Source organism: Ischnura elegans, chromosome 1, assembly GCF_921293095.1.
Source record: "Ischnura elegans chromosome 1, ioIscEleg1.1, whole genome shotgun sequence".
Lineage (NCBI taxonomy): Eukaryota > Metazoa > Arthropoda > Insecta > Odonata > Coenagrionidae > Ischnura > Ischnura elegans.
Window position 1 is genome coordinate 136,309,295 of NC_060246.1, and position 72,089 is coordinate 136,381,383.

At 39.0% G+C, this 72,089-nt stretch overlaps 1 protein-coding gene across 1 annotated transcript; it reads right to left on the minus strand.

Moving 5' to 3' along the window:
• Window positions 1-6,929: 6,929 nt before the first annotated feature.
• Window positions 6,930-58,375, minus strand: LOC124153606 (BTB/POZ domain-containing protein KCTD16). Its single transcript, XM_046526891.1, has 4 exons — window positions 58,176-58,375; window positions 32,302-32,537; window positions 11,273-11,574; window positions 6,930-9,051 (listed from the first exon to the last, which is right to left on the minus strand). Exons 1-4 carry the CDS (start codon window positions 58,348-58,350, stop codon window positions 8,928-8,930), a joined length of 837 nt encoding a protein of 278 aa, XP_046382847.1. The 5' UTR covers window positions 58,351-58,375; the 3' UTR covers window positions 6,930-8,927.
• Window positions 58,376-72,089: the final 13,714 nt, after the last annotated feature.

Here is a 72,089-nt window from a genome sequence, read left to right on the forward strand (position 1 = left end):
ACTCCCGCTTTTCTCAAACCCCTGTTGAGGCATGACGTCTGGATCCGCAGTAACTGTCCGGAAAGAGCTTTTTGGTGGGTGGCGAATGGACTCACGGAGACTTACGGCGAAAGAAAGACGGGCACTATAGCGCTGGATGAGGAAAGGTGCCATTATTTCGGCCGGTATTATTTTCTCCTACCCTCCCCACGTCGTAGCTCCTTCCATTTTCCTGCTCCTTGGCTATAAGCACTCGTCATCTTGAGCATGAGAATTCCTTATCGACATTCCGTCAGGATTCATCCGAGAAGAAGCCCATTTGTTTTTTTTTAAGAAACACAGAGAATTTTCAATTTCTTTCCGCCATCTCCTCTATTCTTCTCTCGTTCCTACTCGCAAAAATTCTCTTCTCTCTCTCTCTCTCTCTCTCTCTCACTCTCTCTCTCTCTCTCTCTCCATAGCAATGAGGTTCTCTTTCCGTTCTGAATACTCTTTTTTTCCTCCTCTCGATCTCCTTTATTCTGTCAGACTCGAAGCTCACTCTACCTCCCCTCCTTGTAGTCAGTTGCGGCTCTTTGTCGCCTGACCGTGCATTTTTTTTATTTCACGCGCTCACGTTGCCACATTCTTTCCTCTCCCTATCATTCTCTCTCTCTCTCTCCAGAGTTATTCCCTTTCTTCATACCCTAGGCCAGCGTCTGAGTATATTTGTGTATCCCAATGCAAAAACTTCACTCTCATTTTCCGTGAAAGTCAGGATACTCGACATGGTTCTCTCACTCGCACTTTGAATAATTTCATCCATCCGCTTGCTGATACTTTCTCTCCGTCGATGTTGATGAAAAACTCGGGTCCCTGCCGCTTCATCATGTCCTCTCCCCTCCACATGCAATGTGCCCACTCCTCCTCATCACCGTCTGAGTGTTTTCTTCTTCTAACATTTTTATTTTCCTTCTACATCTTTTCGTTCACTCACTCGCTCTGCTCCAATTAAAGGACGAAAAAAGTGAAGGAAGAAAAGCAAAAAAAAAAACGATGGAGTCGTCCGCTTTTCGCCTTAATTTTCCTTCCGCTCCGCGAAAGGTTTTTCTCTTTCGGTTTCTCCCCGTTGTGAATAATTATTCTTCCGATTCTCGCACCACAAGGAGAAAACAATGTCCCTGACTCCACGTTTCTCCTTTCTTTCCTTCTTTCTTTCACTCCAAACCTCCCTCACACCGCAACCATCGCCCTCTTTCGTCTTACGATCTTCTATTTTTTCCTTTCCCTTACCCTACAGTTTGACTTTCTGTTATTCCACGTTCAACCTCCGTGAGGAAGCATTGTTGTCTGGAAGCAAGCTTTTATATTCGAATGAAGCCCCGTTTCCTCTTTCCTTAACATTAAGTCAAGTTTCTCGTCAGTGGTGTATAGTTTTTCAATCGGGAGAATCGACAGGGAAACTTGTTCCGTATTATCCCACTGTGTAATACTTAAAAGCATAATAATTTCGATTCTATTTGTATTCCATTGAAAATCACCCGCTATAAGCCGCCTATAATTCATCATAAAACCACCGATCGAACTTTACAGGTTGAATATTAATTCTGTCGTCCATTTCAAGAATTTTCTTGGCATCGGAGACGACAATTCAGACGCGACATTTTCTCCCTGTCTTCGAAACACAGCCACTTGCTAGTCCTATCTATTACAGCTTTTTCAGCCTCTCTCCTGAGCTTTTTCACGTCCATTGAAACGTGGTATCCAGCTTAACGATAGTATACATATAAATTTGTGGATTTTTTACTAAAATCGTCAGGATATTCTTCCACTTTCAGTAATTTCCCTCAAAGATGCGTTCTTTTGTTAATAATTCCACTGCTTACCATTTTCATATCACTACGTAGTTTATGACTCGACAGTTTCAATGAATCAGGTTATCACCGGCATCCTCTTAACTAACGGTGTCGTGCTCAATGCTAACCTCGCATTCATGCGGTCTGGAGACGTAACAATGGTACAGGTGTCTCTCCTCTTGAAATAATTCTGAGCTTATATTATTCCTGTCTTCGCGGAAATGTGTGGTTCTCTGCTCTCGAGACACTCGAAATACCGTAGTATGGTAGGGTCACAGACGTTTCCATCTCACAGCTCTGCGGAACGGCTCCAGGAATCCCTATCTCTTCTTCCCTATCCACATTGCTGATTCCGTATTGCACCTCTGCGTGGGCGCCCTCTTGTCTGGCAGCACACAATAATTCATGCAAGCGTGGTTCCTTTCTCTCCGCAGCAGCCCTGAATTCCCTTCAACGTGTGTTATTCCTCACTTTCAGCCTCTCCGAGAAACGTCCTTGCCTCGCGGAAGTCTGCGAACGTACGCTTGCACAAAGGTGCTGTGATGTTTCATCTCCACCATACTGCGTAATTTTCTCAGGCCCTAGACTTCTCAGCTATGCCAACAACGTTTATTCATAAGATTATATAAATGTTTACCGCTAAATTATTCATGCTGGTCCATATTCTCCTATTTCCCAAGTTTTGATACTCGTTTTTACCAAATTGCACTGATGATAATAGATAATTTACGTATTTTTCCCGTGATTTTTATCGGTTTAACCTTTCTAAAATATATATTCAGCTGCTTTGGACGATAGATATGAGTGGTATTGTTCGTGGGCTTGGTCTGCGCAGGAGTAAATCATTCCTCCACTGCCAGGAAAGCTTGAGCCTGGCATCATGCACATGCCCTCAGGCAAAAAGGAGGGGCTCAAGAGGGTGGCTGTTGGTTCCTTTACCTCTCACCAACAATATGTTCTCCTCAGCGCATGAGGAAAGGAAAGCGGTGCGACTTGGGAGAGCTTCATGCAATGCCCCACCCTCCTCAGTTTTGCCAACCCCCTGGCCATTCTCACAAGCAACACGCAATCACCCCAAGCGCAACCTCTTCGCCTGCGGCTTGCTTCTACCCTCCCTTCTCTCTCTCTTCCTCTCTCTCTCTCCTTCATATTTCGTAAATTATGTCTTTCTATAGGCTTGACATGCATGCTCTAAGCCTTCCTACTCCTGAGCCACGATATCTTCCCTTTGAATCTTTCCACCAGTTCTGCGTTCCACCTCTTCTCCAGCATTTTTCTTCTCTCATCCTCACTTTTTTCCTGTGTTCCACCTTATCTCCAGTCTTTTCTCTTCTTCCCCTCCTCTTAAAGGTTTTTCTTTTTTCTTCCTTATTTCTTTTTTCGCTTCGCTTAGGAGCTCTGTTTTTGACTCTCTCTTTACGGTGTACCCTACATATTCGTTTGGCATTTTCTCCATCCTTCGTCCCACACTTCTCGCGCTGTTTCTCGAGAATTTTACGTTTCGTCTCACGTTTTGTGCAACCTCTCCATTCAAGATGGGAATCTGCAAGTAGTAGAAGTTTCGGTGAATCAATTATCTTTGGCTTGAAGAATATCAGAGAGGAGTGTCGGGATATCATCTCGCATTGGTCAGGTTTTTGCCACGTGATTTCATACTGGAAAATTATTTGGCGAAACGGTTACGCCAAAGTAACGAAAGATACATTTTGCGCCATCTTTTGTCCGGAAATCACGTGGTAGTTTTCGAAGGTGGAGTGGATATTTCTGAGAGGGATTGGAACCCTTCCTTATGGGTGGAATTGGCTTGGGCCGGAGTCGAGGGGATGTTCGTAGTTCCAACGTTCTTTCCCAGCATTCTCTTCTCTTACAACTTCCTTTTTCCTCCAAGTCTCAAATCTCTTTCACTTTCTGCATCCTCGAATAAAAAAATCCGTCATCCTCGCCCTTGGAACATTTCAACCATTACAAAAGAGAACAGTGTGAGATGGAGTAATGCAAGGAGGAAATGTCGTTCCTTGCCCTCGGTCGTGAAGAGGTCATCCCTTCTCTGATTCATCCCCTGAACTTTTCTGCGGTCATATTTTTTTTCACTCCTATTGTTTCATTCGACGGGGTCATTCAGCAAAAATTGGGGTGATTTGGTCATCAAGGCTCCGCTCATTTTCCAAGTTTCATTAGTGATGGTCACTGCATTCCTTTCCCTTTTTTAGAAGCTGGAGGGTATGGAGGTCGATATAAGTTTCCGTTGTGGAAAGAGTAATATACTTGAAAATTTTCCTTTCTTGTGAAGTCACTCATGGGATTTAGCCGTGATTAAGGGTTCCTCAAATACTGTCATTTTGGAAATTTAATTATAGCGTCGGGAAAGGTGGTCAATGTAGCACAATGCTTTTGATTTCGTCATGAGTAGCCATATGATAGGTTAAGGGAAGGTAACAATAGGTAAGCGGAAATGATTTTAATTACGTAGGCAATTATACGATCTCATAGATTCCATGTTGATTTATGGCCAGCGTTAAGAGCCCTGAAGACAAGGGGAGATCTTGAAAGAGAAATGCTATTTTCCAAGAATAACTATGTTTTTGACATGAAGTTGCCCTCACTAGCTTTCTCCGATGTATAAAGCCTTCGGCTCTCACTTAGCAGCATCTTAACGCTCCAAATAGCGGAAATGAGTGGAACAGAAGGGGTCATAGCCAGAGTTCAAACATTCCTTCCTAATTTTGAATGAGAAATATCACGTTGGAGATGACGTGAATCACTGCGTGGATCGCCGAAACGCACCGGCTCCAGATGATATATTTTTCTCTCTTCTCGCGACCTTTCGCTTTGGTGGATCACACTTTTCCCTTTAAAGAAGATAAGATTTCTCTCCCTCTTTCATTTTCTCTCCTCGGCGACATTATCCTCTCATCTTCCTCGGTGCAGCCTCTCCCCGGAGGCCTTTGACTTCAGTCAGCCGACACGCCCCGTCGCCTTCTCTTGCCTCTCGGCTCTTCGCTCCGAGAGACGGGGTGCTGTGCGCGGGGGATATCTCAAAGGTGGGGGCGGTGGTTGTCTCCCGTCTTTCCGCCTCCGCGGCCTCCGCCGAACACCTCCCTCCGACAGCAGCAAAAAAGCCGTTCTTTCCATTCCAGTCATTGCCTCTTCCCACATTCCATTTTTTTCTCTGTTTCCCTCCTAGTCTAGTCCCGACAAGAAATAGGAGAGTATCTTGAGAAGCGTTCTTTCCTCCTCTTTCGCTTTTCGACTCCTCTGTATATCCTTCTCTTTCCCTCCCTTTCGCCTTTCTCTTCATTCTTCGACGATCGTATCTACTTTCCTTCCTCAAAAGATTACCCACCTCTCCTAGAACTTCTCTCACAATGTTCTTTCTTCTTCTATTTTTTCGTCTAAATTCTCTTTGCACGTGGGAGGATGTCAGGCAACTCTTTTCTACTTAATTGGTATACCTCACCATCCATCTTTCTTTCCTTCTCATTCTCTTTTAGGCCATCCTTTTGTGAACTTTTCCAGCTCTGTCACTATAAAATAACCTTTTCCTGCTGTTTATATATTTCTCCCTTCGTCAGCCTACTTCTCACTTCGGAGAACGTCTTAGAAAACAATCCCTTTTTGCTTTTCCTCCTCTTTTCAAGTCTCTCTCACTTTCGTCCTCATCCATCCGCAATCTTATCCTCTTGACGTACTCAAGAATAAAAAATACCCCTTCTACTTTTTGCGTTATCCATGGACCCATTTCTCTTTAATTATTCCTCTCTTTGCCAATACCATTCCTCCGCGCGGGAAAACGTTTGCAAAAACTTTTCCGTTACTATCGTCCAAATGTCCATCGTCCTTTCTCTTTCTTTATCTTCCTCTGCGTCGCAGTCTCCTCCGCGCGGCAGTTGCCCGCGGACGTCGGACGCCGGACCCCGGGCGCCGGTGCCCCCTTCTGTGTGGAAGGGGGCTGAGAGAGGAGGGGGGCCCGTCCCCCCGCGGCGGCCGGGGGCATACGGCGTCGGCGGCCACCGCCAACATAGCCGCTCGGAGGAAATTACCGATTTCTCGCGCCACGTGCGCCGCTTGACCTCCATCTCTTTCTTGTCCAATGTCGGCGTTGGGGACACAAAGAGGAGACGAGGTGGAGGGGTGGGATTCACAGAAGCTTGTCCTGGGTGTGGGGAAGTGTGTTTGTTTTTTTTTTTCTAGAAAGGAGCAGGATTCGCTCGGCCAGTGCTGCAAGAAAGTTTTACAGTTTCATGGGGAGGTTTTATTTCCCCAAATTACTCCAGCGGGAAGTTCAAAGAAATCTTTTGGCACCTCGTCGCTGGAGAACTTTTTAAAGCTCTGCCGAAGTCCCGGCGTTGTTTTCACTGGTAGAAAAACTTATATTTTATGTTAGCATCCTCTCTTCCACCTCGCGGACTTCGATATTACTTCTTTCCTATCTAATCCGTCTGTCTCTCTAATCTATCGAATATAAGAAATAGACGTCTTTTCCTCGGCTGAAATCATCTTGAGAAATAGGTCATATAGGTGATGATAGGTTTCTTGGCTATCTCGAGAGTATTCTTAGGGGTAATATACTTTTCCTACAAATCAATGTAGTTTTTATTCACTCAGATGACGGATTGGTTATAATTATACCCATAATTTCTCTAATCCTTGACATTATTTTAGTAGTATCAATGACTTTATAACCAATGCCTATGCGCAGGGCAAAAATTAAATGTTTTCAAGCATATTTTGGTGAGGTTTAGTACCGACGAAAAGTCCTATCGCCGATATGGGATGTGATGAGATTTTAATTTTGATTCGTTCACTTTTCCTTTCCCTGCTCGCGCTCCACTTTCTCTCCTTCACTCGCATTTCCTCGGGTGCTTCCTCTTCTCCCCCCTCCCTTCCCTCCCCTTCATCCCCACCATCCCCCTCTCCCCTCCTTTTCGTCCTTTCCAATTTCTCTCTCTCCTCGTTCGTCTTGTACCGCCTCTCCTCACTCTCCCTTTTCCCCCTCCTCCTCCCTTCCATTTTCTCCATACGTTCTCTCACTCTCTCAATCTTCCCGTCTCTCTCTCTCTCCCTCCCCCCCTCCTCTTCTTCTTCTGCCCCGCCCTTGCGAGATTGCCAGGTCGATGCGTCGGCCTCCCGGTCCCTGTATGCGGTGGGTTCCGCCTCGGAGAAAATTGCAACGCCGCCGCCTCCTAGCCAAAAAAGAAGTCAGCTTTCTCCTACCTATACATTTTTTTTTATTAAATTTCTTCTTCGAGTACCATAATGTATAAACGAACGCAACCATGAACACGAATACACGCGCTTATAAATATATGTGGGTGCACTCACAAACACTTGTGCTCGGCAGCTCTCTGCTTTTACTTTTCTCTCTCTCTGTCCTTCTCACTTTGGAGACTGTTCCTCCCGCGTCTCTAAGCTATTCACACGCCCTCTCCGCACTCCTTTTCGCCCCTGGGTGTTAGGGTGAGCGTAAGGGGCAAGGGAAAAATATCAGGGGGTTATCCCGTCCCAACTGCCTCGCTTCCCAACCCCCATCACCTCTTCCCCGTTCCCCTCCCTCACTTTCTTCCTTGGATTTATTTCCCGCTCCATTGGTCTTTCTTTCCTTACCCTTTTTTTCTCCTCGTCCCCTCTTATATTTCGAATCCCCTTAACCTGCTTAGCGCCTCCTGGGTTCGGGGCGTCGCGTCGTCATCTCCGCTTTAAGATGAGAATGGAATGAGGAGAATAAAGCGGACCGTTCCATTCTTATTCTCTCTCATTCTATCACCGCCTCATTTTCTTTCGCCTTTTGTCAAAACGCTCCTCATGAACCAACTTCTCCTCTCCACTTTCTTCTCTCTTCACCTTCCGCCTGCGTGTGCTTCGCTTTTTTATTCATGCCCGAGCGTTTCGGACCTGGCCTACCCTCACCTTTCTGTCCTCCTCCTCCTCTCACCATTTAATTCCTCATTTTCTTTTTCGCTGCGAGATGATTTCTCTTTTTTAATTGCTTCCTTTCAGGAACGACGCACACCGTCTCTTATTGTGCCTCTCGTTCTGTGTACTCACTCATTTCTCTTTCATTTGTGGACAATTATGCGCTAAATGTACGAAAAATTACTCTGTAACGATAATAAAGGATGCATTTTGTGCACTCTCTTTTTGTTCATAGTAACTACTACCCTCTTTGAGAGGGAATTTTTATGGAGACTTACTTGCTTGATCCCACTTGTGTTCCGTTTGTAAGTGATTATACATTCCGGACTATATAATCTGTGTAATTCTTGGAGTTATACTTAAAATCTAATATTACATGTGTGCATTTAATGTGGTCATTTCACTTTTATACGGCTTGTGCCGTAGATTTGCTACGGTTTCAGCGGGTGACTACCTCAAGATTCTTGTGTCATTGTGTTTTTGTTCGTGTGCCTTTGTGTTTATTTGAAAAAATTGTGTGTGCTTGTTTCTCTTACAAATTTGTCCCTTCTGTTTGAATGATACGCTTGTCATTGACTCATGATTATCTTTGGTGTCACCTAAAGTTTCAAGAATCTCTCACGCACACGATTTTCATTAAGATAGAGATTTGGGGATTATGAAAAAAAATCATGGCTCACACTTTCTTCCAACTCGTCATTGCTCTCACCCACGTCTTTTTCTTCCGTCCCAAAACTCACTCAAATCACACCTTGCGCCCAACCGAAGCACAAAAAACACACACATACACACTTATTATTTTAAGATGTAAAACACTGACACACTCTCCCAGCATGTTCATCTTCGCTTCCCAAGACCGATCACCCCTACCATCTCCGTTCCGTTTGTTCCGCGTGTCCATCCTTAGGGCTGAGAAGTGCGCATGCGATGCTCTGCTGTCTTTTCCAATGCCGAATCTTCGAAGATGGGAACGCAAAATAGCATATTGGGCTCCTCCATCCTAGTACACGTATGTATACGTTCAATTTCTGCGGCTCCCTCCCTTCAATTGTTCTCTGATCTTATTCTTTACTGAACCCTTCTCGTCTTGTTTTCATCTTCTTCCTTTTCCCTCGGATTTATCTTCCTCCCTACTCCTCCCTTTCTTCCCGGCATCCTCCGTTCCCCCTACTCCCGACGCCTGCCGCCGCGACCGCCTCCTTAGCACCGCACGAACACGAACTCATTGTAGTGGTTCCACCGATTCTCCTCGGCGTCCATGCCCGGCTTAAGATCCGCCGCCGACACGCCGCCCGCCGTGCCAGAACCGCATGACGCCACGCACCTGTGGGGCGAGGTTGAGAAAAGAGGAAATGGGATGAATTAATATTTAAATTACCTTAATTTATGCTCTCTGGTACGGAAAATGAAAATTATACATCTATTTTTTACACTTATTACCTCAAAGGAAAATATTTTTAAGTGAAATCGCGTTTGATCATTTTATAGCAATTAATTTGGTTATTTTTCACTTGAATATTTATACTTTTTACTATTAAGGATGTAATTTACCTGATATAATATTAGTATGAAGGTACCAAATGTTTATTATCCATGCATTATAAATGTTTTAATAACTTCCTTAGTTTATAAAATTGGTAGTTAATGGAAGACGAATATTTTTTATCCCAAATGCCTCGAAGGAAACTCTTTAAAATGACCATTTTGTTGCAGTGAAATTAGTTATTTAAATGTTGAATATTTTCCTTTTTAAAATAATTTTAAGATTAAATTTTCCCAAAGTACATTCCTAAGTCAAGGGAAAATATGTTTATTAATCTTTAATTACAAACGTTTTACATAACTGTCGTAATTAATAAAATTGTTAGATAATCAATCAACCAACTAATTTTGGTTTTTCTAGTGGTAAAATTCGTAGCTGTCATAAAAATGACTTACTTCAGTTAAAATTCATTGACCGGTCAAAGGGCATTGTGACGCTCATATTGATTAATTTTTGAAAAACTCAAGACTAATTTTGAATTATTGTCAGGTGAAAGAGTATGGACATTTCTCACGCATGATTTAAGTGGTTATAGGGCTTCAATAGTCTCAGCTTTTATAGTTAAATCTGTGATAACCCCTCTGCCCACCGACATTACATTAACTTGCTTTTCCTGATGCTTGCCTCACGCGTTGGTATCCCCTGTGAGGCTAGCAACCAACATAACACAAATGTACGCCTTTCAAAGGTAACTACGCACCAAAGTGAATAAAAAAAGAATTTCTTCATAGCACTTAACTGGGAAATGTCAAGGTAATTCTAACTTTTCCTACTCGCATAATACGTATAATTACATTTATATGAGCTTGGAATCTGTTTAAATTCATAACTTTCAAACACAAGAAAGGTTCATTGCTTCTTAGGCTAAAAATAATTATTAGTCAACAAAAATAATCACGAAGTAAGGAGCTAAAACAAACGAATTATTAAGATATAACTCCGTTGAATGAGGTGGGTTCCGTTATAATTACCGCTTAAGTTGCCGCTATTTTAACTCTATTTTTATCTCTGTTGCTGAAAGGAGAAAACATCAAATAGGATTTTCTGGGCCAACCGACTCGTGGCTGCGACCCCAAGCGCAAAAAATTTGCTCCAAGTATCATGTTAACGTGATTTAGCAGTTCTACTACGTTAAAGCTAAGCACAATTAGAGTATTCTATAGAAAAATAGTTGAATAGATCAAATGACTTGATGAATCTACAAATCCCTTGAAAATTGAATATTTTTTACCTATCGTATAGATTTTATTGTATCACTTTACCTTACATCCTATCATTACAGCGTCGTATTACTCCTCACAGGCCATAAGGTGGTCAGTGGTGTAATCTACGTTTATATAAAGCTTTTTATGTCGATTAAAAGTTAAATTGTTACCTTCTCCGAGTTAGAAAAATTTAATGTTGGCTTACAATACCTCCTTAGTAAGCATTGAAAACATATTATGGCCAGGAATCTATAGGTACATTTTTGACTGAATACAGCACATGATTTAATGTTTGTTATTGATATATTTATTAGCAAACCCTTGGGCCTCGAAGATATAATTATTCTTATCTTAGCGTTTGTTATCCGTATTGGCGTTTCAAAGTAAATCACGCTATTTTGAAATAAGATTTTAAATGTGAAAATTTATACTTGAATAAATTAGTAAGTGTGCAAAGGCAAAATTATAATATTTTATTTTCAAATAATTTACTAAAATTGCGTAAATTAATACATCACAAAATTAATCTACGGTATAAATAATCCTTTTGGCTGAAATGTATTTCTGTAAGAGGAAACCAAAACCTCGACTATGCTACCTATCTTACTCAATAATTGCAATTGCATGTATCAGGAATTATAATTTTAAAGAGGAAATAATGTCTGCATCGATCAATAAGTCATAGGTGGTAATACCGTGAGGTAAGCGCAGGGAATGCTGTGACTATGATTCCTTTTATTAAATGAAAAAGGGTGGATACTTGCGGAAGGGAGGCTATGAGAGTTCAGAGAGCTCACCTGAATCCGGCCTCTCCGAGCATGTCGAAGGCCTGCTCGATGGCCGAGTGCTTGAGGAAGAAGCGCGACGTGTACCTCCGCTCTCCTTCGGCGCCGCCTCCGTGGTCGGGGTCTCTGCTCTCGTTCAGCGTCTCGCCGAAGACGGAGCGGCACAGCGCCACGCGCCCGCACACCAGGATGCGCGACAGTTTGCGGAACTTGACGTCGGCGAGGCCGTCGCGACCGAAGGCGAAGCTGCCGCGGTAGCCCACCGTGATGTAGCCGCTCTGGGTGGACGAGAAGCCACCGGACGCAGTGGGAGTCTGCAAAGCAATTGAAACAGTCGTATGCTTAAATAAGGATCCAGGATTTTTTATGGGGGGCACAGGGGCCGTATTCTGTATTTCGTCGGTACCGCACCGGTCGGTTTCTCTTCCCAGCCCACCGACAGCACATCATTCCGTACCGACGACGGTTTCCATACCGACGACGGCAAATTCAGCGATTCAGTATGGTCGTCGGTATCAAACCAGTCGGTACGGTTCCCCCTCCTTCCCAAACAGGGAAAATCCGAATATATCCGAATTTAGAAGTCATCTAACGTGTATCCACCAATGAAAGAAGGGTAAAAACAAGTGAAGACTCATTGGCACAGTTTGCTGTCGTCATTCTCAATCTTTTTATTTGCGGAAATTACGACTTATTGCTAGATTAAGATAATCGATATTGGATAAGTTGTTAACAATGCTTATATAATGTGTGGTAGTAATGCTGCACCTAAAGATTCGAAGGAAACAATATTACAACATCACAATATAGTTTGTATGTGATGGAGATTGTTGTTGCTGGAATGAATTATTGAAACTATCCTTGAGATCGTAGTTTCTTTTAAATATTGGTTCCGTATAATGCTATTTATTCATGATTTGGTAACATAGTTGTCATTAAGTAAGTTCCGTCTAAATGATATCAACGGAAGGTTATGCCATTGGCACCGTAGCAGACGAAAATAACATACCATGGAACGTGAACGTAGGATTCAAAAGCAAATGTAAATGTCATATTAGAGGAAAAAGTTAGGAAATTGTTATAAAAATATGGAGCTGGGTGTAATAAAAAGAAGTGTAATGACGAGGAAGTAAAGAAATTGTGATTGGGTGAAATACATATGTTTAAGTTTCGCATTCCAAGTGAGTGAAAATGATAATACTGCGGCAAACCTCATACTTTTTAACAAAGATCTTCTTTTATCGTCAAGGGAATCAATGGCTGACGATAAAATTAAATATAGTTGCCTATTACAAATGAAAGAAACTAATACCGTTACGGCAAACTTCATATTTAAATAAAAAGATCTTATTTCTATGTCGAGAGAAGCGCCAAATGATGATCGAGTGAAATAATAGTTGCCTATTCAAAGTGAGATAAAGTGATAACATTGCGCCTAAACTCATATTTAATCAAAAATATCTTTTTTATGTCAAAGGAGCAAATAAATGATGATAGAGTGAAATAAATCCTATTACAAGCGAGTGAAAGTGGTAACATAAATGAGAGAAAGTCATTATATAGTGGCAAACCTCATGTTTATTAACCAATATCTTATATTTATGTCAAGGTAATCAATATAGATGATGACACAGTGAATTATAGTGGCCTATTCGAAGGGGCAGAAAAATATAACATTGCAGCAAACCTCAATATTTACTCGGTGATGAGATAAAAACAAAATAAAACGTACAATAAAGCGCACGGGGGAGTTGATGAAACCCACTTGTCGGTGGCCGTACCGACACCTTTTTGCTGTCGGCAAGGCTGCCGACGATCTCTCGCCCTCACGTCGGTGCCGCACCGATCGGGTTCGTACAGAATCGCACGACTTCTTACCGGGAGTCGGTGTGACGTCGCACCCGACGAATCGGTGCCGCACCGATGGGTTTGGAGTTACAGAATACGGCCCCAGAGGTCTTACAGACGAACGGTCTTATCATATTTGAGATTAAAAACAACATGCAGCAATTACTGTACGAAATATTCTCTTTATTTTAATATAAAAATAAGAATAAGTTACGTATATAATAACGGCAGTTTTCTAGCTTCTTTCCACTTGGACGATGCTTTTTCTCGAGCGCTGTCTAGCGAATGACCAATGACCGGCAAATCTTTCTTCATTACTTGGCCTCAAGGCTTAAATGATTTAAGCTCCGTGTTACACAAAACAAAATGAAAGTAATGATAGCCGTATAAAAAATATGGCCTAATTTTAAAGCGTCAGGGGAGGTGTGGCTCGGTGCCCTCCCCCCAAAATCCAGCTACGTGCATAACCTTTCTTCTTTATCTAAAATCAGTTGTTTTAAGTTCCGTCTTCACACAAACAATCTTCTACTCCGACAACGCAAACATTTGCGCAAAATTTCAAGGCTTTCGTAAACTGGCTCTTTTGGGTGAGTCAAAGACTCACCGGAACGACATAAATGAATACGCCCTCGGTGCGGCCATTGAATCGTGGTTTAGCAAAATGAATGATTTCTGGGTTGATTGTGTGAAATATTTCCTTGGTGAAAATAAATAAAACTTGCGAATTTGACTTTGCAAGTTGTAATTTATGACCAGTGTTTCAGGACCTAATGTGACTACATTTGAAAATGATAATTAGAATTTATATCCGGGCCTTGTTATTCAAGTTTACAAAGTGAAATTTACCAGTTTCTTTATTTCCACTAGACGTACTCTCGTAATTTTGTGTACCTCTATTAGAATTAGGGACCAGCGAGTCGCCGAAAACGAGTCCAACCGCTGACTAAGCACAAAATAATATATGTGTCTCCAAGAATAGACTCATTATTAGGAGAAAGTTGTACACTTCTTAATCCTTGAGGCTCAATTTATAATATTCGGCTGATAATTGTCGCCTTGTAAACCATCGCTGTGGGCACCGGCGCGGCGCTCGCCGCACCCCTCAGGAAATGCGCCCAAACGCCGCCGCCATCGAAGTTTTATCGTCGGCGCCCATGACTATTCAATATCTGCATCTAAATACTACCTAGCAAAATAAATGGCCCGAGCAGGCATTTAGGGAGATGTGACGGGATATTGGCCGTTAGATTGTTCGAGTATAATTAAAAAATAGCTTCGTGTTGGGAAAGATTCGTTCGAGTTCGACCTAACTTACATGAAAGTTCATTATTTATCGATGGAAAATGGGAGTTCATTATTCCCACGCACTTCCGTTCCACAAACTGCCTCCCTAATATTATCGTTTGGATTAGACCAGTAAATGTAATGCGGTCTGTTGGATGAATCTAGTCGTGTAGTCTTGAGATATATCTGTTATTCCTTTCTCTAGTAATATAATTATAGCTCGTATCCTCCAAGTCTGTAATGGCTGCCGACCTAATACGTGCAAAACCTGTGCAACACTCTCTGTTCATATTTTTTAAATATATATCTTCGGCAATTCCCACACTATTTCCACTTATACAAGGCGCAGCCCTGTGTGTTCGTAGCAGCACCCCACTTGATATTTTTAATCTTAACCTTCCTACATTGCCCTTTACGAATCTTATCTTCTTCAGGAATTTGCCAAAAATATTATTTGCACCTCCCTCTACCGATAGATTTGAAATTCTCCTCACTCCCTTCATTAGGTCTTGATACTTGCGCTTTCACTAGATTCCAACGATTGCTCCTTTGCGGAGCCGCGAGCTTTTTATTTTCCTCTTTTGATTTTGAAATACTCATGCATTGGGTATTACCTAATGCATATCGGTGTCTTTATGGTCCTCTAGCAATTTTTGAATGCTATTGCTGGGGAAAATCTGCTAAAAGTACCTATTTGTTACCAAAACGTGGGGTATGTGTTGTCAATACACCGAAAATCTTCTTCCTGATGAAAGCAAATTCGCGTGTATAAGTGTGATTTCCCCGATTGTATCGTTAAAATCGTAGATATTATCAGGAAAGCGTAATATTATTACTTCCACCAATCACTGAATTGCATAAATACAAGGCTTCAGAGTAGCAGGGCTTTAATATACTACCATCTTTCATTAAAAAAAATGATATCTGTTTCTTCCATACACATGTGGTTTCAATTTGAGCCTCCGTTTTCGGAGTATGGAATAGATTTGGGGAGAGAGGGTTTGTGCTCACTGCGACTGCTAGAGCTGGTAGCTGGATCATTTTGAGCTTGAGTAAGAGAAATAAGGGCAGTGTGAATGGAATACAGAGAAACGGATGTATGAGATTGTTTGCACAAGTGCGGCGTTGCTAAGAGCGATATTGCAGCGAGGAACCGAACAGAGCTCCCGTCCTCCCGTCGATGACCAACGCATGACGCCGAAAAAACAATGGTGAAAGCCGTATTGATGCCATCCCGCCTGCCAGTCAAACACTTCTCTTTTCAAATAAGATCATTCCTCTTTGTCACTGCTATCTGGGACTTCTATTTTGACACCCTCTGACAAATTTGTCGACAAAGTTCGGACGTTATGTCAGCGATTCTCAAATAATGCTACCTATGATCATGTCACTTTTCCGTAGCCATTTGAATCCTTTTTCGTGGTTGATTAGTCTTCAATTCTTGATATTTCTATCCGTTGTCTCCCTGTTCATCATTAATTCGGTAATGATTCTACATTTTTATACCCATTTCTTTAACCTTTATTTTCTTCCTTGATTTATGTACATCGGGGTATTTAAATGCTACAATTCGGTGACCGAATGCCTGAACTTGGAATTCCAAAATGAAGCTTAGGAAAACGTTTGCGGAGGCTTAAATAATAAGGTCATCTCAAAATTTACCTATTGGTCTCATAGCCTATGAATACGTTTCTACCGAGTGCCCTTAATATTACAAGTTGAAATTGTTCTCAGTGTATGAACTCAATGCGTATCATGTTGAATCATGTTCATTGTAATTCCTGTGAATATTTTTGCTAGGTAATGATGGGTTAAATCGGTTCAATGTCCTTTTTATTATCTGAAGAGATTACAACCCTTCAGCACTTTTTTAAAGATAATACCTTATATAGGATATAAAATTACCTGGGAAATTATCGATAATGCCTTATAAAAACATACAGATAACCTTCTAACGTAAGTACCTATTCTTGCATAATTAAACTTGCAGACTGTGCAATTAAATGTAGTCTTTCTATTTGACAAGGGTTGTTCCATTTGCGCCTATACTGGAATGAAATAATGAATGGACTTGAGCCAAGATGTAGCATCCCAGTTTATTGACGTTTAGGGGCTATTTATTATTAGCCGACACCGATTGGTCATATTTTTTCGCACATCGATGGAGTCAGATATTGCGATTGGCTTGGAGAATCGAACTGCTGGCCTTTAGCTTTCCGGGCCACTGCGGAGACCATTATGCTATCCAATTTCCTTGATGACGGGAGCAACGGATATCCAAAGTTCCGTGGTTCCATTCCCAGTCCAGGGTAGATTTTTTCTCATGGAAAGTATTGCGAAATATCCTATATATTGCTACGGCATTCTAATTAATTAGCTATTACGTAATAAGAAAGCAGTTTTGAAGTGGTTTGGGAAGGAACAGGAAGGAGTATACATAACTTTGTTACCTTCTCATTGCTTTTGCTTAATAGCGTCTGGAGATAAAATATTATTTATTATAAAATTTATTGTATTTGCATAAACTAATTGGTATTGAATGAATTGCAAGTTTTATGCTAACATTGAGTGAAATATCGATACTTTCCTCGATCGATATTCTGATAAACGTCGATAAAAACCGATTTGGGGTCAGGTTCAAGCTACCTTTGTTAATTTTATCAATATTGCGCCAAATAACAGTGAAGTGATGCTCACGATCACTGCGACAAACATTAATCTAATTCGTTTCAAGCGGCAATGTTGTGAGCATTAAAAAAATAATAAGCGAGGGAGTGAGACAGGACGAAGATTAATGATTTTCAACTAACGATTTTGCCTGTGGAGGACTCCAATCCTGGTCAAATTCGTTGATGGACGGACGAAGGTGATTGATGATGAAGCGCATGTTGGAAGTGCAAAGGAGTTTAATTCTGAGAGAAGAAATATTTTGGGGTTTCTGAGATATTGCCTCGTTTCACAGAGACCGCGACGCAGAAATAAACTAATGTGTTCGAGGAAATCACCATAGAGCGCCGATAGGTGGCGCGCCGTACGGTCTTTTGTGACGAATTCATGAATGGGAATCAGGTGCGGAGGACTGCCGGAATTCTTCTCGCTTCGCCAATTCCAGGACTTTGGGATTAGTTCCGCGGATTTCCCGGGTAATTTTTTACGGAGCGCCAAGCCATTCAATACTTGGGGAGGCCATCAGTGGCAGGGCATCAATCTTCATTTTCAATTCCGCGCACAAACCACGGGACCCATTCAAGCTCGGCTCCCTATTTTCTAACCTACGACAAAGAACGTGGCGTCACAGACTTGAAGAAGCTAAGTTTTTGAGTGCGAAAACCGAGGATATGACTATAAAAATTTTGTAATTGCTAGGTTTCGATCAATGAGAAGGGGTTTGAAGCAGTTTACCGCGGTTTTAATGCTTCGGAAACATGATATTTAAATTTTTTAGCGCTGATTATTAAAAACTGGGAGTTTTTAAGTTTTTTCTACCACCTTGTTTGTCTTGACGCCTTCCCAACTTAAGAGGATGGCGATACATGGTGGAACCGCGTAAGAGGAAACATAATCATAGATACACCAACATTGTATGTTAAAAAAATTTTTAATGGTCGGTCTCTGGTTACCACTTGGGTTAGAGGTGCCAACAGGTCAGGACAATCTCAACCTTTGAGACTGTGTGCAGTGTTGAAACCTGGTTCAGACCATTAAAATTTATGGATCATTCAATATTAGCGCATCTTTGACTATGTTTTATGTATAACCTTGATTATTCCTCGCTTATAATTTACCATACCAACATACGGAATGCTTCCTAAAACAAAACAATGTAATAAAAAAATAATAAAAAATTGTTACTAGTCTCCATTCTGTCAAAGAGAGTTGGCTAGAATTTTGTACGAAAAACCCAAAGAGGAAAAACCATTCGCCTTGACGGGGACCGGGATTCACCTTGATCCTCTGTGGATTTTTCGCACAATTTGTGCATTGCGGGTGACTCCGTAAAGTTATCACCGTGGCAAATCCCGGTATACTTAAATTTGGCTGGAAGTTTGATGAAAAAATGCTAAAAATAAAATTATCGATTTAATCGTAATCGTATTAATTAACCTTGTTAATTGTTAAAACTAACCATAACCAGTCAGTGTGACGACTTTGCTAATCTTACGGAATCAGTTGCCATCGTCCCTTCCATCAGTCTTAACCCTTAACCAGTGACGTGCTATTCTTGTTGCACTACCAGTGACGTGCGGTCTAGGAGACCGCAGTAAAACAAAAATTCATAATACGTTGCAGAGTCACCTTTATTGTTTAGTTTAATTGTTCTTTGACTTCTAGACTATTATAAAACTTATATTTAATATTATGCATTCCAAATACGAACCAAATTTTTCGGTAAACATTTTTATTTGAAACAAGATCAATAAACTGATATCAAAAACACTTGAGTTATTATTTTTACTATGGTACTTTTTTTAATTAATTATCCACGTTATGCAACTAAAAATGTTTCCTTACAAATTTATAATATAATTATTATTCTTGAAAAATCACCAGGAATTGTTTTGAACAACTTTTTGATTCATTTCCACCAGCATTAAGTTTATTGGATTTCCAATTTACTGACGTGAGGTCTCACAGACCGCTACTCAAATTCAGTTTCAACTTTTCAGAAATAATTAACAAGAACGTTAAATTTTGAGAGTTCCATGTCCTTATTATACAAAATTACGACGCTCACGATTATTATTGATATTTTGAAATGGCATTTTTGAAAATATTCATAATTTTAGAAACACCGCGGTCTCCCAGACCGGACGTCGCGTCACCGGTTATGGGTTGATCAATCTTTCTAGCTTATGAGACTAAGATATTCGCAGTCAAACTGTGGATCGGAAGAGAAGCGTTTATAGCGACCCCTCAGAGAGTTGCAGGGGGTGTGAGGAGAGATCCTCACGGGGTATTGCACAGGTGGTTACCGATTAAGGTACCGAAAAGGGGTCAGTTGGATGCGTTCCAGCCAGCCGGATTTATGCCTTGCGCTCCACATTCGCCGTCTTGAGGCCCGTTCCAGCTTTGCCAAGTGACCTTTCCCACGGTTGGGAAGGAACCTGCTCCATTTCCACCGCTCAAAATCCGCAAGTGGGATGGCTTTAGGTACGTGACATTGGGCCATATAATCCTGCATGCAGCGGCGGCGCTGTCTCCCGACGATAGTTTGCCATAATTCCTGCGAGCCCATTCCCCCAAAAGTAATTTTCATCAGCTCTGGCCTACTTCGCTGGAGAATATGGGTTTGCTGGCCTATATATAACAGGTGCTTTTGCGTTAGCTCGCTAGCCCACAGTCGTCATGGCTGGCCGTTGTCATCTCTCTCTCTCTCTTCATGGGGAAAAATATTTGCATGGTATATGACGCGCGTGCGCATAACGGGCTTTTTCAGTGTCTTCTTTTATTTCCCTCGGGAAAATTTTATGCTCCTCAAATGGGCGACCCAGTGAATAAAGTACTTATACGTACAAAGCGTGCAGAAAACAATCTGCATAGGTCAGCATTGAATTATTCCTTCAAAATTATTGATGTAAAATATATTTTATTCAAATTTTACTCAGAAATATGTGATTAGCAAGTTATTTGATGGAAAAAAGCAACGTTGCAGTGTAAATGGGGTCTCAAATCACTATGAACTCATTTTATCCATTTAAAATAACAAAATGAACATTTTTGGGATATCGTAACCATCAGGAATATTGTAAGTACCAACCTTTTACTCCATTATTTTTTTATAACACAAGTCATTAGGTTTCTGAAAGTGTGGAAAATTGGAATTTGAGGAATAAAACTTTAAATACTCCTCACTACATGTTTTTATATCGGTTATAATACTTTAAAATTGTCTTAATAACTGACCAAATGAGTGGTTTTCGGAAACGGCAAGTAAGGGTTAAAAAAATATTTTTTCGTCGTTCAGGTGCATAAGCCATTTCATTTTACTCTTAAATAAAAAATGACCTGGCTTATATAGATATAAACAAAAGAAGTTGGAGTTAAAACTGTTATTTTGGATGTAGAGAATATCAATTCTTGGGATTTTCAAAATAATTCCTCTGATCAACGTAAAGCAAGGCACGCAATGATTGCGTTTGGTTCCAGTGACCATTATAAGGTCAGAATTATAACTAACCTAGATCATTTGTCCTCGAATTTTTTATTTAATTTCGAAAAAAGATATAATTTATGCATGGAAGCTTTGGTTAGATGACACCTTTGAGCTTATGAGTAAATGCTTATGGGTTATTCAAAAGCATACCGGGCCATTTACGAAAGAATTTTGTCCTTTTTTCTCTTGATAAAAGGATTCATAATACTATTACTCATTCATGTGCGTCGTAATGTCCATTTTCTTTTCTTAGCTATTAAATATGTTTTCGTTTTGCGGCACCAGTCATAAAAAATGTGCCTTTTCATATCCACAAAGTGATACAGCAACAAAACGAGGAGAATTCCTTCAGAAAGTCAAAGTGAAATATTTTTAGAACCTCAATATTCGACAGCGATGTACCTACCACCACTAATGTTCACCGAATTTCCTGGAATTCCGCTCTGAAACTGAGCGTCAATAAATGAGAGTCCAATTGTGCGTCTTCCCAGAAGACATTAGCGGGCGAGCGTACAAGCATCCGATGTTATATATTTTTGAGGAAAAACAAGTCATCCTGCCGATTGTTTTCGTTTCAATATTTTTCCCTTCCGTTCCATCTCGCTTCTGATCTTGTGTTATTAGCGTTTATACGACATGGTATCCTCCGGGGAGCGAATTATTTTTTTATTCTCCTCCCAGTTTGTAAGGCGCTGATCGTTTTGTTGGATAAGACGGGTGGTGGTGATCAGAGGCAGGATCGGAAATAGAAAGCAAACAGAGCGAAACGAGCCATTGATGCCCGGCAGGGAAGTTTGTCTCCCCCTTTTCCTCCCCTTTGTACGGAAAGACTTCTATTTTCTGGAGATGGCGTATGGGGATGACGATAACAAGAGTACGTTTCGGTTAGCTAGGAAAGACCGATAGATCCCGAACCGATACTTCCTATAGGACCTATCTCTAGCAACATGGTCCTTTCTCTTCTTTCCAAATTGGCTTCTTTCCTATGCAGTATTACAGGGTAAATATTTATTTTTTATTTACACGAAAGTGCACACCCTTCATCTGAATACAATTAACGTCAGGATATGAGGAAACGGCTATGGTATGATGCTTGAATCGAGAAAAAATTTGATGCGTGGCCCTCATAATCAATTGCATTGTTAAGTGACTTATAAAGAAAATTTTGATCCGTATTCTTTCAATAGTATGGAAAAACGTCTCTTTTGTCGTCATATCAGTAAGCTTATTTTGAACCTGGTAGTCAGCGTGCAGGAGTCCAAAATTATCAAAAATTTCGTTAAGTACCATCATTGACTCTAGAATATGAATTAAATATGAACAATGACTATCTAAAGGCAGGCGTAACCTTTTCTGCTAGTTTGTCTGACCAGAGTAGAAGTGTTAGTAATTTTACTGAAGATGCGATAGCTGCAGGTTGACTATTTTCGTCGATTCATTCTCGATAATAGCATACTCTTCAGTCCTGTAATGATTTTTTGCGAAAGAATATTATAATATAACTAATATAATAACTAATATAACTTCTAAAAGTAAGGACTTAATCTTCTCCGCAAATTGGACCTCTCGCGAAAAAAATGTGACCTTGGCAGAGTAGAATTTATTTTAATAAAAACTTGATTCATTCTATATTTTAGGATTAAAGGAGGCAAAGAAATAAATTTGCCCATCAAATGACTAAAATCTTTCAGATGCATAGGTTTTACATCCTGCTGTCAGTTTCCTTTTACTAATATAAAATCTTGGTTCAGGAAACATACTCTTTGGAATTTGGTTTTTCAAATTCATTTTAAATTGGCCCTGATTTTCCTTTTGACCTACCCATACTTCATTAAAGAATGGTATTTGCCAATAATCGCAACGCATGAGAAAGAACTAAAAATGATCTATGCGGAGAACGTAGAAGAGAATGAGCCAGTTACAATGGCATCAATTTGTGCATGGGTAAAATATATTGGCGTTTCTAAGTCATTTTCTATATATTTATAATACAAGTAAGCATAAATAAAAATCATAAAAGTTGATGATGGGATGTGCTTTGAAAACGTTTTGATAAACTGTTCCTCATATGCCTTGCATGCATCGTTACAAATTAGATTTATTAACACTACTATTTCAACCCTTCTTTATTAATTGGTTTGAGTTAATTTCTCTGTGGATCAATGACACAATTAATCAGTGGCAAATGAAGTCATAGTTTACATAGCTTACTGAAATTAAGAGGATTACAGTACTGAGTACTATTTATCAGCATTTCAAGTCAATAAAAACGTAAGTTAGGGAAAACCATGAAAGGTTCGTGCTGCATTGTTGTACATTAAGCCATTTGCTTCAAATTTGGGTACAGTGGGCTTCTAACAATGTGCCAAGAGGAATGAAAAATTTCCATATTTCTATATTTACTCCTCCATCAAGTCAGACGCCGATTTATACAGGTATTTTTTTATTCCTTCTCCATGCTAGTACTGCTATTGTTGATGAAATTCCTCCATTTTTTTGAGTTTCACGTATGCTGTTTTTATCCCACTAGCGGAAACACATCTCTCGTGGAAAAATAAGGGCGCCTTGAGTCAACATTCCCGTCTCCCCACCCCAAGTGAACGGCAAAATGGCGTGATTTGCTCTCGTGCCTCGATAAACAGAATTTAAGAAAAATATTTCGCGTGCCGACGGAAGTATGATCTCACCAGTGGCAGGTTAAAGGATTTGTAAACATTTCACTCGACCGACTCTCATAAAATAAAAAATAAAGAGTTTAAAAAACGGGAGGTAAAAAAATGGAAAGCGTTCCGAAAAGGTCTCTAGTTTTAATTGAATTCAAGGAATTCAGCCGTTCTATCGTGGTTATGCAAATAAAAATAGTCGAGCCAGTAACAGGAAGCTTTGGAAAAAAGTCAATTAAATTCCATTGTTATCATTTCCTGAATGAAGAAATACTGATCGCCGCGCTCTTAATAATAATGGAGAGCCGTGGAGTTGAGAAACAATAACAAATTGTGAAAAGAGCAAAATCCTGAGCATGCATAGAGAATAAGATTTGCCGCGATAGAGAAAAAAAAGCAGATGTGCTAAACGTCCCTAGGAGTACTTGTGATTTTTTTGGGGTGGATGAAAGGTGAATCCCAAATTCAAAAATTAAATGAAGAACGAGCTCAAGATTACCGCCTATATTTTTTAGGAGGAAAATATTAAAACACAAACTCAGTTAACATGGAGATTTTGTTTTTCTGTAACAAGATCCAAGGGAGCTGAGGAAATCGTAAATGTCATGACTTCCCTAAATTCCTGGAATATAGGAAGGGCTGTGAAATCGAAGACTCAATCAAATGAAATTTTTCGAATTTATTTCATGAACACCCGCAACCTTTTTAAGGCTTTTAGCAATTGAGCAATTAATATATTGATTAATCCAAGATATACAATTGGAAGCACTTAATATAGTTAAAATAGCTGGAAATTCCTCGGGTTTCTCAATATGCGAATGACTTTGCATTTACCAACTACGTATGTTTCATCAGGCTTCATCAACTGTGCATGTATGTGATATTATCATGGCTCATTACCGGGGCTCTAAGGTTCACACTTGAATCTGGTTCTGAAGTTCTGAGATAGTAGGTTCTGATGTCAAAGTCCTGAAAAACCATTATTCTTAACACAGCAATCATTTCTCAGGTTCCATTCATTCATCATTTGCGGAGATTGTAATTATATCTTTAGATGAGATAAGCATCAATTTTGAAAATGCATTGGTATAAGTTTCATAATGGCTCTCTCATGTAGAACCGTGGAGACGATGGCGTAAACGCTGGTCACATGTTAAATGTTACATCTGGCGTAAACGTGAGCCCCGAACTTTTAAATGCGGTTATGTGAGTACCTTTAATATGCTCTAGTATTTCATCCGATACTTAGACGATCCTAAGTTATTTCCAAAATAGTATCCAATAATTTAATGATATATTATAGTTACTTTTGATAAAAACTATATTATAATAGTCTAAGAAAATGGTGCTCTTGATTTGAGATAGTTGGATGCTGTTTTAAATTTTATTGAGACTAATATTCTATGGGATGCTCTCTTAATATAAGAAAATAATATAGGCACCTATTTCAGAGGGGCTAATTTTAAACCAAGTGGGCTACTCTTCATTTTTGAAGATCTTTTTTTCAGTGTATTTTTTACTGAATTTACTTTTGACAGGATTACAATGAGTATATAAGCCATGAGGAATGGTTCGCATAAGGGAGAGGAATGTCCAACTCCGCGGGGTGTCTAGTAGTGGGCGGGTGTGTTAAACAGGGCCCGCAGAAGAAGCGGCGGTGGGTGGTCAGAGCAAAGGATTGTGGGCAAGGACGACGACGACGCATGAGTGCACGTCATCCGTGTCGAACAATTGTCGGGACAATAACCGCTCCCCCGTGCGAACACGCGCACGATCGTGTGAGAGGAGAGAACCCCCCACGGCTGCTGCAAGCTGTAAAAGGGAGGAGTTGGCCAATCTGCGGCGGGAATAGGCCCGCTGAGCGAATCGAGTGAGCGGGATTTTAGTGGGGGGAGGGTTTTTGAGAGAAAGGGATCGGGTTGGCATTCGGGTAAGCAAATAGGTTTACCCGTTCGGGGGTTGAGCGGTAGGTTCGCGTGGGGGAGAGAAATAGGACGTTTTGTGGGCGTACGAAGAAGCAATTTTCTCGAATGGGGCAAACGGACAAACTTGTCGTCTGTCATACACATACCACATCAAACCCTCGGACTCTCTCTCTCTCTCTATCTATCTCTTTCTCCTTCCCCAATACCCTTTCTCCAAAATCCCACCCATCCTCTCCCGTATTCGTTTTCCTTTACTACCTCATTCCTTTCCTCTCTCACATATCCACTCGCCCTTCCTCCCTCCATCTTCTCGGGGGGACGATAAAAAAAAGGTTGATGAGCCGAGTGCGCACTATATTGATGGCCGTCCGAAATACTAAATCTCGTTTACTGCTCTTTCCCTGCCTTCCCTCTCTTTACACTCTTCTCTCGCTCTCTCAATGCCACGCGTGTCCACGTCCGATTTTTTAACCATGCATCGTCCTCTATTTGCTTACGTGTTCAGGCCGCAGCCAATAAAAAAGAGAGCTTTTGCCACTCAGATTTAACGACTGAATGCGGAGGACAGAGGTTCGCGGAGGAGTGCATTAAGGCAAATCACATTCGACAGGACTAATCATTGATAACCTCATTGTGTGGTGACGACTGATGAGAGGCAAGGACTACACATGATGTTCTTTTTTATAACTAATTAGATTTCGACATTCCTCGACTTGTTCGCTTTTTTTTCACATTTTTATCAATGGAAATGTTCTCTGTTCCCAGGATTCTCAACAGTCTCATATATCTCGTGGTCTAAGCGTATTCGTCAAATTCATTTATTAAAGCGTTTTATTAGAGAATGGAGGCCACATGTCCAAAAGCATTAGCACTGAAGAGTCTCTGGTTCAATTATCGGGTGAAACCCTTGGAAGCCCCGTCAAATAAATTCTCAAAGTGTAGGTGGCCCGTGAAAAGGAACTGGGCTCCTTCCGTGTGAATTTCATACGTCCGTGGCTAAGCTCGGGATGAGCTCTACCCGCACCTGTACAAAACCAAATTTCGGGTTTAATTACTGAGGGATTGAGTGCAGCATTAACATTATTTGTTGTGAATGGGAAACACTTGTCATTGCATCCCGTTCTTAGGTCTAACAATGTTTTGATTTTTAATCCAGTTGATTTTATTTCCTGATAATCAACGTAAGATAAATATTAGCATCCATAGTACCCCTGGATATATTAAAAAAATTGGGGAACTTTTTTTGATTTTAGTCCTTCTGCCTTGCATTTTTCAAGGAAAATATTTTGTGGTTTGTGCGAAAGCAGAGGGCAGCATCGCGAATATGCTGGACGAGTGTTATGTCTTTTTGGAAAAATAATAAATTTTCTCCCTACTAGCAGTTCCTTTTAAAAATGAATTCTGAATTTAAATAATTCAATCCTCTTTTCAGAGACCGATTGCTCCCTAGAAAGGCGCGGTAATTTTATTTTAAGAAAATAAGTTCACGGTTGTTCCACTTTACAATATTTAATATATCCATCCATTTTAAATATATCCATCGTGTGCCTTTCATTTTTATATTGATAAGAAATGAAACTCAACAGTTTTGTTTTTAATTCATATTTTTACTCGGGCAAATGCCTAATGAATGCTGTGGTATTCAGACTTACTCGCCAGGCGATTTCTTGGTTGGTTCGCAGTACCAAGTCTTTTACCAAGAGGGAGTCCTTCGCTTTCTTTTGTGCTCATGGAAATATCACCCTCATCATTTCATTTTGCGTGTAGCACGACTGGAAATCACGCTGTGCAGATACCGCTCGAGAATTATATCTTCTGCGGCATTAGTTTATTCAGCATTCGGTGTTATCTTAGATCTAAATCTGCTCACACGCGACCTCTCCACCCGCTAAATATCGGGTATCAGCGAAATCTTCCACGAAAAGCTTTTAAGCCTTCGAGCTGTGGAGGAAGTGGAGAGAGATTAGCGGGCATTATAGTCTTCCTTATCTCAAAGATATGACATGGGAGTCACGAACGTGAGAAAGCGTGGCATTGGAACTTTTCGCGTAATTTCAAACGCTAAAAAATACTTCGAAAGGGAGTCAAGGGCAACGGAGAGCGCGAAATTTAGTTCTATTTTCCTGAAAATAGTGAATTAGTGGAACTATTTGGTCATGGTTTAAACCCCGTTGGTGGTTGAAAATTAGCATGGAAAGCCCAATCGCTTATTGTCTTACTTGTTGTATAAAGGGCACTTAAAGAACATATCTTCCTTCATCAGATGAGACGTTAAGCCGTGGTCCCATTGAATCTTTTGAATATGAGTAGACTAACCAGGAGAATACCCGATACTTTCCATTCTTCCCCATTTACGAGAATTAATAATAATATGCATTCAACTCATAAATACAATGTTTATTAGCACATGTATAATATGGAACATAGGTACTCCATTGGAATGATGATTCCGTTTTGGGGTTACCGATCTGTGTTACCGATTGATATTTGGGATATGATGGGTGCTACATATTTGAACAACGAAGTCTCAATAGTGAACAAAGGAATCTCAATTTTGCAACAAAAAAAAATCCAAGAGTCTTTTTAGAAAGTAAGCCAATATGTTATCTCTCGGCCGCCATCTTTAAATATCGGTATTTCCATGGTGATTTTGGTTGCTGACTCATCAAAAGGCGTCTATATGTGGGGTGGATAATGAAATGTTTCAAGTAGACATGAATGAATATCAAAATACACCCCTGAATATCTTGATGGTGGAGAAATACATCTTTTTCATTTCAATGTAGAGAATCATACGGATCCCAAGGCTGCATTTGAGAACAAGGGATTTCAATATTGCGAGTCAATATCATCGCGATTCCCTCGGCTTTTGCTCGTTTCCACATTTCATTCGTCAAACTTCAAAATCCCCCTTTATCCACTTTAGCCGCCTTTCATATGGAGTTGCTGTCGATATGAGAGTGCTGCCCTCTCAAGGACGATCGTACTTGGCTGACCTAGTTATCCGTAAATTGCCTGCTCTCGGTCTCTTTGACGGAGGAAACAAAACGCAAGAGGGATAAAAGACTAAAAATGCAGCATTTGATGAAGAAAAAAGGAAGAAATCGGGAAATGGTACTACCGCCTAATGGTCGATTAAAAAATGGAGCGGTGAAGAAATTACGACCCCCGCAAAATGTGGGATAGATTTTTCCCTTTTGCAATGAGATCCTAAAACAAAGATTCATTTCGGTTCATTCTCTGGCGTCTTCGGTTTTTCGGTTCATCCACCGTAGAATTGGAGGGAGAGTTTCATGCACAGCTTGAAACAGTGACAGAGAGAATTTTCTGGCAGTAGCTCTTTTTGAATCTAATAAATAAGAGCTCTTAGGAACATTTTCAAGTTATGGCTGCCATTTTATATTCACCAAAAACTATGCTCGAGCGATGCTAAGATCATAGGCAAATGCACTAAAAGTGTTTCATTACTCTACTGCAATGTGAAAAAATGAAAAACGAAATAAGGAAAACGAATAGACCCTTAAATAGTGCACCAATTCATGGCACTACAATATGGAATAAAAAATTTTGCATGAATCAAAATTATTCCAAATGATTCGTGTCATTCGTATTCAACTGTACTTATTAATCATCCAGCAATTCATCATACTTTGTATTATTAGCTATAGGTATAATATTCTCATAGCGAAAAACGTCAATTGGACCGCTGCTTAACTCCACATCTGGTGAAGGGAGAGACGTTAGTGCCCTACAATTAGCGGGCAAGCAAAAAAGCTATTGTGCTTTCCATACATGAGTTAAACCTCAAATGGGATTTAAATAATGACCATCAGGTTTAAAACATTGTTCCAAAAAATAATGTAATCCTCTTTTGTTGAAAACCCCTAATAAGAATCTGAAGAAGTCGGCAGTACTGTAAGAGAAAAGTTTGTTGTTATTTAAAACACGCATTCAAAAGTTAATTCATGTCCTTTATTTAAAATCGAATTGATTTCAAAATAGCTGTTCCCAGCCCAAATCTCAGAAAAAAGTAGATAAAATACGTATCACATGGTTAATTGACACAAATATATGCGTACGATCGTCCAGGAAATAAAGTAGTTTTATGTATGAAATATTAACATGTATCGTAATTTTGAAATGGATTCGTTGCAGCAATGATGAAATTGTCTTGCCGCCGCAGTGACCTGTGCATGTACATCGATTTCTCCATTATTTCATGATTAAACTGCATAAGGGAAAATGCAACAAAAAAATAGCCTTTCAAATTGGCTCAGCAAAATTTGCTGTGGCTATGGTGTGCCAACATAGTCTCGGCGTCGTTGTTAATCCCAACGGGAATGGATAGAGTCACGCTTTGCCATGCAATCAAAAAGGTTATGTAGCATGAGTGCCCGCAACTCTTCCATGAAAATTTATATTAGGTGAGCTTAGCAGGTACACATGTACACGCGATGGTAAAAAAAACTGTGGTGCTCAGTAGCGATGTATATTATATAAAATAAATTAATATTATATTATTCAAAATATAATTATATTTTATTTTAACCTGAATAAAGGTATTAATCGGTATAACCTCTCAGATAGAGGCCTGAAGATCTTCAGTTATGAAAGATGAGCAATTCACCCTTTTTCGAGTGTACTGAGATAGAGAGAAGTCCTGTGCTGAACCTGACTCTTGACTTGAATTGGCTACTAGTGAACCGTTTATATCCCTAGCGTTTTTATACTCCAACTTGAATTGACGTCTGCATTGTTTATTCTTGCCGTAATTTTAAGTTATGATCGCCCGGTGGCTTTTAACCATTTTCAACTGTTAGCCTTCTATTTCGCTCTCTGTAACTACTCACTAAGGTTCCACGGTGACATAATTTAATAGTAAAACGCAGTAGTTAATTGAAAATGGTTCTAGGGTCGGCTCAAGCAGCTGTACAATATAAAAATATGGGTTGCGTGATAACATAGCAAAAATAAAAAGAAAACTTAGGTTCGCCATCATACGATTATTAAAAGTTTTTTTCCCATTAAAAATTTAATTGATATAAAAGCACAATGTGTAATTATAGATGGCACTGTACTCGGCTAAAATGATTAGTTTAAAATATATTGATTGAATTTTCCACATTATATGCCCCCTCCAAATTTGTTTTTTTTTTAATATGGATAGATGCCACTCATGAAATTAACCTTTTTTTAAGGTCACAACAAAATAGGAGGTTTGTTAGGAGGTCCATGGTGGTAGCTATCTTTTAATATAAATTCGAATTAAATGTGAATAAGAGCGATTATCGGTATCTGGCAAAAATTGTAATGGCAAACCCATAACACTTGATGGCTCTAATCGACTGATTCCGGTTCCGGAAAGTTCGTATGCTGTTGCTTTTTTTCAAACTGGAAATTTTAATCCGAATGGATTGAATCCTCACAAAGAAGTAGAATTATCTACATTTAATTAAAATTTACTAACAAAATATTTCCATTGCTAATTCATTATTTCCCATTTTAACGGTGAATTAATTTTTCAGGAATATCTGCATTTGGTTACTGCAGCACCGTCAACTTGCAAGTGAAATTAGTTTTCTCCTCGCTAACCCTGTAAACCCTTATTTCTTATAACACCCAACACACATTCCCAGTTTTACCTCATCACTCTAGCTAGTTTCTCCGTAGCCAACCCCGCATTTGACGTGGTAACGCTATACAGGGTTGAAATTGTTTTGTCGAACAGTTTTCTTGATTATGCCATAATATGGCGAAACTGGTTGCTCGGTTAATAAAAAAATTCACGTGGAATATACGAATTTTTATTATTTTTTTAGTCATGAGCATGAGTATAAATCAATCATTAAGCTATAAGACTGAGATAATGAAATGCAAAAAAACTTTTTAAGGCCATGTATATTTAATACTGTACAACCTAGGTTTCGACGTGGTAGGTCATGATGATTAAATTTATACCGAATTATAAAGTTTTTTTACATTTCATTATATCAAGTCAGGTAATCACGCTTGGGACAACGAATCACATGAGACTGAGAGCCCAAATATTCCGCAACGAGCCAGCAACTGAATATCGTTACGCATCTCTGTGGGATGAAATGGAACCACTAGGTATGCGAAACAACTTTTCAAATTCTGGCCCTTCAATCCCCACAGAAGAAATTTATGACGAGATGTTTACAACCGCAGTTCCCTTTTCCTCCGCAGAGATACGCATAGCCGACAGTGCGCGTGATACACACGTAAAATTCGGAGATTTTGGGATCACTTTGGAGGCGTATTTGAAAACCTTTCAAGCCATTTCATAAGCTTTCAAATCCGATTATTAACTATTTCTACGTCTTCAAGGCTGTGTTATTAGTGTAGGGTGCAACGTCCTTGGTTTTCTGTTACTTTGCATTCACCTTGAGTATTCATGTTTGCATTTAATGTGAGTTCATGGGGTTCGAATTTTACAATAAAGTATTCTGCAGTTGGCCACTGCATATACTTCCACCCACTGGGTAAATAAATGGGCACACAAAATTCGACATTCGCAAAGCGTTCCGAATTCAGCGGGGAAATAAGCTAAAATAATTAGGTCTATTTAGTGGCGGATTTAGCGGGCTCACAGGATTCATGGTTCCCCCAAATTTCTTAAAATTGTAATTTGTTTTAGTCGAATAGTTTTTGCATCCCAGTAAAGGGGTATAGGGAGTGCATATGCCAATGCATGGCTACAAGTCCCGAAAGTGAGAGAATTTCGAGCTGTATTTACCGCTGAACCTAGCACTCCCTGATGTAAGAAAACAAGTTGAAAAATAAAATAAGCTGTGTCTAAACTCTTAAGGCATTAGGGAGTAAGGATTTGGATCTTAACCCACCACCCCCACCAAATTTGATGCCGTATCCGCTCCTTCGTTCATTAACAGAGATTTTTATTCATAATTATATGATGTAATAAATTCATGACTTTTCAGTGATATTCCACGCGACAGTAAATACTCTCGCTAATACTGTGGATAAATGAATCGTTCTGCACTCATCGCCTCGCTGTGGGCATTTTTGAAAATCGATAAAAATGTGCCCTAAATGGTAGCATGAATGGAGCGTCAGTGGGGCGGACTGAGGCCTTGTTTATGTGGTTTCCTCGATGCGGGCATTGAGTAAGAGAGCAAAGTGACTCACGATGCCTCCCTTGTTCCCTTTGACCAGCGCCTTTTTGTCGCCGTCGTCGTCATCCTCGTCGTCGTCTTGGTCCTTGAGACGAAGGCTTTTGGCCATGTCCTTGAGTCTGTAGAAGGACGCCTCCGCTTTGAGGCGCTTCACCTCCGAGAAGTTCTCCGGCAGCACTAGACGACCCTCGCGGAGGAAGTCCAACACGTAGCGGAACAGCACACCGTCCCGGTCGATGAACACGCGACCTGTGGAGAAGAAGGCAGATCACTCACTCTCAGGTATCGATAAATTTCATCATTTATTATTTTCTACTCCATCTTATGTTTAAAATAGCCCCCAATGAGCTCCTTGCGCTTTCGCTAATGGGTTGATGTCCGCATTTTGAGTGGACATGGTCGCACTGTGCGGAGCCTCGCTCTCTCTCTATCGGTCTTATTTGAGTGGGTGAGAAGCCAAGGGGTACTATTGATTTATTTTTTCTATGCATTATCAGGTTAATACATTAGAAAGAAAAAACAAACCATATCAATTAGATATTTAGTAGTGCATTTGAATATCCTCTTGATGTCTGCACAGAACAGAGACTCACTCGCATTCCATGGCAACCAAGTTTTTGTGTATTTCTACTAACAATTATCTTTGCCTAACTCTGTTGAGAAAAATATCACTGGTATCCCATGGCTTCGCACCCTCTCTTATATTCTTTTTTCTCCTAGGCTCTATACTCGTTTATTTGCTACGGTATTATTTTAATGCATTCGATGGATACACAGTAGTACTGAGTTTTACGGTTTCCTGTATCTGATACGCCAAAATGTAACTTCTGAAAAAATGCCGAACTAAAATTTTCGTGTATGAGATACGGTCCAATATGTGTGTATTTTATATGCTCTGAAAATTTTAAGATGATATGCCAAGTTTGAAACAAGTATTGCGTCACAAAAGGATGACCTGTTGATGGGGGTTTATGTGTCGTAAAAACTTTCGCAGATACTCTCGGATACTCTCACCAAGTTTGTTAAATAAATCGTTATAGTTTTTCAACACGATAACTCTACGAGCTATGTTACCCATCGGATATACTTCTGCTAATCACGGAATACTTTTTCGCATGAGAAAGCTACATTAATCGTTCGAAAAACAGCATCGCTGCGGAAATGGCAAAAAAATGTATACCGTTGGATTCTCCTGTAGTTCATTAATGTTCTCTATAGCTTATGTGAATTTTTTTTCCTCTGTGGTAACCGAATTAATAACCATGGATGAAGCAAGAAAGAAATACTCAGTAGATTAGTGCAGGCAAAAAGTATTTCTAAAAAAAAAGGAGAATAATCATACAGCTGAAAATACAAGCATAGAATGAAAGGAAAAAATTCATCAGATGCAAAATATGGAGTATGTTTCTCTATGAGAGCGAGGCTTGAATGGTAGAAAAGTCATGAATTATTTTAAATGTGGTGCTACCGAAGAATGACGAAGATTAAATTAATCGACCGCGTAAGTAATGAAGAAGTGCTTAGAAGAGTGGGAAATAAAAGAAAAAAAAAGAAAATCTTTCTTCTGAAAACCTTAAGGGGAAGACGGGACAACTTAGTTGGCCACATTATGATGAATGATGACCTGCTGAAAGCAATAGTAGAAGAACAGGCGGAGGAGAAAAAGTGCAAGGGATGGCACCAAATGTGTTACAAATTAAGGATTTAAAAGAGAAGAAATAAGTCACCATGAAAAGGTTAGCCTATCTGAGTTGTAGACCCTATGGCTTCAAATGGTACGGTTAGTTGACTGTCTTAATAGCTGAACGGAAACCCCTCTCCTCCTTCAATTCAATGGAGGACAGCATTGCGGATTCATTGGCTTGTGCATAAACATTCTCTCTGTAATATGGCATATTTAATGATGAGTAAATAGAATTTGGTTTTCATTTAAGCGGAAATGAGCACAGTCATATCTAACGGCCGTAAATAATTGCTTTCTAGTAATATTGGTTTCTATGATATATGTGTCCAATCGCCCTACATGGTTACATTGAGCTTATGCCACATCACTAAGCCACCTTATCATAATATCCTTCAGATGTTCAATCTATTCTGCGATCACTCAAAATGGTTCCCCTTCGGTATTTCTCTCTCCCCAACTTAAATTGTCCACTCTGCATTTCCAATCATAAGCCGCATGTTCTGAACCTCTTTCTGAAAAGTTAATACCTCTGTTAAATGCAGTAAGACGCTCGCAAAGTATATTTTTCCCAGCCTTAAATCCGTGCACGAGTTCCTTCGTTTTCTCGGCAAATCAGTCATCATGCCCCTCTCTCTCTCTTGTCTTAGCTGCAGCAACCTTTTACCATTATTACCACTCAAGAAAACATTTTATTCTAGCTTTAACTCCGTGCTTTTATGAATACCTTTTTAAGACATGAGAAACAACATTTTATCAATTTTAAAGTTGAGTGGGATAACATTTAAGAATTAAAATTATATTACATGAATACCGATGCATCATTCGCACAGAATATTTAAATAATAAGTCAGAAGTCGACCTTGGATGGAAATATATTTGTTTTCGCATATTGTTATCCTCATTGGAAGGAACGTATCCTCAGAGTATTAATTTTATGTATGATCTTAGGTTTTCTCGGTGCAGAAAAGTTTCCCGGGTTTTCCACCGGTTGATGTTTTCCATGTCTCCTGGGATGTTTTCCATATCTCCCGGGGAGACTTCTATTCGCTATCATCAACCGGTGAAAAACCCGAGAATATTTTCTGTATCAATTTTATATCCATAGAAAACTTTCTGTTCTCAGAATCCTTTAAAAATAACATTCCAATGCCATTTGGCCAAAATAAATTTATTGAGTTTGTAATTACTAAGTCGGACTTGAAAATCGATTGTTCTTTACCTCAGTAATTATGTGGTTTATTCATGAGTGACTGTTGATTCACAGGTGTACAGAGAGCAAATTTCCCTCTATAGTGAGTGACAAAATGGCCTTTTTTGTTCTTCTGCCATTAATAAGCTTTGATGAGTGATCCCACTAGGGAAACGCTTGGCTAAATTGATTTACGAGACTTAATTGCTCAAAATTTCGGACAAAATTACGCAAATGCTGGCGAAGTGTTCTCCAGAATTAGTGCTCCATTACCTTGAGTTGACTTTGAGTGTTTTAGGGACCAGCTCGAAAATGTTATCAGAGATTTCGCGTGTCAGACAAGTACATAATAGGTTCATGCGTCGCTTCATTGCATTCATTTTTTTTCATTTGACCTCTGAATTCTCTCCACGCGGTCCGTGACTGCGACCGCACAATGAGCAGGTTTATTGGACAGCGTCGCGGAAATATAGCCCTTAATGACGAACGGTCAACTTTTCATGTCTTTTGACACGCGACACGCTCGGAATTAAATGCAGAAAGCCATGAGTTTCGCTATCATTTGGCCTTTTTGGCATAAATAGATTTTGCTCTCACATTATGCTTTTTATCCCTATTTCTTGTATACTAACAGTTTATCAGTGGGCATTACTTTCTGATATCCTAGTTTCTAACTAGTGAGACGATTTTGTTATTTTAATAGAGGATTCATGGGTAAACTTCTGCAGTACTAGGTCAGAAATTTCCTGAGTAAAAACAACTTGCTGTTTTGTCATGCATGGGGTTCAGAGTATTCTGCCTGAATAATGGATTTTTCTACGATTCGGTGTCCTCTATATCCTAATATTTCTCGTTCATCTTTGACAAAACATTCAGATTCTAACACAGATCCTCTTGGTCGAAACATAGAGAGCTGTCGAAATGTTTTGCCGGAAGATTTGGGCCTAAATTGCCCTGGAAATTCCACGATCAACTCATCTACTGGGAAGGCAAGGAATCATTTACGTGTGAGTATTTTTCCTTAATAATTTAGGAAAAATAGTCGTGCACTAGCATTATACTCAATAAAGGGAGATATTCACAACGCTCCTACAAAATAATGAGGTATTCAACGGAGACTTCTTTTTCCAACGAACCCTTCAAATGGACTATTAGTCTCACGAAGGTAATAATATGTTGCAATTGGAATCATGTAATTAAAACTGGCTTGTCCCTTGAGAGGAAGAAATAAATAATAAATCACTCTATGAAATAAGAGAAAAAAGTAGAATTTGAAAAAAATTGTGAGAAAAAGGCTTACGACGGTAGACAACTATATTCCGGTCTTTAGAGAGATTGGGAATTACGCACTACATTATTTTGAGACGAACAGATACGTTTCTCACTTATATAAATGGATCATCGAATTCTCCTCTCCCATGACGATTTCAAGAGTGGTATAGAAAGGGAGAGAATTCGTGTGTTTTTCCTCGGATTATGCTTATATAGACCGCCTGCAAAGAGCGCCTCTGGGATTACGTCCGACGTCCGAACGGAAGACCATTGGCCGGTGAAGTCGTAAATAGCCGCTTAGCAAAGCCACTTTACTAAGCCAGCGGGCATTATTCATTGCACGTTACGCGGTTTCTGGGGGATAAGTTTATTTTGGACCGCCTAGAGAGGGTGGTGGTTCCTTAGGGTTTGTGAGGATTGAAAAAGAGAGAGAAGGAAAACGGGGAGGAGAGAGTGAGCAGAAAGATGTGAAGAGGTTAGCTGTGGTGGCCAAGACAAAGGCGGTCATCCACAACGAGTGGAGTGGATTTTAAACAATGGCTTGAGAGGAAAATGTAGTCAGTTAGCATGAAATGTTAGCGTCATAAAAAAGTTAGAATGATGAGGATATCTGATTGATGAATAGCAGGTATACTTCAGCTACACTCTCACTATAACCTTCGCTCTTTACGTTAGTATTCCCTCACAACTGGTATAGTTTACGAAATAAAACTTTTATTAATTTTAGAATTTTGAATTCGCATTTTTTTCGGATTTATTGAGTAAAAATATTTCCAGACTTAGTTTAAAAAAGGAGCGTTTGGGAAGAGACAATCTGGCGTGATTATTGATGCGACGAGCGATGCGAGCTACCACCGGAAAAAATTTAGAATGACGGTTTCGAGAGAAGTGAAACTTATTTCCTATAAATAATTAAATCAGCTTCTATTTTTCGCTAGATGCCTCAGTTTATCTATTTCCCGTGCTTTTATTGATCTACCTTCTCTTTACAGTTCCTCGATCATCCACCTTTTTATTTTAAATTCATCTATAAATCATTTTACATGAAAGCTAATATTTTTCTCTAGATTCTTTATTATAAGTGCTACTATTGATCAAGCTTCTGTTGATAGTTACATGATTATGTTAATTCACCTATTTTATCAATAACTGTTAGCAAAATAAAAATTCTCTACACCCAGAACTTTTAGGCCGATTATAAAGGGAGCTGTTGAAATGTTGTCCTGAAAGACTTGGCGCTAAGTTACCCTGATAATTTTTGGAAGAACTCTCATCCAACTTATCTACCGGAGAAGCCAGGAATTATTTCCATGAGTCCTTTTTCTCAATAATTTAGTAGCAATGAAAAAGGGAGTCCTCCATTACTAGTGGATTGGAGTTTAAACAATGGCTTGAGAGGAAAATGTATAGTCAGCAACGGATAAAGATATGCCTGGGTAAACTTTATGCTATCACCCAGGAAACGAGCATTCACCAGAAGGCGAACTCAATGCTCCAATTCGGCTTAACAAAGTCAAAGGCAAGTGTGAGTAGCTGACTTTGTCTAAAACCCTTTGAAGTTTCATATTTAGCAAAGGATTTGATGGTTATGGGTTGTGGGGATAATAGATAATCAATAAAATAGTGATTTTGATAAATACGTATACCTATTCCTCTCTTCTATCCTCGCGAAAGAGGAGAGGCGGGCATTCCCTTTACAGGCTGCTTCTCCTCGAACCCCTCCCCACCCTGCACGCCTCGCCTTACTACAAATAATCCCCCTTAGCACACACCCATTTCCCTCTCCTGCCGCACCCGTAAACTCCGGGACAGATCCCTTGCCGTCGGGAAGCGTACGAGGTTCCTGTTTTGTTTTTATGTGAAAAAAGTATTTATATTTTGTTTCTCCTGCTCTCCAACGCACGTAAGCCATTCCTTATTTTTTCCTGTCTACTCGCTTTCTGAGCGTAATGCTCGGAACTGGATATCCCTGCCATTTCGCGGAATCCTTAAACGATTGCCAATATGGAATGAAGGGTGAGATAAAATACTGCTTTGGGCACCTAGAGACTTGAGAACGGTCACTGAATATAAATGCGTCTCCATTTTTTTTTCTTTGCCAGGATGTAGGTGTGGTCTAGAATTTCATATCTGGTGGTATACTCACTCATCGAAGGAACAAAGGGTGATAACTGCGTTTTTCATCTGCTCGCATTGTTTTTCTTCCATTGGTCCAAGTAAGACGTCATGGGTTCAGAATACCAGAGCAGTCATATTGATTTAGATATTTAATTAATATTTTATCATCATAATTATAGCCGTAGTGTGTAGCTATTATTAGATTCAATCCAAGGGATATTTGTTTAAGTATCATTCTGTCGTGAGGGTATTGAGATGGTTCATTTTTACTTAAGGGGATATACAAGTAAATTTCTGTTGGATTTAACAAATCAACTGAAAAAATAAGGGGATTTAATTAATTTTTTATGTTTTCAATTTATTATATGATCTTCATTAATAAGAGAAAATACTCAATTTATAATCTCTCAATAATACACCGCTCGTATTAGAAGAAACTGACTTATTTTGATTCTGTATTTTAGACCAAGACTTCACTAAAATTTAGACTGAATATTTCTCATTTTATTTTTAGGAAAATGGATCTTTGAGTGTGAAAACTACTCTTAGAAAAATCTTTTTCTTGCACATTCAATTATGTCTTGTGAATGCACTTTAAGTAACATATTACGTTTCAAAATTACTTTTATGCCACCATTTTTAAGGTGGCAGGTATTCATGACCGGCACTGAAGTAGTGAATTGACATAGCGTAGCTTCTAGTTGTTAAGATTGATTGCAGTAAGTTTTTTTAATTTCAAAATTTGTCCGAAAATGCCAAAAAAAAGTGAAGACCTACGCAGATGACACTGAATATTTTACCTGTTTGAATGCCATGTAAGCATCGCTTTTATTTTACCTCCCTCATAAGTGTTGGTATATTTATTTCAATCATGTAGGACTGTGGATTTGCGTCAGGGACTTAAAACGAACTAGACATCTGCTACATACTCAGGACTATTGTACATCCTTTCAGCTTGAAAATGCCTTTCAAGCCTATTCATCATAGTCATATGTGTGTAAGATTGATTGCCAGAGAACGGCGTGACCCGTAGAGGAATTCTGACGGGACGAGAATTGCTATTTCCCTGGAAACGAGCATTCATCAGAAGGTTAGCCCAATGCCTCAATCCGAATTGAAAAAGTCCAGAGCAAGTATATGTAGCTGACTTTGTGTAAAACCCTTTGACGTTTCATATTTTTAAAAGTATTTGATATATGTGAGTTTAAGGATACTAATTCATCAGCAAAAGAGTGATTTTTGTCGAAAAATCATGATCTTGTGTGAAGCAAACTTAAATGAAAAATGCGAAGAGATTCACAGCGTTTAATCTGAGCATAGCCTCTTGTGATGATATTGGTAACCTTAATTATATTATATCTGTATTTGATGTCGTTAAAAAGGAAATACCGATAGGTCAGCGGAAACTAGTACACAGTATTTTATTCTTAATTTTGTTTATTTACGTACTCATTTGGCGTTTTTATTGCTGTTAGTGAAAAACACGCGTACTAAAAAGGATGAAATAGATGATGACGTGAAAAAAGCAAGCAAATTATTTTGAAAAAAAAATAAGAACCATAGTAACATTGGTTATATTTGGTGGAAAAATCTTTTGTATTTTATGACATATGCTTAATACAAACTAAATCGTAGGATATAGGTGGGATAGGCGTGTGTTAGAATATAGCGTGGATAGGTGTGGTAAGTGACAGGGGCTTGCTTAAGTTCTTTTATTTTATTTATGTGTTAAATCCAGATTCTTGCACTAACTTAGCCTCAGGTACATCTGAGACTCACATGGTAGTTCAAACATTAAGCTTATGGATCATTGATTGATGAATATTATAATCATTTGGTGTGATCATTAATTGGTGAATATTTGCAGTCCCATTTGTTTAGCGATAATTCTATTGTGACCTCATCTTATTATAGATGTAAGGAACGATATACTACAAGTATAGGTATTCGTTTATTAATTAGTACCACTCTTATATGAACACATTATTATACTTCTGAACCTACATCTCTTGCATTTCTATTATATATATGAAAACATACCTAACCCCTGCATAAACAATAATTTCATCGAGAATCAATTAGTGCTCCTACTTGAATTCAAGGGGCAGAAGACTTCCAATCTGGTCGGCCATTTAGGTCACTAGTTACCTCGGGTCGGCACCTTGAGAGGGAGTTGATGGACTTCGGTTGGTGACATTAGGAGTTCATCCCTCAAAGCTCACACACACGTATGTCATCTATTGCCGAGTCAGGTAACTGAATTCTCCTGCAGGCATTCGCCCAGATGACGGGATTGGCGACATTAGGGGTTTATCCCTCCGAACCTGCTCACACGTGCTTCCATGTCAGCAAACTAAATCCTCCCCTTCGACGGTCGGCCGGACGACTTCAATCCTGATGATATCCTTTCGGATGCAAAACGATACCCGCATTCTACCCAAAAAAAAATTAAGAAGCTAATTAAGAATCACAATTTCTCTCAGTTGGCATTGAATATAATGATGAATTCGTTTGTGTCCTGCTCCTTTCTCAACTTTATTTATTTACAATCGGTAAACAAAGTTGTGCATAAAAGGTATGTCAAAATTCTTGTCTTCTCTTTTTCATTTATTATTGTAAAAAAACATTTTTATATGTCTTCGCGTATTAACTTATTGCATTATTATTCTCAGACTTATACCCAGAGACGTCGTTCATCACTAAATAATTGAAGTCAAGAAAAAGAAATAGATTCATTGTTTTATTCCCATACCACCGAAAACAGCCTTTTCATGGCATTTTACATCGGGTATTTCAACATTTTAACAAATTTAACCTGCACGAACGACCATGCCCTCTAAAAAGAGAACCTACTCAGGTAGGACTCGAAAACGCGACCTCTTGTTTCGTAGGTGAGGAATTTAACCTGCCACCACCGAGGCCGGCAAATGTGTCCACCACTTCTTTTGAAAGTTTTGTTAAACTGAGCCCAAATTTTATTGCAGGGATGGTATTTAAGAATCCTGATCCATAGTTCCCGTTTTAGCCGGAGATAGGAAGCGAATTAATTCATGAGGAGAAATACAATTGAAGCAAAAACATCTTTCTACCGAGGTAAGAGGTTACAGCTCTTGCAACATGGGTATATAATTCACCCCTGATCACGGAATTTGATAAGACCTCTTACACATTTTTCAGAAATTTCATATACAGCTAGGATTGTATTGTTGTTTATGCATCTATTTTTGCAAGCGATTGCGGGGTTAATGTAACTTATAAAGATCGCCGACGGTGGAAGAAACTGGTGCTACACATTCTTCAAGTATCCCATTTAAAATTGCTTGAAAACAGTAATTACCTGTTTTTTATGTATAAAATGTTTAAAACATAAAATGTGTAAATATTGAAACATAAAAATAAATTTTTATGTTTCAATATTTACCGTTCATTGTGCTTATCTCTCACCTTTTATCTGCTATTGTTGATTACCTCATTTCATTACAGTGACATTTAAGGTGAGACATAAAATATTCGACACAAAAATTGTAAATATTTGTTATTGCCATTTAGTTCCCGCTAATAGCTGTGGTGAGGGAGCACTGAATTGCTGAGGCCTTAACCTTGTAGAATTTAATTTTAAATTAGGAAAAATAACAACTTTGCTTTCTACATATTAACCTTTAACAGAGAAAATGTTTAGTTGTAGATATCAACGTTATTTTTGTCCTAATTTGTAGTTTGAAACGTTTTTTTCATGCATGAGTATCCTAAGGCACATAATTATGGGTATTTAGCTAAGTTAAGTAGACCTAGTCAAATGCATTACGAAAAAATTCATTAGTTTTCTAACGTATCTTATGTCTCACTTGGTTAATATGCACTAAATTTGTTTTATTTTGTGGAAGAGTAGGTGTTTTACGTATCTCAGCGTTGCGCAAGTCGTAAGGAAATCTATTTTGTCCTCAAAATGGGCTGTGTACCTGGGTTACTTGAGAAATGTTAGCTTTGGCATTTCTCAGCTAGGCGTTGCCGAATATTTACGGCATTCACCTCTCGTAGATTTTCCACGAGACAAAGATTTATGAGCAGTCTCTGAAAACTTATGCGTGTCGCACAGAATGTTCTATTCACTTGTTTTCAACCTTGCCTCAACCGTGCTCGTGCCGGTTGGTGTAATGGCTCCTGCATTAAGCTATGTATGCGGGAGGTAATAAATGTTTACGTCTAGCTCTTCTCGTCGTGACATTCCACATGCGGGTCACGATCTCCTCTGTTCACCCAGGCTCTCTTAACGACTCGGTCGGATATACACGGGTAGAAGCTAGGTGAAGTGACAACATCAGGCCACTACAAGTACATACGCATAAATGTAGTAATAGATGCTTGAAGCCCCAATAAAAAGTAACAGGGCTTAATTAAAGTTACTTTTCAAAATGCTTAATCAGTCACTAGTGCAAATTGTAATGTTAAAAAAGAACTTGGTACAGGTATTTTTCGTATAAATTTTGGAAATGCAATGAGTTTAATGCAATGCAATGCATTTATTGCAATGAGTTTTATTGAGTGTGGATTTTAAAATACGATTATACAACGCGGCTCTAATTATTTTCACATTGTTCCTTATTGATGCTGTAGGCAACCTTGAAAGGCCAAAGAACGTTATCGGTCTATTCCACGTAATTGTCTTGTTTCATTGGTTGAGAAGTAGAGAGACTTACGTTTTCTTTTCTGAAAGCAGCAAGTGGAATTATTAGTAATTATAACATTTATGAAAACGTAGCGATCACATGTAAAAGTTAATTAAAACTCATTCGTTACCAGAGTTTCAGTTACTTATACTCCGGTACTATCAGCATAAGTATGTAGCACAATACATGAAATTGAGGGACGGGATGATTGGCACCCTGTAGAAACTTATCTATCTGCCTGTGAATGAGAGCAGGCTTAATGAGTAATCGTTATTGCGGAAACACGTGTATTCTTCTTTTGAGTAAAATTTGTTGACGCTAAAATACAAAAGCGTTTTATTTTATAGTTTATAAATGTCCTTTCGGCATCTATTGGTTACCATCACGAAACAGAAAATGCGTCACTATCAGGCACATTCCATTATTTTGTAAGTGCTAAATCTTTACCAAATAGCATGCCGAACTACATCCTCAGATTTAATATGAATGATGGCGCTGAGCTTGGCTGCTTTGCGCGACAAAGTTTGGTGGGAGCCATATGCCGTTTGAGTAATATCGATAATAATATGGAAAATGAGAAAGGCTAGAAATGTATAGCCATAAATAGTTTCCATCACTCCCTGAAACCCCGTTTTTGTTACTTTATTCTTTGACGAAAACAATATTATTATTTTCCCTGTGAACAAATATTATCGCTTGAAATCAAGCTTCGTAAATTTAGAGGCGTAGGTTACGTGATTTCGGAAATTATACCTTGGACCCATGCGTGCAAATCAATAAGTTCTATTGTAGTTGTATATTACGCAAACTTTTACGAGTTATAATCACCAAAAGTATCACCAAAATTATGTATCGGTTGCTAGCGGCAGCGTTTGCGAAATAGCTATAATCGAAACTATTAGTTTGACACAAAAAACGAAGTAGCTCGTCATGTGCGAGGAACAGATTTTTTTCTCTCTTAAATGGTCTTCTACGTTTACTGTTACTATTCTATTGCCGAGTAAGCACACCATGATTTCATACCCCCGATGTAATATTTTTTTTACGGAGAAATTAGTTATCCTGACCTCTCCCGCATAACTCAATCCGTCTGGCAGTATGTGATGTTCATAAACACGATTGCATTTAGTAGCGTTAAATTTCAGGGTAAAAAATGAACCAGGTGGAAAATCGACTAAATCATTAGAATTTTCTATCTTCGACACCAGTTTTACCCCTTTTTAAGACTTTTATTATCTCTGTGTTTTGTTTCCCTGAACTAATGGGATTTTTTTTCCTTTTATTAGAGAATGTCCAGTGTAAGTAAAATACGCTGGGTTTTGAAGGACTTACTCTCATCAACGGTGATTCATAGATGTTCCGAGTTAAAAAAATATTTTCCAGATCAACGAAAACTCTAAGAATGTTCTATGTGTAAGCCAGATGACTTACCGAGGGCGTGAGCAGCGACATTATTGTAATTATTTCCTTGGCCTCCTGATATGTTCGTCAAAAAGTCAGTTCCTTCGTACGCTACCAGGAGCGACCTATTATGTTAAGTATTTCCATCATATTCTCTATTGTTACACGCACGTGCGGTGAATATTCCTAGCTCTTACGTAAAAATAATTGTAGTGATAGAAATAAGGTTTTTTTTAGAGAGACCTTGGGCAAAGTACATGGGGAAGAGTGAGATGGATGATTTCAAGCTATGTATGGAGCGTGTGGCTTGGAAGCGGAGATTGAAGATGCGAATGAGATATGTGACAAGGAGTGTAGATATGGCAGAGGGAGTGAGAGAGTCGGCTGACGTCACGTCGAAGAATCTCCTCATTCTCCCGCCCCGCGTCGCCACCGCCGCGCCGCCCGCCGTCCGGCATTTAGGTTGATGGAATTCGTTGCATGTGTGGACGGAAGGGGTTGGGTGGATCTATTGTGTCCTCGGTGTTATGAGCGGGTATTATGAAAGGAGGAGTTTCACATCACTCCTCCCGCGCGGCAGAGGAGGTCTCGGGATGTGGGGGTAGCGGTTAGGGTTCAAGGGGAATGGGGGGAGGGTGGCAATGTGGAACTCCCGCTTCCAAGGGCCTCGAATATTTAACGAGTAAGAGTTTGCGCTCCGCTCCTAAGAGAGATGGTTTTCCTCCTCGGGAAAACTTCGTGCATGATAGGCAGGGAAGGGGAACATTGGTGAGTTGCGCGCGTGGAAGTGATGTTGTAATATTGCACCCGCTCCAGAGGTCTTTTCTCCTTGAGAATTTTTCTCTCGTTTCCTCGAATCAATTACGTGGGTATTATGCACCACTATCGTTCCGTTCTGTTATGAGCAATATTGCTCCATGTCGTGACACGAAATACTTAAGGTTCTGTATGGTCGTTATCTTGGATAATGGAACGGTGTTATTCAAACGTATTGCTTATAATATAACAAAATTGGAAGAGTAAAAATGCTTCAAAAAATTTTTTTTTAATCCTAAGTCTTAAAGGAATCAAATTTATATGGAGCCGGCCACAGGGCACATGTACGGGAATTGTAAAGAGTAACACATCTTCTTAGAGAGGTTTAACAATTTTTCCTCGGTGAAATTTTGAAAATATTTTTGTATGGAGAGATAGTGGCGTAGCCAGGATTTTGAAATGGGGGGGTTTTACCGGAGATTCCGGGGCACCTCCGGGGTGTATGAAAAACAACCGAGGATAAAGTGGGTCCGGGGGTCCTTTCTGAAAATTTTTGGGTTTTTCATGCTGAAAACGTGATTTTTTAGGACTCAAAAACCGTAATTGCGTACGAGTATTTATTAAAATAAAGTGTGTAAATTAGATTAAGTAAAGCTTTAATGGTTCAAGGGGTTGTAACGCGGAAAATTCCCCCCGTGGCTACGCTACTGTGGAGAGATACATATTAAACTTGTTAATTTTTAATACAAGTCAATAGAATGTTCACATTCGCCATTTACTGCAGTTTGCGATTATTTATCAATACGTAGGTACATCAAAGGATATTAAAAATGGCATTTTCCTCTTCTTATTGAAATTTTAGTAAGGTGATTTGATTTATTGCAAAGTGAAGTTGGTTATGCTGAAATTATATTTACTTTTCAATGACTACAACGTTTTATAAGAGAATTTTTCAACGTTTACTGATGAGCAATTTTAATTGTCTTCATTTCGAATGCCATATCCTTAATGAAATGCATTGTACATCACTGGCTCTGGAAGTAGTAATGTAAGCACGAAAATTACCTCATATTTATTTAAAAAATCTCAGATTAGCCGGCAAATGTCCCCTCAGCGAATGAGTTGAAACGAGCCACATGGTAGATGCGTATAGTCCCATTATGTTCGCCGGTCTTTGTGACTTGCTCACTGTGAATGCCTTTTTGCTTCACGAACGACTAAGATCAAGAGAATTTATGGGCCATTTTCCCGTTAATACGCCCTAAGATCCTTTCCTTTTAATGACATCAAGAGCAGTGCTAGGAGAAACTTTTTACCCCGAGCTCACCATTCACATTCCGGCTCAGGTTTGTGCTCAAATTCCATTCTATGACTATTTTAGAGGACGCTAAAAGCACGGTAGGCCTCGGTAATACCTCATCATGAGCATTTAACTATCCCAACATCGATTCCATTTCCATTTCATCCTCTTCCTTAAAATAACTTGGTGCAATTATTTTTCAGCTGGGAAATAATTTTGTTGAACTAACTTAACTTCATTGCAAGTGGGATTACGACTCATATATTTGATTGTTAACATCATGGGGTTTAGAACTACCTAAATGACAGAAGTGAAGGATATTTTAGTAATAAAAAAGAGGATTAGGGGGGGATAATAAAAAAATAGGAGGAAACATAAAATTAAACCATTTCAATGACCGAAGATGTAGTTTGATTTCTTTGGGTTTGTGCCAGAGTTCACCAAACAGGTAGGAGTAAACGTGAAATAAGTGGAGATATTCTTTAATTAGAATTACTTCCTCATCCGTACAGTCAATAGGTCCTCGGAAAAAAGTTTCATCTTTGCACTGGTCAGGACTAACCTTAAATACGTGTCAAAAATTAGATGGGGTTGATGATTTTGATCATGATACAAATGAAATCAAATGGAAGTAACCCGATTCTTTCAAATTGTTGTGGGTGGGGAAGGAGTTGAGGGACCGAACTGTTTTTACACGGATAAGATAGGAATCCGGTATTACCTCGGACGCTATGCGTAAGGCTTATATTGAAGGACCAAATTTAATTAGGTATCGTTGAGAATATAATTTTGAAACCATAATCTATATCCCGATCTTAATCCTCTGAGTGATTTAACAAGTGAGGGATTAGATTATGGAATAATGGACACGGAGGTATTTTTTTCCTTGAGTCGCCTCACTTATGTGTCAATCAATGTGCCTCAATGTGTCCATCTGTGGTTCAAACTTTGGGGTACTTAACTTAAGGGTCAAAAGTCAAGCGCTATCAAGATTATCTCTAGGCTATCACCTAGGTTACTAAGTAGTAAGAATCCTTCCCGGTCTTGTAAATATTATAAATTAAGAGTAATGAGATTGTGTTACGGATAGGTATTGAAAGCCATTTTTTCCGAAGGTTGTAAAATATCAAACTATAATAGATAAATAATTTTCATAATTCCAGAAACCACTTCTAAAGTTACAGGAAACGGGTACTGCCGCATTCAAAGTTAGATGTTGGTATCCTGAGTACTCTTACCGCACACCCATTGAGATGACTTGCGGAATAGGATGTCAATGGGGTCAACGAGGTCACACGAGGATGCCAGTATTGGTATCCTGACTATTATTGCCACAAACCCATCGAGGCGGCTTGCTGAGTAGGATGTCAATACGAAAAGGGAGATCACACGAGGATGCTAGTATCCCGTGACAGTGGCACTTGGATGCTCAAATACGCGTCATGCCTCACGTCAACCTGCTTGAATGCATTCCCTGCGTGGAGAGTGCTGTGGGAAGGCACCAGTCGTCCCCGCGGTAACGCGAGAATTGTTAGTCAACGACAAGGAATGCCACGGGAGGGTGCTACACAATGATACCTCCCATGGACGAGGGGCCGTTGTTTAAATGGAAAAGGGTGAAGCACGCATTTTGGCCATCACGCACCCCTTATGGGAGTTGGAGAGGAGGACTTATGGTTGTTGGGAGAGGAGAGAGAAAGAGGCGTTAAACCCTGTCGACTGTCTTTCGTCGCGTTCGAAATACGACCCGTGGATTTATGGGCCTCGTTCTCATCTCCTTCTCGTCCCTGTGCGCCCACGCGACGGCCTTTAAATAAAAAAAATAATAAAAAAACTTTCCACCGCGACACTTTCTCCAACCCCCTTCTCACCCCAATTAATGCTTTAAAACCAAGGGGAGGCTACCTCCCTCCCCCAAAAAACCTCCGCTATATTCTCATTCTCGCGAGTAATTACTTTGGAGTAGGTACTCGACGGATCGGTGGAGCGAGGAAAATGTGGGGGGAAAAGGGAACTAAATCTTTTATTTTTTTCTCCCCTCCTCTTTAATGAAAACTTTCCATTCTCGCCGCCGTCTTTCCTCCCTCCTAACCCTTCAACCCCCTTCATCTCCCTCCTCTACCATTTCTCTTCCACCCCTCTCTTTTTCCTCCCAGACTTCGGACAACCTTTCCCACTTTTCCGAAACTTTCGGAGCGCGGAGCAAAAGTGAATAGTTTTTACAGTTCTTCGATGTTGCTCCCGATGGGAAAAATAGCCATTTCGGGGCTTTCCTGCCTGCCTCTCTTAAGTCTCCTTTATCTCTCCTCCAATTTTCCTTTTCTCTATCTCTCCGTCTTTTAAATTACCCTTATTATCTTCGCTCTTTTTACCTTTCTGCCCTCCACTCTACCACTCTCTTAATTAATGTTTCGAAGCTCCCGATTTTCTCTCGTCTCCAGAACGTACTTTTATTGGCTTTGCATGAAGATGTTTCTGTTTTCAATCCATTGCGTGTGATAGCGCCTTCCATTTGGGAATTTTATTTCTTTCCTTGTTTCCTCTTCTATTCTGTTCCATTCAGCTTATTAAAGATCGCCAAATTCCTTAGGAGTAAACATAGCCTCAAGGAAGTGTTGACAAAGTTGTAATTGTTCCGTGAAAAAGGAGGCTTGGCTAAAAGGTAATCCATAGTCTCTGGCTCACTTCAGATTATCCTTGTGCCTCTTATGTATCTCGATGTCTACTGAACGAATTAATATGAGATATTTAACAAAAGAGGATGTTAATAATAGATCAGTGGGAGGAATTTAAGAGATTGGGCTTCTATCTCTACCCAGCTGTGTTATCGTATCTCATTTAAAAAGATAAATAAAGATAATGTATTGTCAACTTATTTTGCATAGCACCTAATAGCGACTGCGAGCCAATTGAAATATATGTCGTAGTGCTTTAAAATTCTCGGTGGTGGCGGGGTAGAGATCTCGCCTGAAAAACCGAATGTCGCAAGTTTAAGTCCAGGGAATAGGTGTTTGTGACATGAGTGTTTGTGGCACAGGGTGTTTGTAATCTATCTCGGATATGGATGCTAGTGATATTTCGTTGTTAATTGCTGAAAATTCCTCGTTGAGAAAGACCACATATTATGCGCTTTTTTCCTGTGCAAATGGATAATAAAATTTATAAATCTTTTTACTATGCTGTTCTGCGATATATCTCCCGGAAACGTCGTCTTATCTGGATTAATTTTCTAATTTTTACAGTATTTTTCGGCTTGTGCTTTCTTATTTCGTTTTTTTTACGTGTTTTGTGTTTAGGTAACTAAATTTAGCGAGGTAATGTTATTAGTAACAAAACTTAGGACTAATACTACAATAATTAATTTTCCTTGTAATTCAAAAATTATTTGATCACAATTTCCATTGTCAAAATTTTCTATTCGTTGGTAATGACCGTTTAACGAGCGAAAACCGTTATTTTTTGGAGAAGCCGTTATTTCGGCATGTAAGTCTTATTTACCATCTCTGTATGGCTAAAAGTATTTCATACACTAATCAGGCCATTTGAGAACGGTAGTGAACTCTTTGAAGCCTGAAATTACTTCACATAGGTGAAAGATTTTTTCCCTAGATATCTTAGTGTTTTAGATTTAACAATGTCAATATTTTTGGATTTACTGCTGGTTGAGGTATTTCACTCTGGACGAGTTTTTAATCTTAGAATTCTACAGGTTAAGACGTGATATTCATCTTCTAGTTGAATTTGAAGAACCAGTTTTATATTTTTCTTAAAAGCTTTCTAAAATTCCGGCTGCATCAAGAATTCTTTGACGGAAATCGAATATTTCTGGCTTCAAGCTCCCCAAACTCGCATTTCCCATTATTCTCGACGTCATTTAATGACTTGGACGATTAGAGTTAACGATTCCACTCATGCTACCTCTCTCTTCTCCAACTATTGATCGAAAAGCATCATTATTTTTAAACGTGCTGTCATAAAATGCATAAATATTCCACAGCATGAGAGCAAGATCCCCCTTCTCTTCCTCTTCCGACGTCAGCAACGAACTTCTTGAGACGTGTGCGATAAGATTTATACGACGGGCGGGAACCAATCATTTTCTTTGTGGCTCCAACCTCATCGCTCTGAATGGAGATAACGAGAGACGTTTGAAAGAAGCTAGGCGCATCAAAACTTTTGGTAGCGGGACTATATTTAGGGATGATATTAGGCTTTTTAAGAGTGGAGGCGGGGATTTTTTCTGCAGAGGGATGTAAGGTATAAAAATGGGCTGGGATATGGAAAGCCTTTTGGCTCCAGCATATTTTCTTACGTTTTAGCTGGCTTGCGGGTTTTCAAGAGAATCTAATTGGAGACTAAAAGAGTATTATCGGCCACAAAAATGACTTTGCCTGAAAACTGAAAAAACTGAAAATTCTAATTTTATCTCTCGTGACATTTTTCATAGGCTGGGGATCGGACGAATATGACAAATTTTAATTTTTGGGAATTTGAATGTGAGAGCGAAGAGGCAATGAGAATCATTGCACAATTCAAATTGACGATATTTTTTATAGACTTTGAGCCATCATTTTCGGAATAAGTTTCCTCCTTGGAAGTTAAGTTAAGAGTTGAGGTTTTAATCATTTGGTTAAAAATATTTGCAAAGAACATTCTTGCTTAAAAGGCGCAAGCGTTGTAAGTTCAAAACGAAATATTTTACGAATGACGAATATATCTAATTCACTTTCATTACTCATTTGCTGAAGAGAAAATAATCAATGTAGTGAACGGGTGTGGATTGCAAACACTTTTATTAAAAATGAGCATTGGAAAAATAAATTCGATATATTATAAACAATATGAATCAATAATAGGTAAGCCCGTATCGTCGCCCATTTTAAAATACCAATTTTTTCCAAAAAAAAGTGCACGCTCCCGTTAATGTTAGCGTAATCATTAAGCAGTTTTCTTAGGTTTAAAAAACATTAATCACAAATTTAAGTGTACGGTGAGATACTCCAGTCATAATACTGCATACCCTGCATGTTATGAGAGATTTTAAAATTAAGTGAAAAAATTATTTCCGTCCGATTTTTTCGCAATCCCAACCACTTTTCGGCGGTAGCGGATGGTATGTCAGGGGAGAGTGGAGATTTCCCCCTATTCCACCCACTTCCGGGGCACAGACTGTTTTTAGGGAGGAGGTTTTTCGGAGTGGAAAGAAATAGAGCGGTGGTTGCTGGGTAAAGGTGAGGTGTTGGTGCTAAACGGGGGCGTGTTGGGATGGATCGCCCCGCGGAAACTCCCATCACGAGTGTCTTTTCGCTCACGTCCGCACCGTGCAGCGGAACACGAACGTAGAACCGAAATCTAGCGGCACGTATACGGAGACGTAGCGATGGCAACTGCGGAGGCGGCGACTGCAAGAGAGCCCCTTCCTCACTCCCTGATCTTCCACTTAATTTGAGACGCCCATATTTCTCTTCCTTTCCTCTGCTGCCCCGCCCGTCCTTGTCCTCAGCAGCCTGGAAACCCCTCCCCTGCCACTCATCCGTGTTTCGCGGGTGGATGCGAATCAGGGGAAGGGGTGAGAGTCGCGGGAGGTTGGCTATCGATTCCTCGAAGACGCCTCCCGAGAGGCGAGAAGAGGTTATGGGATGTGGGAAGGGGAGCAACTTCACGGTTACCCGCCTCTAATCTCTACCCCACCCTTCCTCCATTACACTCCTCCAGAATTAATCCCAGGTTTTCCCAGGTTGTATTCAAGAAATGGCTAACGTTTGATCCAATATATTATAATGGGCTAGTTCTTCAAGTCTTAACAATTTCCGATAGTGATAGAGCCTGAAAAATGAAGTGGCCAGTTTTGATTTTCGATACTTCACCCGCTTCTGAAGATATTCGCGACGTAAAATCACCGGTCTTAACCCTTTCGTAGACAAGTTGATGTCGTCACGGACTCAAATGGGTTGCCTTATCGCCTCTCAGCTATTTCTCTGTCTTTCGTGATTCTCTGTTTTTTACTACATTGCGAGGTTTGTGAGTGATTCCCCCGCGCGAAGGAGCAAACGCGTACTGCGCGGTACGGTAAAAAAAATAGATTTTATCTTTGGTGTTGAAAACGGTCGTAGATTACTTTTTGGATGGAAACTCTGAAATTTTGCTGTAATTATGGTTTAAATATCTGGGGGTGACACGGTGTCCCTTTTTCATATTCCTTCATCTACATTATACCCTGCGAGCCACCTCTAGGGTGTTTGGCAGGGGGTGGTCAATCATGGCAGCATGCAAGAGGATACACACATGCACATTGCACACCACACGGTAGTAAAAATGATTCGAATAGTAACAATATTCGCAACCTTTGAAATGAATAATGTTCTTACTATTCTGATATTTTTTATGTGTCGATAGCACTTTTATTTCAAACACTTATTGTCCAATCTGCGCTGCAGATTTATAAAGCCTTCAAAAACGCAATAAAGAATGTTTTACTCCCCTCTCTTACGGTCTACTAATTAAGTATTAACTATATGTAATTAGTAAATCATCGGAATTCTAAAAGGAAATAAATAGCAATAGGTACCAATCTGAATGAAATAAGTACCACGACCATACTGCAATAGAGCTTGGACAAAAATATCCAATAACCAAGAAGGGCTCAGTTAACATCAAGGATCGAGGTTTTCCATCGTTTTTTCTCAATAACTCAATGACGATCACTCAAATTTCCTAAATGTGGCAACTAAAAATTAGCTATATTTTTTACTGCGATTATTATTATTATATCATTTGAGTGAGATTCAAGCCTTTCTACCAAATAAATGTGCCTATAGAGGATCTTGGGAAGTTTGAACAACAATGAGCAGAAATTTTCATTACTTTTTCCCATACTTCGAAACTTTATTATAAGTTCATGGAATCCTTAATGTTAAGCTACAATGCTCCATTCCCGTGGGATAAAAACCTCGGGTGACACTCAAACTAAAAAAAACACTCATATTATACTTTCCGCCAGGAGGATAGGCTAATTTACCAAAGACATTGTTTATTAGACTCAACTTACGTTTAATGTATTTAGTATTTTATGATGTAATATGATCTATCCGTCTGTATGGAGCTGAATCATGGGTCATTGATAAAAGAACGGCAAATAAATTTACTCTCTTTGATAATAAAGTGATACGGAAAGTTTTTGTACCAACAAGGGAGAATGGAAGATGGAGAAGAAAACACAACAGGGAAATCGGGGACCTTTTCGACCCGCCAGATGTATTAGCTGAAGCTAAGAGGCGCATATTGCGATGGGCAGGGCACATAATAAGAATAGAGCAAGAGGCCCTACTAAAACAAGTCTGGGCAGAAAATCCTGAAGGAAGACGACCTCCAGGAAGACCGAGAAAAAGATGGAAGGATGAGGTTCTAATTGATATGGGGAAAATGGGAGTCAGCGAGGCGGATGCAGAAGTTAGAAGGAGTTAGAGGCAGACAGTTGACAAGGCTAAACACCACTTAGGGTATAAATGGCCATGGGACTGAGTGAGTATATTATGATGATTATTTAGAAAAAATGTCCTGTGGTAAACAAAGTGAAATTCAACAAGCAATAATCTGAAGATTATAATTTTTCCACTGCCTGATGGAATGAATAAAATAGCTGAAAAAGTTCTGAGCTATTACGGTATGTTGCATTAGTCCAGATGAGCGGTTTGGCCACTACAAAACGTTCTTTTACTTTTAACAGGATATAATATAGCCTGTTAGTTACCTGAATTTCTTTGCCCTATTCGGATATTATTCCTCCTCAATTTATTTCTGTGCGAAAATAATGCAAAAACTCCATGCATAAAAATAAAAAAATGCCTTTTCATTGAGGACATCAAGTATAAAAAATGATTGAGAATTATTTATGCATATCTATTATTATGTATGTATATATTATGTATGTATAGTATGAAACACTTGAGTATTTTTACATTTTTTAACTGATTTATTTTTTCTCATTGCGATTATTATTAAATTCATAATACTGATTTGTATCCCATGATTGAATTTATTTACCAAATTTGTGCTTTCCTATTATTATTCCTCAGTTTGGGGTCAATATCAATAAAATATTAATCTTTTTAGAGAATGAATATTTTTGTAATCGTTGCAATTTTAGCCATATTTTTTGCGATTTACCTCACGGAAATACTTTATATTCGCATATTCATGAGTGTGGTACCTATCAGTTAGTTCCAAACAAATGATGCAATGGAGATAAAAATGGCCAAGATGGATATAAAAGTTTTTTTCTTGTCGCACAAACATGTGTGGTGAAATGCTATTAGTATTTCCCGTTAGTATGAAGTTTTTGTTTATTCTTATGGAGGTAAATCACCTTTTCATTACAAACATGCAATTCCATGTGACCACTGATTAATAGCCTTTCATGAATTAGTCCAAATGTGCTCAAATCAGGCGTTCATACCAAATTGTTCCGTTCATTTGAAGTGAATTTCCTATTTAAATGACCACAAAATGCATGTCGCCTGAATGCAGCGCTAATTAAAATTCGGCAAAGGGAATTTCATTGATAGCCTGCCCACCATTGTCCTATATTTTGAGGTAGCCCTCTCTTGAATTCGTTGGGAGCAGTGAAAGATATTTCTTTTAGAGTAATGACCCATGGAAATTCTATTTTTTATGTCCCATGGTGGTAGTTACGGATTGGCTCTGCGGAGTTTATTTTCCTGCTTTTTCCTCATAACTCGTATTTACCACGAAATCCATAATAGGACCACAATGGCTAGAATGCAATTATCAGAATCATAGCATAGTCCGAAATTCATAGGTTTTCGGATGGAAAACATGGTATCATAGCAGGAAAGGATCAATTAATGTGCAGGTACTGAGACAGAATAAAACCTTGTGGTTGCCTAAAGCGCTTTGATGAGTCATTTTAATGATGAATATTTTAGCTATGACACAATGAAAAAGGTTTGAAAGCCCCTGTCATTTTTTTCTATTTTTTAGAATTCACTGCAAGGTAATATCATTTGAATTTTATGATGACCTCTTTATCGTCGTCTACTGTTGAGGTCAAATTCCGAGTATTACGACTCAAATACGTTCTTAGGGAGCCTATTATGAGTTTAAATGGCTTTGTGGGCAGCTCTTAACATTTGAATATTAAAATACCCTTTTTTCAGCATAAGTGTCAATCTTGATTTTTAAAAATTAGACGAGATCATAGGACATTTAATCATGAAAGTCTTAAATATCAAATAGTTTTCCAAAATAATGGTATTTTTTATCAATATCATTCCCACCAAAGTTTGGATCAACTTTCAATGATAATTATACTATTGTAGCTAAACTAGAAACGCTACTGGCATTTCGGACGAAATGAAGGGCCTAAAGATATTCTTGCCATGAGTTAGTATTATAAAAAAGCGGAAATGACAAGAAGATAATAATTTTGGGATAGTAAATTAGCATTAGACGGTGCATGTCAGTAAAGTTATATACTTGTACCTACATTCAAAGAGTTTGAGAGATTCAAATTAAAACCATACTTCTTAGTTGTTGAGAAATGAAACATATTGACATGACAGCTTCAAAGAACTATGGCCGATATTTCTGATGGCTATTCCTGTTTTTGTCAACTAATGACTATGAAATATGTATGAGTTACCCAAGATCATAGATTAAATTCTATCTATGGGCATGGGGTGACCACGAAACAACTTTGTTTCGAGTTAATGAGTTCAATATATGCGAACATCTAGCCTGGGATGTAAACATAAGATAACTACCATTGAGTCCCTTAAATAAGATTCCAATGATACTTTACAAGTCATTAATCATGCTTTTTGTGCTGCGGCAGGATACGTTTTTTTCCACATTGATTGAGAAAAGGTTGGAAGCCTGATACCGCTATCGCACAAATTAAATCTCCGATTTGATTCTTTTTCAACTTCAACGCTCCCAAAAGAATCTTTGCTTAATCTGTGTTGGGTTTGATTTACCTAAACAAGAGCGTTGGCGATTAAAATGACTGAAGCTCAGATCACTGCTAGTTTGGCCCACGCAGGCCATTTCTCTTGTGATGCCCAACTCAATGCGCTATCTGCTAGAGATTCTGTAATCGGTTCGCGAGATGGGACAACAAATGGCATCATGACACATCCATTGATTAGGAATCAAAGAATAATTTGATCGAAGTCGGCCAATAATGATTCGTCATTTAGGTGAGTCAGTGACTCACACTTGGTGCAGCTATGGGCTACGGCATTGCGATAAAATCGAGCAATCTTTTTTCGTAGAGGTTGAAACAGAAATCTGGAACGAGAGAATATGCAGCAGATCCTCTGTAAGCTCTGAACAACGAGTTAAGTTTGAGCATGTTAAGTGATAAAAATCGCTAGAGGTTATGAGGTCATTAATAATGGTATGTATCATAATGCTTTGAGGTAGGTTTTTGCTTCTCTAGTTTTTAATGGTAATATTGGAGAAATCAAGTATAATGCGACCAGCTTTCTAATTTTGTCGATTATTATATACTTGAAGTATAACGTGATCAATACAAATCTTTAAAAAACGGTGTTCAGTTGTTCAAATTTGAGTCGTGTTAAGACAAATTGCTACTTTATTCCTCGTTAATCGTATACGTAAACTCATTGCTGGTACATTGTATGATGAAATTTATTGCTGAAGAGAGCATTAATCCGTAAAATTTAAAAGACATTCTATCAGAAATGTCGCTTCTCTCTACGGATAAGAGATATTATTTAGAAATCATCAGAAAAATTCTTCACAAATGCTATGTGAAAGTATATTCTGTGAAAACATTTTTGGTACTTTGAATGCAGAAATATTTTTTAAGAAGTTGCATTTCATTCGTTTAACATTATATAAATATACATATTTAGTGAAATAGCTTTACTTAGCGATATTTTGTCAGTCTTTTCCTTAATTTTTCCTGTGTAATTTATGATGTAGCAAATGATTGTTTTCTTAGATGTAAACCTGTCAGAGTCAGAAAGTGGAAATTCCGTGGAACCCATTGCCTTACATTTTTTATAAATTGGAACAAATGAAACTTGATATCTCAGAAAAAAATTCTTTCTTCCACTAGTTTAATTTTTCGTGGCAAATATTGTTCATTCGCGGAAGGATTTGATGAAGAAGTGACACTTTGATTACCATAAATTTATGTTGTAAAGGCAAGGCGGGATACATGATAGCAGTTTGGGTCTCATATGAGAATTTCGGTAAGCTTGGCGATTTGAATACCTGTATTCATCTGTGCATTGCGCTCGTTTTTTTTTTAGTGTCAACCCTTGGCAAAATAATTTTATTTCTGATTCTAGGAAAAAATTCCCGCCCCTCATAGCTAATCCGCTACTGCCTTCAGCTGCATTTATCGTGACATTATCACTTTATCTTTCTCTCCTTCACTCTCGGACTCTCGTGGAACCATTTTTTTCTCGCCTAAATTCAGTCCTCCTCACCTCCTTTCTTTGCATCTTACCTTTGGAGTCTTTGACGGTGGGCGTCTTGGGACTGCCTCCTTCCGCGAACATCTCGCCGAGGAGGGAGTCGGAGTAGCGGACGAGGGTGGACCGGGAAGTGGTGTAGAACACGCCGCCCACATTGAGCTCGACGGGCGGGCTGACGGCGAGGCCGCCTCCTCCGCTACTACTCATCCTGAGCGATGGGGCCCCACTCCACAGCCACTGCGGGACAGAAGGAAACAATTAGAAGGGTTAGAACATCATCATCATCAAAATTATGTGATGAAATGCTACAAAAACCTATACGTATTGCATTTTTCCGTGGAAACATTAAATTATGGTTTCGCTATTATTGGTCCACGTCACTCTAGTGGCGGCGTTGGAATTTATCTATCCAACTCATTATATCCCTATCATTTTCCTGGAATCGTCGCGACGCGTCGTCGGGCTCTCATAGCGGCAGCGCCTCCTATCCTTTTTCCTTCCTCTGTCTTTCCCCTCCCGAGATGTCCGCGTGAAAAGTCTTGGACTTTTAGACCCGGTCCTGAGGAGTGTAACCCCACGAGCCCGTCCTGGGTCCTCGTTTCCTTTGTCCGTTTCGCACCGACCCGAGTTTTGCTGTATTGGTTAGCGGGATAAAGTCAAGACGGCAGGGACCAAACACAGCCTCTCAACCGGCAAGCAATGACACTCACTCGTTCACTCACACACGCGTACACACAAACCAATCACATGTTTAAAATGCCAGGAGAATACGCTCAAGAATAGCAGGTCAATATGTATATTAAGACAAGTGAGGTTCGAATAGTGCTATTTCAGCCTTTTCGGCCCTTTTCAACGAGGAAGTGATACCTTCACAGCAACACAACGAAGAAGTGATATCTTCATCAATTCAACCTAACACTAAGCAAACGTAGTGATTAGGTCAATAGATATATTGAGATTTGTTTACCCCCTAGGAAGGTGAATGGGGGGGGGGGTAAGGGGAGACAGTAAGACCGATCACACCAATGTAGCATTGGCTTAATGCATTGTATTTATTTGAGAATAGCTTATAAGGCACCTAAAAATTAATAATAATTAATGACAATAATTCTTTCGAAAAAAATTGTATCCTTCCTTATTCCTTGAGCTACTAGAATTTTTAAACAAAAATTCCACAGTTCAAATCCATTGATGAAAATCTGGAGAAGCAAAAACGAGTGGAGGGGGTGGACTGGCGAGGAGACTCTCGTGAAGAGAGGAAAAAAGAGAGAGAAATCATAGGAGGAGGAAAAGTTGAAGGAGGCTAAAGTCTGAATCATACCGTCATTTTATCCATCCCTTTTGAGGGACAGCTCCAGCAATTGCCCAAATGATGGTGGAAAAAATGACCATTTCACACCATTTTCCGGATGGCTCCAGGGATGGATATTCCAACCCTTTTTTCATCGCTGGGCACGTCACTATATCCGCCGCTGGAAGCATCCTTCAGCCAATCAGAGTCACGGCCGCTAAAAGCGATTGCAACACCACGATTGGCTTTAATAAAATCAAAGTTTTTAAATACGGAAAGTGACGGTAAAAGCAATGGTGAAAGGGACGGTGGGAATGACCGTGAGGGTTAGGTGGTAACATTTTTGGTCTCTGGAAAGCTATCACTGGAGTTATCAGTCTAACGGACGGAAAAAATGATCGTGTGATTCAGGTTTAAGAATTGGTTTGACGCTTCTCTCCACTCAATTCTCGTACCGGTTACTCTATAAACGCCTGCCTAATTAACCTCCCTTGATCCTTCCCATTATCCCTTCATCACCTACGTATCTCATCCGTACACTACCTACGTATCTAGCCTGCCGCTGCTGTTCTTCCCTTCCATCTCTTCTTCTACTACAATTTTCGTTAGACCATCTTCCTCAAGATTTAGTCAATTTAAGATTCCCATAATCTACCCAAGGTTTTCGAAAGAATTCTTCCCTCTCCCACTGCGATTTATCCTTCTTATCTTAGTCATAATTCTAAAAACACCACTTTGCTTCAGATTCCGGCCTTCCTGGTGCAATCACCCTTGACCCACTGCCATAAAGAAACATGCTCCAAATGTAAGTCCTAATAAATTGCATCCTAGCTTCAACGCTTTTATTCTCAGCGGTAGGGAGACTCCTCTTCGCTTGGTATACTCTATTGGCTATTTCCTTTTTGCTTCGTCCAACAAAGTAGTGTTGGCATTACCACTCAAACGACGCGAAATTTCTCCTGAAAGAGGTGTCTCCGTTCATCCACTTTTTAAGAAACTAATACCTACTTGAGCTGCTGCCAGCTTAACTTTGTGTAATAGCACATCACTGTATATCAATTCTCCCACCGTGTCAATGCGTAATGAAAACTTTCTGTAAATGCTGTTTTGAAAATGATACTAAAAATAAGGAATATTAAAATGAATCAAACTCGAAAATTTCAATGCACAACAACTTTTGGTGATATATATGATATTTATTGCATTTAACATTAAGGTATGAAAAGGAATACCGTAAAGATATACCTCTTTTCTAACGCTAAGGACTATGGTGCTTAGGAAATAAATAAAAATTCTGCTTAGTCACTCTGCATAGATTTATTGCGATCCAATATTCGATCATCATGGAGTAGTAATTTATAAAATTTTCATTTGAGTTGAGTTACAGTTTATTTTAGAGGATAAGAAATTAAACCTATAAAATGTTTGGGCATGTTTTTGACACTTAACCTACGTTTAAGAAGAATTATACAATAATTTTTTATTCATCTTTGAATAAAGGACGTTATAAATTTTTCAAAATGATTTTCCCAATGGTAGTTCAATATTGTTTTTGAACTAGCAGATACTAGAAGTTAAATTAACATTGTTTTCCTTGGCAAATGGAAATGCCTATTAGACGCAAAACGGGAGGTCTTTTAGCAAAATCTTACGCGATTCTAATATGAACGAATAGGCACACATGATCTTGAGAGACGAATCTCAGGAAAATGAACTTTAAGTTGATTTCAGCAATTGATAATGCGGCATTGATACCTCTTGGAAGGGACTAGTGATTTCAAAAGCTGTTTACTCACCGAAATTAAGCGCCCATGAGGATGAAGCGAACTCGATACGCTCTCTAGACTATAAGATAACAGCTTAACGGAAGCCCAGTGACTGCACAAATGGCGATGTTGCCAAACTCCTTTATCACCCGCGCGAAGGAGAACAGATAAAGGCAGTCTTCTCCTGTGTTTCACGGAAGTTGTTCCGGCTTCCATCCCAGTCTTAATCGACGCCTGAGGTGACCTTGAGCGAAGTAAACCGCAACTTAGGCCAAGGTCTGGCCAGAGAATATTGCGCTCCGAATGACTTAACGTGCAATGTCAAGTGCATATATTGAATTTCTAAGCGAATCGTTTGAGTAGATTATCGCGAGCTTGTTGAAGATTAAAATAACCGTGATAGAGTATACAGAGTCGCTACAACTTGCATATATGGTAACCTCATTTTCCCCTAAAGAATGATCAAAAAGGAATTATGATACCAAGTTATGCAAAAAAATTCTGACTAATTTTTATCCCATATCGGCATTTTTCCGGGAAATGACTTTGAAGTACTCGATCCATATTTTTTCGGTACGAGTCCCCTTACTCAATTGGGAACCAGCTGATGAAAATCATAGTTTGCTATACGAATTATTGTTATTAAAATGTACAAATCAAATTATTTTTTGTGATTGCTAATCATGAGAACTACGACTTCATTCTCAGTCTATCATCAATTTAATTTAACCTTGATAAATAATGCATTTGGATCAGGCGGAGGGGTTATTTAAAAATGCGAAACCTATCTGGCGGACAACGCCAAATATACTTATGCTGTCATTATCTTTCACATCATTACTTTCTTTCTTTGTACCTACTTAACCGAAGAGCTTGAGTGATGCCTCGTCAGCAACACCGAGCACGCCTTCCGTCCTAAGTAGTATTGCAATCACCTCGTATTACGATTTCCTTGCAGTACCACTTCTAAAGGCTCTAAACTCTGACAGGGGAGCACGGGGTTCGAATAATTTAATTTCAGCATACCCTTGACTCTATTTTAATTCCGTTTATCCCACATCTGGTGCAACCGTAGTTAAAGGGGAAGCGATTCCCGGCGTCCCAAGTTCAACCAAATATTTCTTCATACTCCTTCACTTCTCTTTCCTGCTCATCATATTTTGCTGTTTTGAAATCCTCTTTACGTATTAGCAAGCACGACATTTTGGTGACAGTCGGAAATACTGTATTAAAGTCCTCATGTAAAAACTTGGAAAAGTTTACTTTAGTATAGGTGTCAGTGGCACAAATACTTGAACTCATTTCCAGTGATCCCTTGCCATTATAAACCGTATTTAGTTACCAAATATATCACAATACTTAAGTAATAAACTAAGAAGAATTAAATTAGAGATGTAATAGAGGAAAACATTTTGGTGAAAACCGAGTCTATCGAGGATTTGGGAGGATTGGAAACATTTTTTAGACTACAATTTTTGTGGAAAATTTAATAGGGAAGTAATCTTCGAAGAGCAAGGTGTAGATAGATGATTACTATCTAGAATGACCTGGAGTTCTATGGGAAAGAACAGTTTACTCAGAATAAGGAAAGTGGTTGTAATAATCGAATCATGTATTAACTTATATTATTGATAATTATTTTAAAAAACACCGTGATCATCACCATCAAAATTAAAAAAATAAAAGGCTGAGTTTTGTGTGTTGTTGCGTGAAAATTCGTTAGATATACCAACTTCAGTCATTAATTGTAAGTTTAATTAAGCTGTTATACCTGCGCTCCAGAATGTGATTCACTCACTTATCTCTTTCTCTCCCGCTATCTCCGCATACTCCATTCGTCAATTAAATTTCGGTCGCACAAATCCCGCAATCACTTTTTGCGCCGGTCTATTCCAAGATCTCGGTTTCAACTCATCTTGGCAGGTGGGTACAATCCGGAACGACACATATCCCTCGGCGGCTGGCGTTTATTAAGCTCTAAAACCAATGAATAGAAGTGCAGGTTTGCCAGATGCCAGATAAGTGGCTCGGTTAGGGACGGAAACGGTCCAGAGAACGTCGAATCAGTCCACTTTGTTCGTCAACAACTCCCAGAGGACGGAGAGCCATGGTTGGGCGACATCACTTTGGTGCCAAGTGAGAAGTGGCAGCCCGCCAGTCGGCTCGCTCCAGCTAACAATTGACGATCCGCAGGCGTACTCAGGCCACCATGGAAACCAGATTTCTGTGAGAGCTTGGAGTAATTTCGCCATCATCAATGGCAAATAGGGATGTGGAATTGATGTTTTTTCCTTCCGTATCACTCAAATCTCTAAAGCTGGAGCGAAAATGTTTTCTATCATTCAGATTACGAATGCCCGTCTCCTTCTCTGGCAGGATTTCTAACAAAATTGCTCGCAACAAATACACTCACAAATCTTTCCAGATGTGTTGGCAAAACATTAGAATTAAGGCTTTTAGGGCATTTTTGAACGTGTTAAAGGTAAGGAATAGACCTTAACCTAACTTCAGGGGGATGGTTGGGTGTGGGAAGAGGGACAGGCCTGGATGATTCGAAAAATGTACTCTTTAAAATGCCTACCTATTATGGTAGAAAACCGTTGATTAAAAATTTTTAAGTGGCGAACATATATGAGAATCTGAGTTTTTCACTGCGCGACCCCGTTTTTTCGTAGAGCTAAAATTTCAGAACATGTTAGCTAGTTTGATTTCATGAAAACATTGATTGATGGTTTGTATCTTTTGTCAAGCTAAAAAATGTTTTTGTATAGTATTGGAATCATCCGCAACCCAAGATTTTTTCTAATTTGCCTAGAATTATGGCTTTAATATGAGATGATTTCCCTAATTTTCTGAACGACACATCGTTCACCTAAACAAAATAATGACTCGTCGATACGTGTCATTATTTTTTTTTTAAGGTGGACACAATGTTGACCGCAAAACTATGTGACTTTTAATTAAAACAAGAGGTGCGTAATAGTGCATAAACCTTTTTAAAAAAGTATGCTGTGTCTCTCAACACAATTAGTTTATACATTAGATAAATTCATTTTGTATTACTTATGATTCCGCTAACATGTCCTGTTTTTAAGTTGGAATAATTTCTCGAAATCGTTTACAGCTTGAGGTCTTGTTTTGCTACGTTGAAGTGTGCCATTCAAAGCACGAATCCCTGCAAAGGGATCATCTCCATCATTTAAGTTGGTTATGTTGCATATGCATCGCAATGACAGAAATATATCTTCCCATGAGCAACGAAGTTTGAATCGTTCGTGTTATTCCTCTGCGGAGTGACTGATTTATTCCCCCGTACTGAATGCGTAGCAGAATCTTTAGAATTACATCTCATCATGTATTGCTGCACACAACGGCAGTCGCAATCGTTAATAGACAGAATGCGCAATTACTCCCGAGCTAATTGGAAAATGTAGTCCAACCAGCCTCTGTTTGTTTCGCTCGGCGGAAGCGATCGCTTATGCCGGGTGGGAGAATAGTTACATCTGAAATGTACGTCTTTTCTTCGTTAGTTGTGCTATCCATTTATTATTTCCTACTCTACTACTTCAGTATTCAGAGAGAGACTTTAAGTAAAGATGTTATTAACGTGACCAAAATGTTCAAATTAAAATCTCGTGTAATTGTTTAGATTTTTTGCCGTATTCATGATTCAATATGGGTGTAAAATATGCACTGGAAAGCATGAAATTTTTAATTTTAGTTTCTTTCGGGTAACTTTTATCAGAATATGTTTTAATTTCAGCTAGGACCGTTTTTTTAATAATCGGGAATATCCTCTTAAAAAATGGTAAACGAGGAAATGGGACGCAGAAATCATTGCAAAACCGGGAATTCTCTTTCCTAGCTCCGGCAATATATGAGAATTTCAAAACACGTTTAATGCTCATAGTTAAGATTTTTTATCTCGATATTATTCTTAAGAATCGCTCAAGTTCATAAATAAAGTATTCGGGTGTCTCAAATGATAGAACTTTTTTGAAAATAATTAATCGCACTTAATAATGCTAAAAGCTTAGAGTTACTATAAATGCTCAATTTTTAACCTTTTATAAATGATTGAGTAATTCAAAACTAAAATAACTATGTAAATTTGGTCATTAGCGTCATCGCAAAATATCTACTTGCCCTGAAAGGTGAGTTGTCTACCTCTAGTGTATCTAAAGATATTTTCATTTCATTCTCTTTTGATACCACATTGACATGGGTGTTTCCCCTAAAAAAATAAATTTGTCATCTTTTATTGCCTGGAAATTTGAGAATAATCACCCATTGAGATTTCTCCGAGATCTAAGAGATTTAACTGAGTGATGCAAAACTTCTTCTTCCATTCAGTGTTTGCATAATCTAGTAAAATGCCGTGAATGAAGTTAAAATAATTCAATTAGGTTAAAAAAAATTCTAATTTTGAGATGCCTCAAGCACTTTTGTCGAACTCGGCTCAGTATGTGGAGTATGTGTTAAAGGATGCGTAGCGGAGAAAATTATGCAAATTATAGAGGAGGACAGAAATTCCTGGAAAGTTGGCATTTTTTTCGTTAATACGATTTGCTACTCCAATTTCGTGCTCAAGTTCAAGCTCTGGATGTGGAATCTGTGAGCGTGCGAGTGAATCATGCCTAATTATTCCCTTATTTATAACGTAATGGCTGCCGTTATTTGAAAATTAAAGCATGTGGATTTATTTCTAGGACTCGGCGGAAAGACCGTAATTGTACATCAAAGGTTTGTGAGTTAACCGATTCGTCTTTCTCGTCACGGCGTGGAAATCTCATTTTAAAGTAATGAGAGCTGAGTTGAGAGGATTTCAAATGAAAAAAAAACTCGAGGGCAGTCGATGGCCGCATCACACTTGTTTGCGATGCTGTCGAAATAATACGAATGAGGTTGATTTAAGCAAGGTAGATTTCATATTTTTTTTCAATGGATTTCAACGTTTTTCTTACGTTTTATTGACACATTTGCTGAATGAATGGAAATTATTTACCTCTCCTCGTTTTCTAGTGAACTAATTAAAGACTTAGTCAATCTTTTAACATTAATATACTCTCTCCGCAGATGAGGATTTTTCACCAATCATAAACCGAAAATCAAGTTATTTTTACGCTATTTTACTCTTACTAATGGATCAGATCATCTGGACACTTAAACCAATCGGAAGCGCTGTTCTATGAGCCCCTTCACTCGAGGCAGAGTTGGATAGTGGCTCCAACGAGATTTTCACTTTTAAGATAATCTGTTGTCTTTCATACATTTTAATGAAAACCTTTGTAACGAAAAATAAATTCGTTTCTGCTCCATATCTTAGATAGCTTAAGACTTTAACCATTTAACTACTAGCTATAAATCTAAGAAATCTATATCTGAAAAATAAATTTATTTGAATGCAAATTCTGCTCTCAGGAGAGGAGCTTAGATTTTCAAGTTTACTTTTCTTTGTGGTGTCTAATGAAATCTTTCAATCTAATCCATGCAAAGAGAATTATTTGTAAAAATTATATTTGTCCTTTTCCACATCCTTCTTCTCCACTAAAAGTCGTCAGATATTCGGGAACACGGCTCAGCGATTCTCTTTGCTCTTTAACTACTCTCTTTTCATTCTGTTTAGAGTTATTCTAATTAAAAGTTCATATATGATCTCGATTGGGATTAATTAAAACTGGTTTGTCCTTGAGAGCGACTTTTCCGCAGGAAGCACCACTTGGAGAAGTGCTTCCGCTTCTCTCCTGCTTGATTTATGTCGTCCACAGCGAGGGCTGGTGGGGGAACACGGTGTTCCCTAGGATTAAGGTTTTACGCTGGTGAGATGTAGCACAACCACAGGTGGCCGAAATCTAACGTGTTCTAGGTTGGCGAGTGAGGAGAAAATGGAGGCGATGTTGAGGTCTCAGAAAGCACGTGTTTAAGGCAAGGAAGAGGGTGAGGTAGAGAGTAAAAGGGAAGGAGTTTGGAGTATGAAAGGCGTGTCGTATGTGGACGGATGTCATCTTTGAAGGAAGGAAGGATTATACCAATTAAGGTACTGCATGAATCGTTTTCTTTCTTTTAGCCAAACCGCGACTAATTCACTGCGGTTGGTTGGTTATTTGGTTCCAGTGGCTGACCGTGGCAATTTGTGTTTTCATCGAAGACAAACTTTATTTCCCTTTGGTATCTTCTTCCATCATAAATCTTTTCTGATTCTCTTAACGTTATCTAGGCTAATGAGAGTACATGATATAAAGTTGACTTCGTTAATGCTCAAAGTAAGAGAAGACTTGACAACTTAATATAAAGTTTTAGAGGGAAAATGGGACACAAAGGAACCTGCCATGGAAAATATTTCATCTGCATACTAAAAGGGTTTTAACTACATCAACTCTTTTACTTTAGTTTCAGTAGTTTCATGCTCAATGATTAACTTAAGTATTAAGTGAGTATTTGGTGAGTATCAAGCACATATTTTTTAAGCTCTTAAAAATGAAGTATTGAATTAGCGTTTCTATAAACGACATTAAAAGTAATGTAATGATAGGGTCATATACACCTCAATTTGAGTAGCTAAAGATGTGCTTAATATCTGAAATTAAAAATATGCAGCTTTCGTAAATGATCTACACATTAGTTTGAATTTTTTTTGCACGCGCAGTTGGAATCACGGTGAGCGATTGGCTCCCTGGTTGAATTTCCGTATCTATTTCTTTTCAAAGTTGAAGCTGAACTTTGTCATAATCATCATGTTCTGCGATGAACATCACCGTTGGCTGTTAGTTTCAGGAAAAGGGAGAGTTTGAAAGGTTTCCCCTAATTAAAATTCCTCATCCGTTTATTTCCGTGTCGGATGAAGGATATTTTCACGAGGATGTGGTGAATATCATAGCGGAGTGTTGTCTCAAGACTCAAAAAGCCTCTCTGAATTGGATACCAAAGTAAACGAGCGATGGGCGATTCCGTCTAATTAAAATCCCCATATTTGTTTATGCAAGTGTACGATGCGTGAACTTTTCAGTAGAAAGTGGTGAAAATCGTCGCCGTCTGCGACGAACACTTCCGGAAAGGTGATGAGCGATCAAGTTTTTTTTTTTAATTTCCTCATTTGCTTAGATCCACGTTTGATGCATGAAATTGGAAGCAGAGAGGAATAAAAATCATCGCGGTCTGCGGCGAAATCTCCCGAAAGGGTATTTGTATTGCTCAGGAGAGTGGTTTGGTGAAGATTGACTCTAATTAAAATTTCCACGTTTATTTATAATTTCATTTGATGAATAAAATATTAATCTGCGAGGTAAAAGCCATAAAAGTTGGCGGCGAAGCTTTTTGAAGAATTCTCCATGCATTGGTTTTGAAGTTGGGAGAGCAGTTTCTGAAGGTCGGCATATGGCATGGACGGGGATATATTATTAATCATTTTTTATTATTACTCTGACAATTTTTTGTGCTTTAATCCTGAATAAATATCCGGCTCCAGCTACCGTTATTTCATTTTGATAGACTGAAATATCAGAAAAGATAAATTGAATAGTGTTTCATGGAAAGCAAGGCGGAAAGGGTGAAACTAAATGAATGATCAACTTCTTCTTTCTCTGCAGCTTGATTACCGTTAGAAGCCACTTTTCCTGACTAGTCCCCTAGTCACTCGATCCTAAGCATCCATTTCAATCAAACTATTCTCCCTCATATCATTCTAAACACAGTCCCTCCATCTTCTCTTTGGTATAAATGGATTATCAACTCTAATTAAAAATTTCCACGTTGATTTTGCATCTGAGTTTGATTCATAAAAAATATATGTGATAGAGGTGAAAATAATCAGCACAGTTTGCGGCAGCGGCCTTCGGAAGGATGCTTTTTGCATCGGTTTTGGAGTTGGGTAGATTTTCTGAAGGCCGAGAGAGGGAATGCGGATGGGCGGATGATTATAAAAAATTATTTATCATTTTACTATGACAATTTTTTGTAAAATTCTTGAATAGCGATCCAGCCATTGCTACCGTTATTTTTATTATGAAAGAAGTAAAGACTAGGAAAGGCAAATTGAATAGTTTTGTAGAAGACAGGACAGATAGGGTGTTTTCATCAGGTAGAGGAGAGTGTAAATGAATGTTTAACTCTAATTAAAAATTTCCACGTTAATATTTACATCTGCGTTTGATTTAAAAACATAAAAAGGTGAAAGAGGTGAAAATCAGCGCCGTTTGCGGTAGAGGCTTTCGGAAGGATGCTCTTTGCATCGGTTTTCGAGTTGGGAACAGTTTCTGAAGGTCGAGAGAGAGATGGGGGATCCTCTCTGGAAACCTGCCAAGTACCTCCCCATCGCCTCATCCCCTTCATTCCATATCCACCTTTATGACGCCCACTTGAAAACATCCCCCACCACTCAGCCCTCCCCGCTCACCCCCTTCAACCCCATCAATTTCTTTTCGTACAAGGGGATCCCCGATGTCGGTGGCTCAGCCCCCCTCCGCCCACCCCCCTTCTACCTCCCATTCCCCGCTGCCCATGACACGGTTGTTCGCTCGCCCGCGCCATCTTCACATTCCGGCGCAATCGCAACCACCTGTGCCTTTATCGCCTTCCCAGAGGACCACGGACGTAATCAATGCAGCCAACCTGTGCATGGTCGTCGTATTTAGTTCCGCTCCATCTATCTAGACTCCATCCCACAGTCAGGAATGAGGTTACTTGAACGCTCACAGAATTTCGGAAACGCTCCAATACTAAAATTCAATCCGGCGTGCCTTCGAATTTCCAAACACCCTCCTTCATTTATGAATTGAATAATTGATATAATTTAACGAAAATGGTTTCAAATCCTTTAATTTTATGGTATAGTTCGTTAGCACTATAAATTGAGCATGGCTACAGATACTTCATTTGGAAAACGTTATGATTTCACGAGGGTGTCATAGGCTTTGTAATATGAACCACCCCTGATATTTTTCTGATTTTGAAAAATGTATATGAATTTACAACTAGGATGAAATTCGCCTTGAAAAATAATTTGACTTAGCCGGGATGCCTGTAATGTGGCAGTACTTTGGATGTAAATGCATGTTTATTAAACCTTTTTTATGTTTCCGTAGAGTTTATAGCAGATTTCATCATTTAAAATGAAATTATTTAGGTACTTATATCTACAAATGCATAATATATATGTCTATATATTCTTGTGAGACATTTTTATTTTAGAAACTTTTCTATTGTATGCCTGCTGAAAGGAGGAGATAAAGCAAGGAATTCAGGTGTTACATGACTTCTGTATTTGATGCAAATAAACTAAATAGATTTGGCCATGCTCAACTCTCGTTCCATTTCACACCTTCAGTCCAATTATTTCTCCTCAATCAGGTTAAATTCAGAAGCTTGAACCGCAGGACCAGTAAAAATCATAAGCTCATTATTGTAGTTATCTAGTAATCTCGTAATTAAAAAAATCTGGCATTTGAATGCCAACTTCCCGTTATTTCCTTCGTTTTCATTAGTGTACGATGTGCTTTCTTACTACCCATTAACCCTCTTAATTCTACCATTCTTCCTGGGGTTGTTGCGACAAATGTGGAGGGTATATTAATGAAATGTAGCGATTAGGAAAAACATTCAACACTACGTTTTTACATATCTATTTTCAGTTTTTTTAATTGATGAAGTTAAAGTGATGATAAAATTTTATAAAGTTTACTGAAATATAAATGTTTTTATTTCAATACCATAAATTACATCAATTTTTTTAAGAGACGACATATCGGCCCACAGCACTTTTCGCACGATTGGCTAAAGCCAACATGACTTCCCGCCGTACTAAAAGGGTTAAAATTGCCACGTATGTAATTAATTTTGATCGCTGCTACGAATAGTTCCTGCATTTTTTGTTTCCAAAGTGATGGTATTTTTCTCTAATTCGTGATGCTATTTGTTACAATTTTGTGAATGCATAAATAAGTGATTTCAACGAAATGGCTTCTTCCTAAGATATTATGCCGTTCACGATACCCTAATGTCGTGAAAGTATTACTCTTCTTGCCTAGGCGACAATTATTTTCCACATTTTATTGACCATATATTAATCAATGACCCCTTCATGTCAAAATCATGCTTTTAAAATTCAATTTAATTCTAAAAAATTTTTTCACTACATAAAAACAAAATCAATGCCACACTAAAAAAATAGATTCCACATGTTCCAATCGCCTGATATCAAATACTAGAATAACCGATATGTACTAGTATTTGTAATCAGGCGAATATTACAATAATAATAAATACTAGTGTTGGTTATAGCAGTATGAATATAAAAAAGATAATGGTACAAATAGTAGTAAACCTAGAAAAATGTAGAGATCATCTGATCAACACCTCTAAAAACCTTCGAACCTACAATACTTGTATCTTTCAAAAAAATTCTATTGAAATCACGTCTCTTGGAGCTGATGCTTTTGTCGCCGTTTATCAGAAGCTTCAATTTCTCACGAAAGGACCTCCAAATGGAAGCTAGTTAAGCCTAAGGAAAAGACTGAATGCTAAAATACCTCTATCATCGACGCTTTAGACATTAACCTCCCATCGCGGCGTACTCCGAAGATAGCGATTGCGTCTCCCGTTCGTGCCGGCCATTAGGGGGTCGGGAGCATGGCTGCGCTCCGGTGAACCGCACAGATTGGGGGATGAAGGGGAGGAGGAGGTTGTGCGGGAGACCATTCGTTGCAGCCGGGGTTCTCCGTGATTGGGTCCCGAGATCACATCATAGCAACTAAAGCACCGTCTTCGAAAATGGATTTCCCCGCAGGTCACCAGTAGCGGAAGGCGAGGAAAGCGGACGAATGCAATTTACGTATCCGAGGTTCAGAATTGAATTTTTTGAGGTAAGATAGGACCAGCAGCCTATGCTGCTACTT

Bases quoted from the DNA above. Each gene is read 5' to 3' on its own strand.
- LOC124153606 (XM_046526891.1), bottom strand. From the start codon at position 58,350: ATGAGTAGTAGCGGAGGAGGCGGCCTCGCCGTCAGCCCGCCCGTCGAG. The intron at 32,538-58,175 runs GTAAGATGCAAA...TCTTCTCCACAG, and splicing joins CACCGTCAAAGACTCCAAAG to GTCGCGTGTTCATCGACCGG. The intron at 11,575-32,301 runs GTGAGTCACTTT...ATTGCTTTGCAG, and splicing joins AAGGGAACAAGGGAGGCATC to ACTCCCACTGCGTCCGGTGG.